This window comes from Aegilops tauschii, chromosome 2 (genome assembly GCF_002575655.3).
Source record: "Aegilops tauschii subsp. strangulata cultivar AL8/78 chromosome 2, Aet v6.0, whole genome shotgun sequence".
NCBI lineage: Eukaryota > Viridiplantae > Streptophyta > Magnoliopsida > Poales > Poaceae > Aegilops > Aegilops tauschii.
In genome coordinates this window covers 7614662-7686750 of record NC_053036.3, presented here as the reverse complement: position 1 = coordinate 7686750, position 72089 = coordinate 7614662, and the positions used below count along the sequence as shown (strand labels likewise).

General features: G+C 44.5%; 1 protein-coding gene and 2 long non-coding RNA genes across 3 annotated transcripts in view; 2 read left to right on the top strand and 1 right to left on the bottom strand.

Moving 5' to 3' along the window:
- LOC109744718 (protein transport protein SEC24 A) overlaps window positions 1-383 on the top strand; it is a 7188-nt gene extending 6805 nt beyond the window's left edge. Inside the window, exon 13 of the mRNA XM_020303865.4 lies at window positions 1-383. This exon is cut by the window's left edge and continues 252 nt beyond it. The gene's annotated coding sequence lies outside the window, so the exon portion shown is untranslated.
- Window positions 384-644: 261 nt separating this feature from the next.
- On the bottom strand, window positions 645-1193 carry LOC109744719 (uncharacterized). The gene is made up of 2 exons (XR_006670963.2): window positions 1115-1193; window positions 645-1031 (listed from the first exon to the last, which is right to left on the bottom strand). It is a non-coding gene; the product is annotated as an uncharacterized lncRNA (long non-coding RNA).
- A 43303-nt stretch (window positions 1194-44496) lies between these two features.
- On the top strand, window positions 44497-45835 carry LOC109745259 (uncharacterized). Its single transcript, XR_002228496.4, has 2 exons — window positions 44497-44767; window positions 45318-45835. It is a non-coding gene; the product is annotated as an uncharacterized lncRNA (long non-coding RNA).
- Window positions 45836-72089: the final 26254 nt, after the last annotated feature.

The window sequence follows — 72089 nt, the reverse complement described above, 5'->3', positions numbered from 1 at the left end:
GAAATTTTTGTTTTTGTGTAAACTGCTGCAGATTCGGCTGCTGTGCCAGTCCCCGGTCGCCCTCTTAACCATTGGAACAAAATGGCGAGCCAGCCGTGCTCTACCATATGCCATACTGTTAGCAGCAGCGCTCTCGCTGTCGGAGAGCAATACAAACTTTATTGTTAATATATTTCGTTCTTGTGATTATTTTTCGTACCGAGAAAAGGATACACAGCTGTTGTACCAGAATAAGTAGGCAGCACCTTTGGTAAATTGTACAAGCGTTTGGAGTCTTTGGTAGGGGTTTGTACGCATTTGTATCGTCGACAATTTTAGTTGTGTAAACTCTTGTTTGACTGTTGGTACTGATCTGGATGCAATGGGAAGCACCTTTTTACTCATGTTTTGGTACTGATCTGGATTCAAGATGTCATTTCTTTTTGGTGGAAATAAGTAGAAAATGCATACATGCAGAGGCCAGTTGTCATGAAATCTAGGTTAACATGAAGTCAGAATTTTCTTAATCTAAACTGTATTTGTGCCGAGACCGGTTCTAGTCGATTTTGACCACAAAAACACGTTGCTTATGCATCGATCTTCAAGATGTAACTTTGACCACCGATATTTACCGATGAAGTTAAATCTCAAGAATCATAGTAATCTAGAAATAGCTTGAGACTAATCATATATAGTATTCGGTGAAACAAATAGTAGTATTATTACAAAACTGGCAGTGCAATGATAATCTCATAACAGCATGAGCTCATAAATAGTCAGCCGCATAGCATCAAGAAAGTTTTTCATGAAGGAAGTAGGATGGTGCTCTATGCCTACACCTGGCATGTGAAGAGTGTGTGGAGATCCGCCGCGTAGTTTGGCACATCGGCGGTGTGGACGGGCACGTCGACGGTGTGGATAGGGCCGCGCTCCTGCTCCGGCGGAGGAGGGTTGGGCTCCGGCTGTGGGTTGAGCTCTGGCTGAGGGTTGCAGTGCATCACGTAGACCACAAACTGTGCCAGTAGGACCGGAACTCCGATAACGTTGGGTATCTACAAGTCATGTAGTGATGCTCAGTTTCCAACCAATCAACTAATTACAAACTCAAAATATGATGCAGGGTTGGTATTATTACCGCGACGAAAAAATCAGGCGGAGTGGAGAAGAAACCGGAGATGGTCGAAGCCGAGGCGTTGACCAGGCCAAGCAACACCTGGAGGAGCGGGTCCATATTGTTGACATCCCTGCTCCTCATCGCCTCCACCTGCAAAATGATGCAAATATTTAATACAATTTGAAAGCAATTGTCCTTTTAATCTTGTGCAGCTCATTCAACCTACCACATCAACGGCCACGGAGCAGTAGGCAGAAAAGGCAGCAATTGCGGCGACATATGCAACGAACTGGGAGCCCCAAATGACCTTGGTGAAGACGAGGAGGGCCATGATCGTCGAAGCGGCGAGGATGGGGGCAAAGGCGTAAAGGGCGTGGCGGCGCCCCACCCCGGCCGCAAACCGTAGGAACACGGCGACGTACACCAGCTGTAGCACAGTGGAGATGGTGTTGACGCTCATGGAGTAAACGGCGGCGGGGTAGTCCGGGGCGGCGTACAGGAACCACGCCACGCTGCTGAACATCATGACGATGTGACCGTACGCCGTCCGGTCACCGACGGCCTGCTCATTGTAGATGGGCACCACGAAGCTCAAGCTGCAAAGGGCAATCTGTGTAAAGGATGCATGTTGAACACTGAAAATCTCAATTTAGGCTACTTATTAATCATGAAAAGGATAATCTAGATGGTCCATCCTTACAGATAATTTGGGCTGCTTAATGTATATTTTGCAAAATAGCAGGAGAGCCGCTAAAACATGATTGATAGGAGCTTACAGATAATCCCTGCATAGCTAGCTCTATGAACCACAAGGATGTGAAATGCATGAGTCATCATAATACTCTAACCAGGTTGCAAGATATGTAATTCCTCTTGTCAGAAATAACCAGATTACCGACGGAATACTAATTAGCCAGGTTGCATGAGTCATAATACTAATAATTAGCAAGGAAAACAGGCAAGTGACCCAACATTAGTGACTATGTTGATCTGTTTACCCTGCAATTATATACAGTAGGAGACTAGCTTGTATTGTACTACATGAAAGAAAGCCAGGCCAGATACATGCATACGCGCGCGCCCCCGATGTGGTGAGTGGTGACCATGACAGAGCTTGGCATGGCAGAGGCACCAAGAAAGCCTACAGCTTGCGGTACCTAGGCTTGCAGGGAGCACCGCGCAGTTGCGAATCGACGTCGCGACATGGCAGGGCAGGGCGGCGCAAGGAAGCTAGGAAACCAACCACACGACGCGTACAGGCAGAGGCTCCGGCCGGGTGCGGCGCGCCGCCATGCCCGGCCCCCATCGGAAACGAAGCAAGCAGAAACGATCCTGTTCGACGGCGCGGCACACTGGCGGGAAGGCAGGGCCACGCGAGAAAAGGCCCAGCTTTTCCTCAACCGGGCAGATGGCGACCGGCGATCCGGTCCGGCATGGCAGGAGCAGCCGAGCAGGACAAGGCAAGTCGGTCCTCGAAACGGCCCTGTCCGACGGCAGGGACACGCGAGGAAAGGCCCAGCTTTTCCTCAACCGGGCAGATGGCGACGCCGGCGATCTGGCCGGGTACTCACGGGACGGCAGGCCATGAGGCAGAGATGTGCGGTTTCGAACACGCGCACGCAGCAGGGCAGGGCAGGGCAGGGCAGGGGGAGCTTACACCGGGGCCAGCGTCAGGAGGAGCGCCGCGATGTTGCCGATGACGTTGGTGACGGAGACCACGACCTTCCTCGCCGCGCTGCCGCCGGCGCCCAGGCCCAGCGGCCCCCCGCCGCGGGAAGGCACGATAAACGACGGCATGACGGCCGCTCCTGCTTCTGCTCGCCCGCCGGCTGGCCAGAGGGGTCGGTGAAAAGTGGGGATGGATGGCGATGACGGGGGGGTTTTAGGCGGAGGAGGAGGGGAGGGACACCAAACCGGCGCTGCTGCCTCTCCGCCTTTGCCTTTCCACTTTAATGACGCGCGCTAGCAAGACCGGGATTCAAATTTCAAGGAACAAGGTGGTAGCCCGCCCGCGTGCTCCATCGTTGCATTGCATGCATGTTTGTTACTCTTGGGGTGCACCGGCCACTTGTGTTACCGTTGCACACCCTAGGGTAGATTGCAAAAAAAAAAAAAAAAACCCACCATAATTAGAGACCCTAATTCAGAAAACCATCATCCTTTTCTTTTTGTTTTAAAAAACCGCCGCCATTGTGCTGGCAGTTTGTGAAAAAACAATGATTGCTTGGATCAGCACTAGCTCCAATAAAATAAAAATAACCATCTCAGTATCCTCCTCCTCCCGACCCACCAAGCCAGCCGGCGCCGGCGCCGATCAGGAAGGATCCCGCGGCGAGCCAAGCCGCCTTCGCCCCGCCATCATTTCTCCTCCGTCTTCTCTTCTACCTTGTCGCCTGGCCTAAGCCGGTTAATGCGTGCCGCCGCGGGTCTCCTCCAAGGCGCCCGAGAGCACTGCCTCGCCGCAAATCGTAGCCCGCATAGCCACCACCGACGAATCACCGCCAGATCGTGTCCCTGAGCTTTGCCGCCTCACGCTGATCTACCTAACTTACGGGTTCGAGCAGGGATGTCTGGAGACGACTGAATCAAGCCTTTCTCGGCCGCTTGCATCGAACACTCCTCGCCGTTGATTCGCCGCCTGCTGAACTCCCCTCCCGCATCCAAGTGAGTGATACGTCTCCAACGTATCTACTTTTCCAAATACTTTTGCCCTTGTTTTGGACTCTAACTTGCATGATTTGAATGGAACTAACCCGGACTGACGCTGTTTTCAGCAGAATTGCCATGGTGTTATTTTTGTGCAGAAATAAAAGTTCTCAGAATGACCTGAAACTTCACGGAGAATTTTTTGGAATAAATAAAAAATACTGGCGAAAGAATCAGCATCAGGGGGCCACACCCTGTCCACGAGGGTGCAGGGCGCGCCCCCCTGCTTCGTGCCCCCCCTGAGACTCCACCGACCTCAACTCCAACTCCATATATTCATGTTCGGGGAGAAAGAAAAATCAGGGAGAAGGATTCATCGCGTTTTACGATATGGAGCCGCTGCCAAGCCCTAATCTCTCTCGGGAGGGCTGATCTGGAGTCCGTTCGGGGCTCCGGAGAGGGAAATCCGTCGCCGTCGTCATCATCATCCTCCATCACCAATTTCATGATGCTCACCGCCATGCGTGAGTAATCCCATCGCAGGCTTGCTGGACGGTGATGGGTTGGATGAGATTTATCATGTAATCGAGTTAGTTTGTTAGGGTTTGATCCCTGGTATCCATTATGTTCTGAGATTGATGTTGCTATGACCTTGCTATGCTTAATGCTTGTCACTAGAGCCCGAGTGCCATGATTTCAGATCTGAACCTATTATGTTTTCATGAATATATGTGAGTTCTTGATCCTATCTTGCAAGTCAATAGTCACCTCCTATGTGTTATGATCCGGCAACCCTGAAGTGACAATAATCTGGAGCACTCCCGGTGATGACCGTAGTTTGAGAAGTTCATGTATTCACTAAGTGTTAATGCTTTGGTCCGGTACTCTATTAAAAGGAGGCCTTAATATCCCTTAGTTTCCAATAGGACCCCGCTGCCACGGGAGGGTAGGACAAAAGATGTCATGCAAGTTCTTTTCCATAAGCACGTATGACTATATTCGGAATACATGCCTACATTACATTGATGAACTGGAGCTAGTTCTGTGTCACCCTATGTTATAACTGTTGCATGAGGAATTGCATCCGACATAATTATCCATCATTGATCCATTGCCTACGAGCTTTTCACATATTGATCTTTGCTTAGTTACTTTTCCGTTGTCACTGTTACGATTACTACAAAAACTGCTACTGTTACTTTTGCCACCATTACCGTTACTTCCATACTACTTTGCTACTAAATACTTTGCTGCAGATATTAAGTCTTCCAGGTGTGGTTGAATCGACAACTCAGCTGCTAATACTTGAGTATATTCTTTGGCTCCCCTTGTGTCGAATCAATAAATTTGGGTTGAATACTCTACCCTCGAAAACTGTTGCGATCCCCTATACTTGTGGGTTATCAAGACTATTTTCTGGCGCCGTTGCCGGGGAGCATAGTGTAGGAGATATGCCCTAGAGGCAATAATAAATGTTATTGATTATCTCCCTGTTCATAATTATGTTTATGTTCCATGCTATAACTGCTGTGGTTCCCGAGCCCGTATATCCATAAAGGCTCTGGGGAGAACCCATATGCACGTGTGGAATAATAAACGGTAAAATGTATTCCTAGTCGTGCCTCTAAGACTAGCTCAAGTGTTGCATGATGATTATGTTTTCCCAATCATGGGCATGTCTATGCCAAGCAACTTTGAGGGCACAATGTCAGGAAGGACATTTGTGTTGAATCGACCCGAATTGATGTTATGCTATGAGATACATTCGTCACAAGTTAATGGTTTATAACACAGAGATAGTTAATGTTTGCATAATTCCTTAGACCATGAGAGTATCGAGTTTCTTCATGCTTGCTTCATGAACTTTGGGTTTGTTAAACGTCATCCGTAACTGGATGGCTATTACGGCGGCTTACGGGTTCAAGGGAAAGTATGTTAAGTAACTTGATAGCTCGAGATTGGGATTTGCTCCTCCGACGATGGAGAGATATACTCGGGCCCTCTCGGTGTTACGGTGTCCATCATCGTCTGGCCAGACACTTTGTGATTTGATCACGGGGATGCCGGAACACGAAACGAGAAAAGAGAACAAAACCGGTAACGAGGTAACTTGCATAGTGGACAAAGTGTTGGCCCACGGGGATGCAATAAATCTCACCTCAGGTGTTTGTGATATATCGTGAAGCAACAGGAATAGCTCACCTCAACTGGAGGTTCACTCGAATATTCATTCGTGTGGGTATAGGGGTCAATATGGGTGTCCACGGCTCCGATGTTGATCATTGATCGGAAGGGGTTCCAGGTCATGTCTATACTTCACCGAACCTATAGGGTCACACGCTTAAGGGTCATCTATCTGCTGAATACTAGACAGGGAGTCTGAGAGAAAATCACCGAAAAAGTTTCGGACACCGAAAAGTTTCGGACAGCGGAATCGTACCGCAGAGAGAGGTCAACGGATGAGTTTCGGTGAAACCGAAAAAGTTGTTTCGGGGTATGCCATTAAGTCAAAATGGTTTCGGCACATGCCTGATAATTCTTGGAGGGTGCCAGAATCTATCTGGAAACTTTTTGGAATTTTCAGAAATAAAAACCGAAAATGTTTCGGAGCTGCCGGTACCGCTTTGGCTGTTTTTCGCAGATGAAATTCACTAATCTGAAATTGTTTCAGAACGAATCCAAAATCATTTTAGTGGGTACTGGAATTATTCTAAGACCCACAGAAATATTTTCGGATTTAGTGGACGCGAAAAATTGTCTTCATGAATAGTGAAAACGCATTCTTGTTTGCTTTTCGCAGATGAAAATCACTAAACCGAAATTGTTTCGGAACGCGTTGAAAATTATTTTAGGGGGTACTGGAAATGTTCTGAGCCCACATAAATATTTTCAGTTCGAACGGACGCTGAAAAATGTCGTCATGAATAGTGAAAGTGCTTTTTGCTTGGCTTCTTGGAGAAGCCACCTTGAGGGCCTTTTTGGTATTTCCCCCCTTGGCTTCTTGGAGAAGCCACCCTTGGGCTTGGCCTATAAATAGGGGTGGAGGGGGCTGCCTAAAGGATCATCCCTTCTCACATACAAGTGCCATGCATGATCTGGCTTCTCTCTCCCTCCCAGCGAAATAGGTTCGTAGAGCCGAAAGGCTGTCTGGGTTCCGGTGGGAACTAGTTCTGGACGGCGAAGCCCTGCCGGATAGATGACACCGTATGTGTGCAACTCTGTAGAGAGATCGTAGTTTCGGTCTTAGTTCGTGAGTGCCTCCCGAAGGGCTGTCCGTGTGACCGTCCGAGTTTCGAAGGTCCTCCCGAAGGGCTGTCCGAGTGACCGTTCGAGTTTCGAAGGTCCTCCCGAAGGGCTGTCCGCGACACCGTCCGGGGGGCTGTTCGACCGCCTCCCAGAGGGCTGTCTGAGGAGCAGATGAGGGTATACATCCTCGCGGTTGGGAGGTTGTAAATCCTAGCTGCGGGGATCTGCACCGCCGATCGTCATCGACTCTACTTCCCGCTGCGCTATGAGTCGGTAACGAAAAAGATCAAACCTTGTATGCAGTCTCCATAGTGGTCCTGGGCTGGTGCGTAGGTCGGATTTTGTTTTGTTTTCTGCTGCGTTACCCTACAGTGGCATCAAGAGTCGTGCTATGCATAGATGCAGGTTTCGATCTAGAATACATGGAGATGTATGGGTATTGCATAATATAATTAGGTAGTAGATGAGATCTATTGCTGAAAATTGTTTATGTGGGTGACAGATGAAATATGTTACCCGACGTTCTTGTTGCTTCCCTAGAATTTGCGTTTGCTCAATCTCGAGACAACATGGTGGAATTTGACAAAGTTCTGGCAATCCGTGATCCTGATTGATCATGGAAGTGCTATCAGTTCTTTGGGTTCTGCCGTAGTCAAAAGAAAGATGAAATTCGCAGATGAAAGGGCATTGCAGATATTATCTGCACGGGGGTCATGCGTATGAAGAAGTTTAGTATGGGGCTCGAGATTTAATTATCTCGTGTTTCATACACCCCGAGATGTTAATCTAGCAACTTGAATAATCATACTTGATGATAAAACGTTGGTCGCTGCGGTTTAAGTCAAAACCTTAGAAGCCACGTAAAATAAATTTTGCATAAACCGATTAGAGGCATCTAACTTGGTTTTGCAGGATGTGCATGTGATGTGGTATAGCAGTGCTCATACTAATTCGATTATGTATGAGATGACTATATGATGTAATTTGATTAACATGACCTGCGTGTCATGATTCGGCATGATGGCTGGAGCCATATGATTGCACTTTAATGACCTGCGTGTCAACCTTAAGTAATGCATTAATTTTATACGCTATGGAGATAGCAATATTGGTGCATCGACAAGGTGGTGACAATCTTCGCGAAGGTGAACACCGACGCGAATGCCGAAGACGAAGAAATGAAATACTTCTCCGTCAGAAAGGGCTATACCATATCATGCTATTATGAATTGCCTGAGATGTTTATCCCTTATGATGCACCCTTCTTGATTGCACGGTAGTCGCTTTTATTAGGGTGATCTCTCACTTAAAATATCAAGCAGTTAGTGTTCTCCCAAGTGTAGCACCGTCACGGCACCTATCTTTTCGGGGTGCGCCATGGATGCATGGGTACGAACGATTAGAGAAGTGTGAGGCGGGTGAGGTCAGACCTCGCAGCAAGATCACTTGGTTGTCTTGACGTTCATGGCAGGATCGTCCTGAGCTCGGAACACACGCATCGAAAGATGAGCAAGAGTCACATAGAGATGTGATCGGCAAGTTGGCCTACCGATTAAAATTCCCGTTATGAGATGATGATTCTATGGCGATGAATTGAAGTCTGGATCTTGTATCACTCAAAATTAATTGTGAGAGATATTGATTTGAGTGGGAGCGCACTGTTGAATTAACATGTTTAATTCTCAGTGCAATTAATTATGAACACCGTCTAAGTGTTTCTTGCATAATAGTTGTAGAATAATGGCTCACATTTCCACCTTCCCTATTAAAATTGAATAGTTGTTAAATATCTGGTTAAAACTTTACGATTAGTAACGTAATATGAGGATTGTCCTCAAAAGTGCCGAGAAGGACTTTGTCCTATCGCATGCTTTCCGTATCCTCCCGCTAATGCTATGGAGCATGTGACTCTCGTCCTTCGATCCAAAAGCTAGAATTCTGTTACGGTCAAGTGGAATATGTTTGCTTCCATGAAACCCAAACTTCGAAAGTTGGGATAGTTATATGATATTCATGGAACTGAAAATTATTTTCAGATACAAACAAAGCAATGTTTGTTTGCAAGTATTAGTAAAAGTGTTTACTATGCATTTGACTGTTGGGAAAGGGATCCAGAAGAACGCCTGTCATATAATGAAAGGTGAATAAAACAACAACTTAAAGAGAAAGGAAGTGTCCAAAGGGTGTTAGTATGACTTACACGCCTAGGAAGTCCGAGGCTAATTCCACTCTTAAGTTGGGTGCTTCTTCTGAGAGTAGGAGAAATACTAAAAGTTAAACTGTTAGAAGTATAAAGGCAAAAGGAAAGAAGACTGGAATATCCAGCTCATGTATGAATGTCATACAAGTTTTTGATGTATAGAAGGCTGGTCAAAGATATAGTTCTTGCGAATTATGGTTAAACATGTTAATCACTAATTCTTGGGTATTGTGAGTTCATCACAAAATTGCCCGCTCGATTGCATTCTGTTGCAACTCGATGTAAGAACTACTATGGCCTGAAAGACTAGCTAGAAATGAGGTTAAGGTATACACAGGGAACATAGTAAATGTTACTATACCTTCCATCGGTGTATTGCTGTCTGTATTTATTTTCATAATTCATTTAGAGTTTTACAAACTCTATCCCATTGCATAAGGTATCTTGCAAGAAGGTTGTTCATAAGAGAACTTTTTATGTTCGATGTTATGAATAACACAAGGGCCATACTTTCATTATGAATGAGATGTATGTTATGAATATTGATAATAATACAATACCTCTGGGTTTACTTTCATAATTCATTTTACAGTTTCATACACTCTAGCCCATTGCACAATGTTTGTTGCAAAAGAGTTGTTCATAAAAACACCAATTGTTGTTAAGTATTATGAATAACATGAAGGGCCATGCTTCCATCCAAGATGGCATGTATGTTATGAATATTGATGGTAATATGATACATCCATAACACTGACGCTAAATGTCGCAAGACTAAAAGAATACCACACAAGTGTGGCACTACATTTGGTCACATTGGAGAAACTCGCATGGAAAATTCCATTATGATGGATTTTGAAGTCTTGTTGATTTTGAATCATCTGACACTTGCAACTTTCCTCCGAAAAGTGAAGTGACTAAAATACCGTTCACAGGCCATAAGGAACGAACAATAAACTTATTAGTGATCATACATTTGATGTGTGTAGTCCGATAAGTGTTGTTAGTGGTGGATTTATTTATCTTCAGAAATGACTCAAGTAGATATATGGATATTTACTTGATGAGACGTAAGTCTGGATCTTTTGAAATCATTCGAAAGGTTCTCAAAAATGAAGTAGAAGTTATTGTAACAAGAAAATTATGTTTCTGCAATTTGATTGCACAAAGGAATATTTGAGTTACATGTTTAGCGAATGTCTGATGAGTTGTGAAAGGGGTTTCATAACTTGCACCTCCCGGAACACCACTGCAAGTGGAAAGTCTGTGGAGATGTAATCAAACCATTTATGACATGGTAAGGTCAAAGATGACATAAATAAATTTGCCATTATCCCTTTTAAAGTGATGCTTTAGAGACTGCGGCTTTTACACCGAAAAGAGCTACATCGGGTCTGTTGAAATGAAGCCATGGTATGGTACGCCCAACCATGTTATATCTTTTCTTAACATTTGGAATATGGGGCTTGTGTAAAAGGTTACAAACCTATTCCAAATCAGACAAGTGCTACTTTGTAGGTTATACCAAAATGTTGGGTATTCCTCCCTCACTATACCGAGGCAAATAGTTTTGCCGCGAAACGGTGTGCTTTTAAAGAGAATGGTTCTTTAAAGGTGAGTGGGAGACTAGTGCAACTCGACGAGATAAACAGTATCTACGTCATCAGATCAAAGGAAAGAGACCTTGGAAATAATTCCAGAGTTTCCTACTGCGACTGATACGGAAGTCTCTACAATAAAATGTATGAACTTCGGTCGAACTTGCAGCTGAACCACGTAGGCAAGGCTCGTGCAAACCTCTCAGGTGCGCAAACGAGATATTGTTGTTAGACAACATTATACCTACGATACACAAGGAAGCGTTGATGGGCCCTGACTCCGGAATTGGCTAAATGCCAATACAACCCGAGTTAGTTTCCATATAAGTGATTCAAGATTTAAACCTTGATACACCTTTCGGAAGACTTAGAGTCTAACGAATATTTATGGAACTTAAAACTGATACGGATAAAAATGTTTTTTCCATAAAGCTCGACTTGTTGAAATAACAAGTTCAAGAGTTGACTACGATGAGGTTGTTTTCATCGTAGCGATGCTTAAAGTCGGTTCGGGTTGAACTAGCAATTAATACATATTTCAATCATGAGATATGAAACATGGTGTTGGATAACGTAGCAGAAATTCAAAATTTTCTACGCATCACCAAGATCAATCTATGGAGTACTCTAGCAACGAGGGGAAGGGGAGTGGATCTACATACCCTTGTAGATCGCGATGCGGAAGCGTTGCAAGAACGCAGATGAAGGAGTCGTACTCGTAGCGATTCAGATCGCGGTTGATTCCGATCTAAGCACCGAAGAACGGTGCCTCCGCGTTCAACACACGTGCAGCCCGGTGACGTCTCCCACGCCTTGATCCAACAAGGAGAGAGGGAGAGGTTGGGGAAGACTCCATCCAACAGCAGCACGATGGCGTGGTGGTGATGGAGGAGCGTGGCAATCCCGCAGGGCTTCGCCAAGCACCGGGGGAGAGGAGGAGGAGGAGGTAGGGCTGCGCCAAGGAGAGGAAAACTCATATGTTTGCAGCCCCCAATACCTCAACTATATATAGGGGAGAGGGAGAGGGCTGCGCCCCCTCTAGGGTTTCCACCCCAAGGGGTGCGGCAGCCCCAAAACCCATCTAGGGCGGCGGCCAAGGGAGGAGAGGGGGAAACTTGCCCCCCAAGCAAGGTGGAGGCGCCCCCTCCCCAAACCCTAGGCGCCTTGGGCCCTGGTGGGGGGGCGCACCAGCCCACCTGGGGCTGGTCCCCTCCCACACTTGACCCATGCTGCCCTCTGGGGCCGGTGGCCCCACTTGGTGGACCCCCGAGACCCTCCCGGTGGTCCCGGTACATTACCGATATCACCCGAAACTTTTCCGGTGACCAAAACAGGACTTCCCATATATAAATCTTTACCTCCGGACCATTCCGGAACTCCTCGTGACGTCCGGGATCTCATCCGGGACTCCGAACAACATTCGGTAACCACGTACAAACTTTCCCTATAACCCTAGCGTCATCGAACCTTAAGTGTGTAGACCCTACGTGTTCGGGAACCATGCAGACATGACCGAGACGTTCTCCGGTCAATAACCAACAGCGGGATCTGGATACCCATGTTGGCTCCCACATGTTCCACGATGATCTCATCGGATGAACCACGATGTCGGGGATTCAATCAATCCCGTATACAATTCCCTTTGTCTATCGGTATGTTACTTACCCGAGATTCGATCGTCGGTATCCCGATACCTTGTTCAATCTCGTTACCGGCAAGTCTCTTTACTCGTTCCGTAACTCACATCATCCCGTGATCAACTCCTTGGTCACATTGTGCACATTATGATGATGTCCTACCGAGTGGGCCTAGAGATACCTCTCCGTTTACACGGAGTGACAAATCCCAGTCTCGATTCGTGCCAACCCAACAGACACTTTCGGAGATACCTGTAGTGCACCTTTATAGCCACCCAGTTACGTTGTGACGTTTGGTACACCCAAAGCATTCCTACGGTATCCGGGAGTTGCACAATCTCATGGTCTAAGGAAATGATACTTGACATTAGAAAAGCTTTAGCAGACGAACTACACGATCTTGTGCTAGGCTTAGGATTGGGTCTTGTCCATCACATCATTCTCCTAATGATGTGATCCCGTTATCAACGACATCCAATGTCCATGTTCAGGAAACCGTAACCATCTATTGATCAACGAGCTAGTCAACTAGAGGCTTACTAGGGACATGGTGTTGTCTATGTATCCACACATGTATCTGAGTTTCCTATCAATACAATTCTAGCATGGATAATAAACGATTATCATGAACAAGGAAATATAATAATAACCAATTTATTATTGCCTCTAGGGCATATTTCCAACAGTCTCCCACTTGCACTAGAGTCAATAATCTAGTTCACATCACCATGTGATTAACACTCACAGGTCACATCACCATGTGACCAACATCCAAAGAGTTTACTAGAGTCAACAATCTAGTTCACATCACTATGTGATTAACACTCAATGAGTTCTGGTTTGATCATGTTATGCTTGTGAGAGAGGTTATTAGTCAATGGGTCTGAACCTTTCAGATCCGTGTGTGCTTTACGAATATCTATGTCATCTTGTGGTTGCTACCACGCGCTACTTGGAGCCATTTCAAATAACTGCTCTACTATACGAATCCGGTCTACTACTCAGAGTCACCCGGATTTGTTTCAAAGTTCGCATCGACGTAACCCTTTACGACGAACTCCTTTTCACCTCCATAATCGAGAAAATTTCTTAGTCCACTAGATACTAAGGATAAGTTCGACCGCTGTCATGTGATCCATTCCCGGATCACTATTGTACCCCTTTACCAACTCATGGCAAGGCACACTTCATGTGCGGTACACAGCATAGCATACTGTAGAGCCTACGTCTAAAGCATAGGGGACGACCTTCGTCCTTTCTCTCTCTTCTGCTGTGGTCAGGTCTTGAGTCTTACTCAATACTCACACCTTGTAACACAGCCAAGAACTCCTTCTTTGCTGATCTATTTTGAACTCTTTCAAAATCATGTCAAGGTGTGCGTTCTTTGAAAGTATCATCAGGCGTCTTGATCTATCTCTATAGATCTTGATGCCCAATATGTAAGCAGCTTTATCCAGGTCTTCCTTTGAAAAACTCCTTTCAAACAACCCTTTATGCTTTCCAGAAATTTTACATCATTTCGGATCAACAATATGTCATTCACATATACTTATCAGAAATGTTGTAGCGCTCCCACTCACTCTATTGTAAATACAAGTTTCTAACAAACTTTGTATAAACCCAAAAACTTTGATCACTCCATCAAAGCGTATATTCTGACTCCGAGATGCTTGCTCTAGTCCATGGAAGGATCGCTGGAGCTAGCATACCTTTTAGCATCCTTAGGATCGACAAAACCTTTCTGATTGTATCACATACAACCTTTCCTTACGAAAACTGGTAAGGAAACTTGTTTTTGACATCCATCTGCCAGATTTCATAAATGCAGCTAATGCTAACATGATTCCGATGGACTTAAGCATCGCTACGGATGAGAAAAATCTCATCGTAGTCAACTCCTTGAACTTGTGGAAATACTCTTAGCCACAAATCGAGCTTCATAGACGGTAACATTACCGTCCACGTCTGTCTTCTTCTTAAAGATCCATTTATCTTGGATTTCATGGCTTCTAACCATTTGTCGGAATATGGGCCCACCATCGCTTCTCCATAGCTTGTAGGTTCAGTATTGTCCAACAACATGATATCTCAGACAGGATCACGTACCACTCTGAAGTAGCACGCATCCTCGTCGTCCTACGAGGTTTGGTAGTGACTTGATCCGAAGTTTCATGATCACTATCATAAGCTTCCACTTCAATTGGTGTAGGTGCCACAGGAAACAACTTCTTGTGCCCTGCTATACACTAGTCGAAGTGACGGTTCAATAACCTTATCAACTCTCCACCATCCTCCCACTCAATTCTTTCGAGAGAAACTTTTCCTCGAGAAAGGACCTGTCTCTAGAAGCAATTACTTTTGCTTCCAGATCTGAAATAGGAGGTATACCCAACTGTTTTGGGTTTTCTATGAAGATGCATTTATCCGCTTTAGGTTCGAGCTTATCAGCCTGAAACTTTTTCACATAAGCATCGTAGCCCCAAACTTTTAAGAAACGACAACTTAGGTTTCTCTAAACGGTGTCGTCTCAACGGAATTGCGTGGTGCCCCTTTTAAAGTGAATGCGGTTGTCTCTAATGCCTAACCCATAAACGATAGTGGTAATTCGATACGAGACATCATGGTATGCACCATATCCAATAGGGTGTAGTTATGATGTTCGGACACACCATCACACTATGGTGTTCCAGGCGGTATTAATTGTGAAACACTTTCCACAATGTCTTAATTGTGTGCCAAACTCGTAACTCAAATACTCATCTCTATGATCATATCACAGACATTTTATCCTCTTGTCACGACGATCTTCAACTTCACTATGAAATTACTTGAACCTTTCAATAATTCAGACTTGTGTTTCATCAAGTAAATACACTCAGCATCTACTCAAATCATCTGTGAAGTAAGAACATAACGATATCCACTGCATGCCTCAGCACTCATTGGACTGCATACATCAAAATGTATTACATCCAATAAGTTGCTCTCTTGTTCCATCTTACTGAAAACGAGGCCTTTCAGTCATCTTGCCCATGTGGTATGATTTGCATGTCTCAGGTGATTCAAAATCAAGTGAGTCCAAACGATCCATCTACATGGAGTTTCTTCATGCATATATACCAATAGACATGGTTCGCATGTCTCAATCTTTTCAAAAACGACTGAGTCCAAAGATCCATCTACATGGAGCTTCTTCATGCGTTCTATACCAATATGACTCAAATGGCGGTGCCACAAGTATGTGGTACTATCATTACTATTTTATATCTTTTGGCACGAACATGTGTATCACTGCGATCGAGATTCATTTTAGGTGCAAGACCATTGAAGGTATTATTCAAATAAACAGAGTAACCATTATTCTCCTTAAATGAATAACCGTATTGCGATAAACATAATCCAATCATGTTTATGCTCAACGCAAACACCAATCTCGATGGTAGAGGGAGCATGCGATGCTTGATCACATCAACCTTTGGAAACACTTCCAACACATATCGTCTTCTCACCTTTAGCTAGTCTCCGTTTATTCCGCAGTTTTTATTTCGAGTTACTAACACTTAGCAACCGAACCGGTATCTAATACCCTGGTGCTGCTAGGAGTACTAGTAAAGTACACATTCATATATTGTATATCCAATATACTTCTGTCGACCTTGCCTGCCTTCTCATCTACCAAGTATCTAGGGTAGTTCTGCTTCAGTGACCGTTCCCCTCATTACAGAAGCACTTAGTCTCGGGTTTGGGTTCAACCTTGGGAATCTTCGCTAGAGCAGCAAATGATTTGCTGTTTCATGAAGTATCCCTTCTTCCCTTGCCCTTCTTGAAACTAGTGGTTTTACTAACCATCAACAATTGATGCTCCTACTTGATTTCTACTTTCGCGGTGTCAAATATCGCGAGTTGCTCAAGGATCATCATATCTATCCCTGATATGTTATAGTTCATCACGAAGCTCTAATAGCTTGGTGGCAATGACTATGGAGAACCATCACTATCTCATCTAGAAGATTAACTCCCACTCGATTCAAGCGATTGTGATACTCAGACAATCTGAGCACATGCTCAACGATTGAGCTTTTCTCCCTCAGTTTGCAGGCTTAAGAAACTTGTCAGGGGTCTCATACCTCTTGACGTGGGCACTAGTCTGAAATCCCAATTTCAGTCTTCGGAACATCTCATATGTTCTGCGACGTTTCAAAACGTCTTTGGTGCCACAATTCTAAACCGTTAGCATTACGCACTGAACTATCACGTAGTCATCAAAACGTGTATGTCAGATGTTCCGCAACATCTACAGACGACGCTGAGGGTCAGCACACCGAGCGGTGCATTAAGGACATAAGCCTTCTGTGCAGCAATGAGGACAATCCTCAGTTTACGGACCCAGTCCGCATAATTGCCACTATCAACTTTCAACTAAATTTTCTCTAGGAACATATCTTAAACAGTAGAACTAAAGCGCAAGCTATGACATAATTTGCAAAGACCTTCTGACTATGTTCAAGATAATTGAAATTCATCTGATTGTTAAACTCCCACTCAGATAGACATCCCTCTAGTCATCTAAGTGATACATGATCCGAGTCAAACTAGGCCATGTCCGATCATCACGTGAGACGGACTAGTCATCATCGGTGAACATCTCCATGTTGATCGTATCTGCTATACGACTCATGTTCGACCTTTCGGTCTCTTGTGTTCCGAGGCCATGTCTGTACATGCTAGGCTCGTCAAGTCAACCTAAGTGTTTCGCATGTGTTCCGAGGCCATGTCTGTACATGCTAGGCTCGTCAACACCCGTTGTATTCGAACGTTAGAATCTATCACACCCGATCATCACGTGGTGCTTCGAAACAACGAACCTTCGCAACGGTGCACAGTTAGGGGGAGCACTTTCTTGAAATTATTACAAGGGATCATCTTACTTACTACTGTCGTTCTAAGCAAATAAGATGCATAACATGATAAACATCACATGCAATCAAATAGTGACATGATATGGCCAATGTCATTTTGCTCCTTTGATCTCCATCTTCGGGGCACCATGATCATCTTTGTCACCGGCATGACACCATGATCTCCATCATTGTGTCTTCATGAAGTTGTCACGCCAACGATTACTTCTACTTCTATGGCTAACGCGCTTAGCAATAAAGTAAAGTAATTTACATGGCGTTATTCAATGACACGCAGGTCATATAAAAAATAAAGACAACTCCTATGGCTCCTGCCGGTTGTCATACTCATCGACATGCAAGTCGTGATTCCTATTACAAGAATATGATCAATCTCATACATCACATATATCATTCATCACATCTTCTGGCCATATCACATCACATAGCACATGCTGCAAAAACAAGTTAGACGTCCTCTAATTGTTGTTGCAAGTTTTTACGTGGCTTGTATAGGTTTCTAGCAAGAACGTTTCTTACCTACGTAAAACCACAACGTGATATGCCAATTTCTATTTACCCTTCATAAGGACCCTTTTCATCGAATCCGTTCCGACTAAAGTGGGAGAGACAGACACCCGCTAGCCACCTTATGCAACTAGTGCATGTCAGTCAGTGGAACCTGTCTCACATAAGCGTACGTGTAAGGTCGGTCCGGGCCGCTTCATCCCACAATGCCGCCGAAACAAGATAAGACTAGTAGCGGCAAGAAGAATAGGCAACATCGACGCCCACAACTACTTTGTGTTCTACTCGTGCATAGAAACTACGCATAGACCTAGCTCATGATGCCACTGTTGGGGAACGTAGCAGAAATTCAAAATTTTCTACGCATCACCAAGATCAATCTATGGAGTACTCTAGCAACGAGGGGAAGGGGAGTGGATCTACATACCCTTGTAGATCGCGATGCGGAAGCGTTGCAAGAACGCGGATGAAGGAGTCTTAGTCGTAGCGATTCAGATCGCGGTTGATTCCGATCTAAGCACCGAAGAACGGTGCCTCCGCGTTCAACACACGTGCAGCACGGTGACGTCTCCCATGCCTTGATCCAGCAAGGAGAGAGGGAGAGGTTGGGGAAGACTCCATCCAGCAGCAGCACGACGGCGTGGTGGTGATGGAGGAGCGTGGCAATCCCGCAGGGCTTCGCCAAGCACCAGGGGAGAGGAGGAGGAGGAGGTAGGGCTACGCCAGGGAGAGGAAAACTCATATGTTTGCAGCCCCCAATACCTCAACTATATATAGGGGAGAGGGAGAGGGCTGCACCCCCTCTAGGGTTTCCACCCCAAGGGGTGCGGCAGCCCCAAAACCCATCTAGGGCGGCGGCCAAGGGAGGAGAGGGGGAAACTTGCCCCCCAAGCAAGGTGGAGGCGCCCCCTCCCCAAACCCTAGGCGCCTTGGGCCCTGGTGGGGGGCGCACCAGCCCACCTGGGGCTGGTACCCTCACACACTTGGCCCATGCTGCCCTCTGGGTCCGGTGGCCCCACTTGGTGGACCCCCGGGACCCTCCCGGTGGTCCCGGTACATTACCGATATCACCCGAAACTTTTCCGGTGACCAAAACAGGACTTCCCATATATAAATCTTTACCTCCGGACCATTCCGGAACTCCTCGTGACGTCCGGGATCTCATCCGGGACTCCGAACAACATTCGGTAACCACGTACAAACTTTCCCTATAACCCTAGCGTCATCGAACCTTAAGTGTGTAGACCCTACGGGTTCTGGAACCATGCAGACATGACCGAGACGTTCTCCGGTCAATAACCAACAGCGGGATCTGGATACCTATGTTGGCTCCCACATGTTCCACGATGATCTCATCGGATGAACCACGATGTCGGGGATTCAATCAATCCCGTATACAATTCCCTTTGTCTATCGGTATGTTACTTACCCGAGATTCGATCGTCGGTATCCCGATACCTTGTTCAATCTCGTTACCGGCAAGTTTCTTTACTCGTTCTGTAACTCAAATCATCCCGTGATCAACTCCTTGGTCACATTGTGCACATTATGATGATGTCCTACCGAGTGGGCCCAGAGATACCTCTCCGTTTACACGGAGTGACAAATCCCAGTCTCGATTCGTGCCAACCCAACAGACACTTTCGGAGATACCTGTAGTGCACCTTTATAGCCACCCAGTTACGTTGTGACGTTTGGTACACCCAAAGCATTCCTACGGTATCCGGGAGTTGCACAATCTCATGGTCTAAGGAAATGATACTTGACATTAGAAAAGCTTTAGCAGACGAACTACATGATCTTGTGCTAGGCTTAGGATTGGGTCTTGTCCATCACATCATTCTCCTAATGATGTGATCCCGTTATCAACGACATCCAATGTCCATGGTCAGGAAACCGTAACCATCTATTGATCAACAAGCTAGTCAACTAGAGGCGTACTAGGGACATGGTGTTGTCTATGTATCCACACATGTATCTGAGTTTCCTATCAATACAATTCTAGCATGGATAATAAATGATTATCATGAACAAGGAAATATAATAATAACCAATTTATTATTGCCTCTAGGGCATATTTCCAACACATGGATGATAAAAGGATTTCCATCTGATGGAAATGAAAGCTAGGACTTGTATATGATACAGTCCAAAGTAATTTGTCGATCCAGAGGATGCTAGTAGGTATGCAAACTTCAGAGTTCCAGCAATGGACAGAAGAGAGCAAAATGGAGTTGGAATCTTCGTGTTTTGATGAAATGGTCAAAGGGGTTTTGATTTCATCAATGGGTAACAAAGATGCTTGTAATTCAAGAAAGTAAGTGGGAGCGTAATAATATTTCTAAAAACCTTATGTGCTTGGCACATTGGTAATTGGAAATAAATTTCTTGACACGAATTAGGACTTCATTTGAAAATAGTTTTTCGATGAAGTGCTTAGGCTAAATAGCCTCAATATTAGGCATGATGATCTATGGAGATAGATTTACCTAATGGGGCTAAGCAATGAATACATATTGACAAGATGCTAAAACCTTTTAGCATTTAAAACGCCAAGGAGTGATTCTTGCCAAAGTCACATGGAAAGAGTTTTTGCAAGACTCGGTGTCCCAAAACACTGATGAGTAAAATACATGATGCAGATTCCACACACTTTTGTGTTTGGATTAATCATGTATTCCATGGTATGTAAAACAAACCAGATATGTCCGATACTCCCAAGGTGTTGCGTGTATGGATACCAAAGTGATCAAATTACTTATCATGGGACAACAGTGAAAGATGTCACAGAGTACTAGAGTAAGTACTGATGACATGGTTTTCTCGCAAGCAGAGATCATGAAGAGTTCGTTGTAAAATGTTACATCGATACAGTCTTCATCTTTTCTCCATGCGATTTTCGATTTAAATTAAGGGTTTTGTGTAACACACAATGTGGTGGCACAGTTAGTTGGAATTTGTTCAAACTAGTTACTGTGGCGAATTCTATAAAAGGGCTAAGTATGTTGATGCTTTAGAAGCGACAAACAAGATGTTGAATCATATAGTTCATTCATGAACTTAGTATAGTTCCAAGATGGCTTTTGACAATGGGACACTACTGCAGGTAGTTGCTCCATAACTCAGTCTGAGGAATCTAGGTTCGACCTGTGATTCACATACATACAAAGCCAAGTCCACACAAAAAATGAATTTTGTGAAAACGTGAAAACGCGAGGACATGCAAAGATACACACGGAATTGAAGTCGTCAGATCCATTGGACATCAGGCTATACCACAAGCGAAGCATATTTACACCGGTGTGCCACAGGTGTGAAGTGCATTAGCATAAGCTAGATTATTGTCTCTAGTGCAAGTGGGAGTCTGTAGGAGATATGCCCTAGAGGCAATAATAAATGTTATTGATTATCTCCCTGTTCATAATTATGTTTATGTTCCATGCTATACTGCTGTGGTTCCCGAGCCCGTATATCCATAAAGGCTCTGGGGAGAACCCATATGCACGTGTGGAATAATAAACGTTAAAATGTATTCCTAGTCGTGCCTCTAAGACTAGCTCAAGTGCTGCATGATGATTATGTTTTCCCAATCATGGGCATGTCTATGCCAAGCAACTTTGAGGGCACAATGTCAGGAAGGACATTTTTGTTGAATCGACCCGAATTGATGTTATGCTATGAGATACATTCGTCACAAGTTAATGGTTTATAACACAGAGATAGTTAATGTTTGCATAATTCCTTAGACCATGAGAGTATCGAGTTTCTTCATGCTTGCTTCATGAACTTTGGGGTTTGTTAAACGTCATTCGTAACTGGATGGCTATTACGGCGGCTTACGGGTTCAAGGGAAAGTATGTTAAGTAACTTGATAGCTCGAGATTGGGATTTGCTCCTCCGACGATGGAGAGATATACTCGGGCCCTCTCGGTGTTATGGTGTCCATCATCGTCTGGCCAGACACTTTGTGATTTGATCACGGGGATGCCGGAACACGAAACGAGAAAAGAGAACAAAACCGGTAACGAGGTAACTTGCATAGTGGACAAAGTGTTGGCCCACGGGGATGCAATAAATCTCACCTCAGGTGTTTGTGATATATCGTGAAGCAACAGGAATAGCTCACCTCAACTGGAGGTTCACTCGAATATTCATTCGTGTTGGTATAGGGGTCAATATGGGTGTCCACGGCTCCGATGTTGATCATTGATCGGAAGGGGTTCCAGGTCATGTCTATACTTCACCGAACCTATAGGGTCACACGCTTAAGGGTCATCTATCTGCTGAATACTAGACAGGGAGTCTGAGAGAAAATCACCGAAAAAGTTTCGGACACTGAAAAGTTTCGGACAGCGGAATCGTACCGCAGAGAGAGGTCACCGGATGAGTTTCGGTGAAACCGAAAAAGTTGTTTCGGGGTATGCCATTAAGTCAAAATGGTTTCGGCACATGCCTGATAATTCTCGGAGGGTGCCAGAATCATTCTGGAAACTTTTTGGAATTTTCAGAAATAAAAACCGAAAATGTTTCGGAGCTGTCAGTACCGCTTTGGCTGTTTTTCGCAGATGAAATTCACTAATCTGAAATTGTTTCAGAACGAATCCAAAATCATTTTAGTGGGTACTGGAATTATTCTAAGACCCACAGAAATATTTTCGGATTTAGTGGACGCGAAAAATTGTCTTCATGAATAGTGAAAACGCATTCTTGTTTGCTTTTCGCAGATGAAAATCACTAAATCGAAATTGTTTCGGAACGCGTTGAAAATTGTTTTAGTGGGTACTGGAAATGTTCTGAGCCCACATAAATATTCAGTTCGAACGGACGCTGAAAAATGTCGTCATGAATAGTGAAAGTGTTTTTTTGCTTGGCTTCTTGGAGAAGCCACCTTGAGGGCCTTTTTGGTATTTCCCCCCTTGGCTTCTTGGAGAAGCCACCCTTGGGCTTGGCCTATAAATAGGGGTGGAGGGGGCTGCCTAAAGGATCATCCCTTCTCACATACAAGTGCCATGCATGATCTGGCTTCTCTCTCCCTCCCAGCGAAATAGTTTCGTAGAGGCGAAAGGCTGTCTGGGTTCCGGTGGGAACTAGTTCTGGACGGAGAAGCCCTGCCAGATAGATGACACCGTATGTGTGCAACTCTGTAGAGAGATCGTAATTTCGGTCTTAGTTCGTGACTGCCTCCCGAAGGGCTGTCCATGTGACCGTCCGAGTTTCGAAGGTCCTCCCGAAGGGCTGTCCGAGTGACCGTTCGAGTTTTGAAGGTCCTCCCGAAGGGCTGTCCGCGACACCGTCCGGGGGGCTGTTCGACCGCCTCCCAGAGGGCTGTCTGAGGAGCAGATGAGGGTATACATCCTCGCGGTTGGGAGGTTGTAAATCCTAGCTGCGGGGATCTGCACCGCCGATCGTCATCGACTCTACTTCCCGCTGCGCTACGAGTCGGTAACGAAAAAGATCAAACCTTGTATGCAGTCTCCATAGTGGTCCTGGGCTGGTGCGTAGGTCGGAATATTTTTGTTTTCTGCTGCGTTACCCTACACATAGCTCTATTCTTTGAGTCACTTGGGATTTATATCTGTTGATCACTATGAGGAACTTGAAAGATGAATGAACCAAGATTTTTCCCTCAACTACGAGGGGGGGTAGGGAACTGCCATCTAGCTCTGCACTTGATTCTCCTTCTATTTTGAGTAAACTTGCGACACCTACTCTTGCTATTGATTCTGATAGGTTGCATGTTATTGATGATGCCACTTCTGCTTTGCATGGTACTTGTGATGAAACTACTTCTATGCTTGATAATAGTGTGCCATTAGGTGAATTTCTTGATGAACAACTTGCTAGGGTTAGAGAGAATGAAATTATTGAAACTGATAATATTGAAAGTGATGATGAAGATTCTCCCCCTAGATATGAATTGCTTGATGTGCCTGAGGGTTATGTTATGGATGAAGAAACTGCTAGAGATCTTTTTGCTTGCAAAGATAGATATAATCTTAAGAAACTGTTAGCTAAGCTGAAAGAAAAATCTCTGAATGCTAGAATGAAATATGACCCTGCTTTTGCTACTTCACCTATCTGTATTTCTGATAAGGATTATGATCTCTCTGTCGATCCCGAGTTAATTACTTTGGTTGAATCTGATCCTTTTTATGGCTATGTATCTGAAACTGCTGTGGCACATCTTACTAAATTAAATGATATAGCCACCCTATTCACTCATGAGGAAAAAATTCGTTAGTACTATATCCTTAAGCTATTTCCGTTCTCGTTAAAGGGTGATGCTAAAACATGGTTTAGTTCTCTTACCCATGGTTGTGTGCGTAGTCCCCAGGATATGATTTATTACTTCTCTGCTAAATATTTCCCCGCTCACAAGAAACAAGCTGCCTTAAGGGAAATATATAATTTTGTGTAAATTGAAGAAGAGAGTCTCCCACAAGCTTGGGGGAGGCTTCTCCAATTACTTAATGCTTTGCCTGATCATCCTCTCAAGAAAAATGAAATACTTGATATCTTTTATAATGGACTAATTAACCGATGCTTCTAGAGACCACCTGGATAGTTGTGTTGGTTGTGTTTTCAGGGAAAGAACTGTATAGCAATTGCTTTTGAATAATGTATTGGGTAATGATAATGATTGGACACTTCCTGAACCAACTCCTAAGCCAACCCCGAAGAAAAAGGGTATTCTATTTCTCAGTCCTGAAGATATGCAAGAGGCAAAGAAATCTATGAAAGAAAAGGGTATTAAACCTGAAGATGTTAAGAATTTACCACCTATTGAAGAAATACATGGTCTTGATAACCCGACCCAGGTAGTAAAGGTAAATTCTCTCTATAGATTTGACGAAGGTGATATTCCTCGTAATAAGTCTGCTAGCCAATGCTTGGATGAGTTTGATAATTTTATTGTTAAACAAGAAAACTTCAATGCTTATGTTGGTAGACAATTGAAACGTAATGCTTATATGATCGAACACTTGAGTGATTATATGTCTAGAGTTAAAGGTGAACTTCAACTTATTAGTAAACATGCCTTTATGGTTACCACTCAAGTAGAATAAGTGCTTAAAGCTCAAGATGATTTGCTCAATGAATTAAATAACAAAAAAATGATAATGCTGTTAGAGTTATGACTAGAGGGGGTAAAATGACTCAGGAACCTTTGTATCCCGAGGGCCACCCTAAGAGAGTTGAGCAAGATTCTTAGAGAACTAATGTTGATACACCTAGTCCTTCTAAGAAGAAGAAAAAGAAAAATGATAGGACTTTGCATGCTTCTAGTGAACCCGTTGTTGACACACCTGAGAATCCCAATGATATTTCTATTTCTGATGCTGAAACACAATCTGGTAATGAACATGAACCTAGTGATAATGTTAATGATGATGTTCATGTTGATGCTCAACCTAGCAATAACAATGATGTAGAGATTGAACCTGCTGTTGATCTTGATAACCCACAATCAAAGAATCAACGTTATGATAAGAGAGACTTCGTTGCTAGGAAGCACGGTAAAGAAAGAGAACCATGGGTTCAGAAACCCATGCCTTTCCCTCCTAAACCATCCGAGAAAAAAGATGATGAGGATTTTGAGTGATTTGCTGAAATGATTAGACCTATCTTTTTGCGTATGCGTTTGACTGATATGCTTAAAATGAATCCTTATGCTAAGTATATGAAAGAAATTGTTACAAATAAAAGAAAGATACCAGAAGCTAAAATTTCCACCATGCTTGCCAATTATACTTTTAAAGCTGGAATACCTAAGAAACTAGGAGATCCAGGAGTACCAACTATACGATGCTCCATTAAAAGAAACTATGTTAAAACTGCTTTATGTGATCTTGGAGCCGGTGTTAGTGTTATGCCTCTCTCTTTATATCATAGACTTGATTTGAATAAGTTGACACCTACTGAAATATCTTTGCAAATGGCCAATAAATCAACTGCTATACCTATCGGTATTTGTGAGGATGTGCCTGTTGTGGTTGCGAACGTTACTATTTTAACGGACTTTGTTATTATTGATATTCCCGAGGACGATAGTATGTCGATTATCCTTGGTAGACCCTTTTTGAATACTGCAGGGGCTGTTATTGATTGCAACAAAGGCAATGTCACTTTTCATGTTAATGGTAATGAGCATACGGTACACTTTCCGAGAAAACAACCTCAAGTCCACAGTATCAATTCTATTGGAAAAACTTCAACAATTACTATTTTCCTCAAATCCTCTAACTTTTTTTCTCGAGCAACTTTGGGTGCTAAGGAAGCAACTTTAGTGTTATGAAAGCAACTTCTTGTTAGTGTGTGAAGTATGACTGCCTATCATCAAAGACCCCTTCAAAGTTGGCTATCATGACTACGAAGTTAACTAGCTTCATCTCTAAGTTTCATACCATAACTAGCAAGTATTCTACCATAACTAGCTTCACCTCCAAGTTTATAGTATAGCTGGCAACTTAGTATTTCGAGCTAGGCTTACATTTACACTAAGCTTGTTGCTATGACTAGCGAGTAGCTTAATGGCATCCTTAGTTGCTTACAATACTTTTAGGTATGGTAAGCAACTTAGTTTCAGGCAACTTAGCAATACTAATGTGCAACTTTGCTATGTATTGTAGGCAACTGAAATAGTAATTGCAAGCAACTAATATAAGTATCACTGGTAATCAACTTCAGAGTGTTGTAGGCAACTTAGAAAAGCAATGATAAGCAAGTTCATACTATATGTATGCGACTAATTTGTAAAGTTGGGCAACTAAGCAGCAATGCTAGGAAACTAATTACCAATAGCAGGCAACTAAGCATCACTGGTAGGCAACTTTATAGTGTTGTAGGAAACTTAGAAAAGCAATGGTAAGCAACTTCAAACTATATCTAGGCAACTATTTTGTAAAGTTAGGCAACTGAGCAGCAATGGTAGGCAACTAATTACCAATAGCAGGCAACTAAGCATCACCGGTAGGCAACTTTATAGTGTTATAGGCAACTTAGAAAAGCAAGGATAAACAACTTCACAATATATGTTGGCAACTGGTCAACAATGGTAGGCAACTAGGCATCAATGATAGGAAATTCGATAGTATTTATAGACAACTGAGTAGCCACGATAGGTAATTTGGGATAATGTTAGCAAATTAACAGGTGCACGTAGTGCAGTGAAGTTGCTTGCATGTAGCACTACCTCATGTTTCGTGTGATTTTTCTCATTATTTTTACACAAACCAACCTAATTGGTAGTCCTACTAGGCAAAAAAGAAGGAGCTACTTCCCTATAGTGCTACTTAGAGGTGAAACTAATCATTGTTAGTCATGGTAACTAATTTAGAAGGACTCCCGACTCATAGGTAGTCATATTAGGCAATAAAAAGGAGTTGCTCTCCTATAGCACTAAAGTTGCCTCTATAGCATCCAAAGTTGCTCTAAAATAAACTTTGTCGAAACCTACCCATATGGGATCTAGTTTTGAAGAGCTCGTCAAGAGAAACCCAGCGGTGAAAGCGGATCTTCATTCGGATGCTTGAATCAAAAGTTATAGCTTTTTAAATTTTTTGAAACCCGAAAATTAATGCACGTGGGCTCTTGACTGAGGCAACGTGAGGTTGAAGGCTCATGTACTTTCCTTTTTTGACAGAGTAGGATGACATGGCACATAGGTTTCCTAATATAGAGGGTATGCTCGGGCACTCCATCTAGCGCCCGCGCGCTGCCTATCCACGTCCCTATTATAATGGGGATGCGCCTATTTTATAGTGGACTGACACTCGACTCAAGAGGCAGAAATATCACATGCTGAGTTTGTCGTCTTAGTATCTTCACCTATTACGTGATAAAGTCAAAGTCCACATTTACTTCTACATCTATTGTTAGTGTTACAAATCTAGCATGATTAGACACAAAATGATGCCTGCAATGCATAAGCCAGGACAAGTTTACCCTGCTTCTAAATATGGCATATATTTTTAATTTCATCGATTCTAAAGTTGTGGTATAAGTTCCATTAATACCGTAGTTGCTCATGAGAATATGGTGCAAAGAAACTATGGAGACTTCGGTATAGGTTGTGCTTATTACCTTTTCCATAACATTCAAGGATGTAGCACATTAAGATAATTAAATGGTTTTGACTACTTGGTGGGTCGCACTTCCAATGCCCATCCCATGTGAAAATTTCCCAATTGTTCTCTGTCGAAGAAAATCTTTGGATAAACCCTATTGGTCCTTGATTTATATAAGTTATAGCGTACGCTCTTATTTTAGAACTCTATTGCACTTTCGGCTTTTTTTCCCTAGAGTTTTCTGTTTCTCTGTCATACCAACAATGCCATCAAAAAGGGATGTTGATAGTATCCTATGAAAATTGATAGTGTACGTATTTTGTATTCAAGATGCTAAAGAGGTATTTGTTTAAATTATGACAATATCCTACTTGATAACTCTTTTAATATAGCATTACTAATCCTATTCACTCAACTTTAATTTCATCCCATGGCCTACTAATTTTCAAAACTATTTGTTTCAACTTTTCCATACCTCAGATAAACAATTGTATTACTTTGTACGGTTGCTAAAGTTTATGTTGTAAAAAAAATAAGCAGGTAAATGTCCAATTATACCAATAGATAATAGCCAAACTCATCATTGAAAAATGATTAGAAATAACTCCAAAGTTTCTCACTAAATATTTTTCAAAAGCAAAAAGCCTAAATGTTACTCAATGATGTATATATAAAACAACCACTGCCGAGCATAAATAGTAACATTCGATCCAAAAAAAATATGTTTTCAATAGTCTCTATTCAAAAGCAACATATTCATTTTCATATAATATTGAAAATCGTCAAGCAAACAACACACAAGAAATGTTACCGATTTTTAAATGGATGTATGATCTTCAAAAAAGCTAGCCCGTGCTGATGCACGGGTTGTTGACTAGTGGGGTTAACCACAACGAGTCCCACATGTGGCTGCATGTAAAGATAAGTCAGGGAGATCAGGTTGACCAGCAGCACCGTCTATGGTCCGCCACATGGACCTGCCATCAGGACCCACTAGTCAGGCTTTCATTCAAAATTTTCTAATGGAGCAATCAGTGTTTTTCGCAAACTGAGCACAATGGTGGCGGTTTTCTGAAAAAAATGAAAGGTGGTGGTTTTCTGAACGAGGGTATTCAATTATAGTGTTTTTTTTTGTAATTTACTCAACATCATATATCTACATGTTTTTGCGTCGCACCTTGTTTAGGATAGGGGACTCTTTATTTTCTTCAGAAACACATTACTCTTCATCGTTGCTATAATGTATCTGGGTGCGGAAAAACCATTCTCAGTTACAAACGCAGAAACTCACGTACACCTTGTTCACATATTCAACCCTATGAATACTCACCCACACACTCAATCCCTACAAGCACCTACGAGGATGTAAAAAAAAACCCACGCGGCCACTCCCTAGCCCCTGCGCTCCTTCCCCCGTGGGTGACCCAGGCAGCGGCGCCAGATCCCGCCGCACGGTACCTCCTCCTTCTTCCCTCGCCGCAGCCGCCAGGGCAAAGCCCCTGGCTGTGGCTAGCATCAGGGCGCCTTTTCTCCTCGCCTCGGCGGTGTTTGGCGCAGGGCGACCAGCTAATGCGGAGGCATCGGCACTACTGGGAAAAGCCTTATAGGTGAACTCAAAAGAGTGGCGGCGAGATGACTCAGATGAGGCACCCGCCACCGCTAGTTAGCAAACGTAGTAGTGGCAAGGTATTGGATTAGTTGAAATAGGCCAACTCTCCTCTCCCTTCAAAGGTTACAAGTGATGATCATATATCTTGTTGTACACTTCTATGAAATAGCAAGGAGGAATATAGTCATCAATTTTCCACCCTATTTTATAGATGACACTAATGCCATGGCAACATGGTAATCCTGAGAGCTGCCAATACCTACATGAGCAAGTCCATTGCTGCAAGTTCACTGTAAATTTGAATATCTCATGCTCTTGCACTTCAAAGCCATCTTTCCCATTCCACATTACATGACAGAAACCCGATCTCCTGATGTTTTTCTTTAGTTTTTCAAAAATGTTGGGACCTATAGTTCCTTTCTAGTTAATTGAATTCCATCTATTTTCTTGTATTCCGACCATAATTTTGCATCTGATCCACTCAAGAATAGAGATAGGTACCTAGCTAATAGGATGTAGTTGTTGAAAGACTCACACATGTTGTTACCCACTGAATCATAATTGGACCCCAGTTTCATGTAGGCCCTGCTCCAATGAACTAGATCAGTGTCCATCATGTCTTTAGCACCCTCAACAGGGAACTGTGCTAGCCTTGCCATGTTGTAGTTGAAACTCACTTTGTTTGGAGATTTTGCACATCTCCAAAACCTTTTCTGAAGATCATGGTCAGGGTGTTTTTTTTCCTTCCAATTAGCATATACGTGTGTTGCACACATTATATGCTCAGCTTTAGGGAAAATGTCATCAACTGCTCCTATAAGTCGCTTTTGCACCCATAACAAGCACCTTTGAAAAAACAACCATCAAGGCCAGCAAAGTTTCTACAACCTGCCAGGAAACCTTTCTCAAGGCATCAAAACACATGTAAAACCTTTGAAATACATATGATCCATCCTTTTCATCTTGGTCCAACTTTACCGCAACTGTGCTTCCAGGGTTATTTCTTAAGAGCTCTAACTGATACTTACACATTTTGGAGTACTCCCGTTCAGTGGAATGAAACCGTTTCTACATGACCATTCTCTTTGCCTTCTTACACTATGCAACTGTCACATCAGTAGATAGGTTCTCTAGTACAATTTTCCTCAAATCTTGGAGCCGGTGTTAGTGTTATGCCTCTCTCTTTATATCGTAGACTTGATTTGAATAAGTTGACACCTACTGAAATATCTTTGCAAATGGCCAATAAATCAACTGCTATACCTATCGGTATTTGTGAGGATGTGCCTGTTGTGGTTGCGAACGTTACTATTTTAACGAACTTTGTTATTATTGATATTCCCGAGGACGATAGTATGTCGATTATCCTTGGTATACCCTTTTTGAATACTGCAGGGGCTGTTATTGATTGCAACAAAGGCAATGTCACTTTTCATGTTAATGGTAATGAGCATACGGTACACTTTCTGAGAAAACAACCTCAAGTCCACAGTATCAATTCTATTGGAAAAACTTCAACAATTACTATTGGAGGTTTTGAATTCCCTCTTCCTACTATCAAGAAGAAATATGATATTCTTATTGTTGGGCACATACATATCCCCGTTGAGGTAACCTAGTGTTATTCAAAAATTCTCCGGTTTCATGCGATTCGGAAAGAGTTTGTTAATAAGACTTGATCAACCTTGTTAGTGGATTCCTTTTGATAAGCATGAGATGGATGAAGTTAGAAAGCAGAACTCTCTGTACCCTCGTTTTACTTTCTATTATTTAGATTAAATAAAGCAAAAATAGTATTTTCGGTCTGTTTTCTGAATTATCCTTGCAATAAAAAATACCCCGAAAATAAAAGTTTTCCAAATGTCCTGAAAATGAAGTATGATTTTTTGTAGAATATTCAAGAATATCTGGCACTGAGAACACACCAGGGGGCCCCACCATCTGGCCACGAGGGTGCAGGGCGCGCCCCTGCCTCGTGGGCCCCACGTGGACCCCCTCCACTTATTCCTGCACCCACTCACTTTGTCTTCCTCCAGAAAAAATCCTCTCATAGCTCAAACCCGTGTTCTAGCTCATTTTGCTGCCATTTTTGATCTCCTTTCTCAAAGCTTCATTCACAAAACTGTTTTAGGGGATTGCTCTTCGGTATGTGACTCCTCCAATGGTCCAATTAGTTTTTGTTTCAGTGCTTTATTTATTGCAAATTTTTGCTGCTTAGGTGACCCTATTCTTGAGCTTGCATGTCAAATTTATATGGTCCAAAGTAGTTTTAATGCATGATATAGCCTCTAGGCATTTGTGGGAGTAGTTGCTATCAATCTTGTTGAGTTTGGTTCACTTTTATTTTGAGTCACTAAAATTTTTAGAAATTTTTTAGAGAAAGAAAATGATGAAGAGATTGTTGAGGGGCTCTTTGAGCCGAAGCTCGAAGGATAAGCAGAATGAGGAGAATAAAAAGCCCAAATACAATCTTCCTTGCACCATGAGGTTCGACTGTGCGAATGGCCTTGTGATGCGTTCTTGAGAGCCGCTGGAATTCATGATGACTTCTATTACTTGGCTGAGAACGCAGGCCTCACCGACTTCCTCAATGACCAACGCGAACAATATCTCCTACTCACTAATATTTTCGTGAATTTTTTTTATTTCCATGCTAAGAAATCACCACCTTCAGTGGAGTTTCATTTATATTATGAGGTTAAGGAGATGTCACTTTATGATTTTTGTCGGGTCTGCAAGTTACCCTTTATGGGCAGCATTGAGGAACCACATCATAGTGATGTGGATGGATTTATTGATAGAATTGCTGTAGGGGAAACGAGGAAAGTTTTCGATGCAAGAATTACTAGCATACATTTTCTTGTTCTACGTTACTTTGCAATATTTGCTAGTAGATGCTTAAGTGGTCGCGGGAACAGTGGAAATCTTAGTGCTCCTGATATTGTTATTTTGCGCCATGCTTTGTTTCATGATACACCTTTCAGTTTAGGCGCTATTGTTGCTAAAAGATTAAGTCTGAACCGCACAAAGGGCCCCATCTTCGGAGGCATCTTTGCTTCACGCCTTACTGCACACTTTGAGATACCTATTAGGCATTATGAGAAAGAGGAAAAGTTGCTGCCCCCTGTTTTTCTAGATTATAAGAGTATGGTAGCACACGACTTTATTGTTAAAAATAAGAAGAAATTGCTTAAGTATAATTTGATATTTGATAAAAAACACTGTGAGATTATTACCTTGACTGCTCCCTCTTTGTTTAATATACTTTCAGGCATGTACATCATCTTGCCAGAGGCCATTTATGCATACTGGAGGCTGACACAAGTCTCAGAGCCTGAGCCGGAGCCACCACTTGACCCTTATCAACAGTCTGTTTATCTGTGGGATCCGGAGGAGATAGCCAACCAGTGGCACCCTGAGGACCCTCCTCAGTACACCGGAGAGAGTAGCTTCGATCCGTGGGCATAGACCAACTTAGGCCAAAAGCCTAAGCTTGGGGGAGTACATATTTCTCACAGACATTACATTCATGTTCACACACTCATGCCAGTTGTCGGTGCTCATACTTTTTCATTGTACTATCCATGCTAGTTTATTTTCTTTTCTAAGTCTTCTTCTTGTGTGTTTGAAAAACCTTAAGGGAAACCAAAAAAAAATAGTTGTAGCTTTTAGCTAGTTTACTTTCCATGCTGATGTCTACTACACAACCTTCTTCTTGTAGACGTTGTTGGGCCTCCAAGTGCAGAGGTTTGTAGGACAGTAGCAAATTTCCCTCAAGTGGATGACCTAAGGTTTATCAATCTGTGGGAGGCGTAGGATGAAGATGGTCTCTCTCAAACAACCCTGCAACCAAATAACAAAGAGTCTCTTGTGTCCCCAACACACCCAATACAATGGTAAATTGTATAGGTGCACTAGTTCGGCGAAGAGAAGGTGATACAAGTGCAATATGGATGGTAGATATAGGTTTTTGTAATCTGAAAATAGAAAAACAGCAAGGTAACAAGTAATAAAAGTGAGCGTAAACGGTATTGCAATGCTTTGAAACAAGGCCTAGGGTTCATACTTTCACTAGTGCAAGTTCTCTCAACAATAATAACATAATTGGATCATATAACTATCCCTCAAGATGCAACAAAGAGTCACTCCAAAGTCACTAATAGCGGAGAACAAACGAAGAGATTATTGTAGGGTACGAAACCACCGCAAAGTTATCCTTTCTGATCGATCTATTCAAGAGTCCGTAGTAAAATAACATGAAGCTATTCTTTCCGTTCGATCTATCATAGAGTTCGTCCTAGAATAACACCTTAAGACACGAATCAACCAAAACCCTAATGTCACCTAGATACTCCAATGTCACCTCAAGTATCCGTGGGTATGATTATACGATATGCATCACACAATCTCAGATTCATCTATTCAACCAACACATAGAACCTCAAAGAGTGCCCCAAAGTTTCTACCCGAGAATCAAGACGAAAACGTGTGCCAACCCCTATGCATAGGTTCATGGGCGGAACCCGCAAGTTGATCACCAAAACATACATCAAGTGAATCACGTGATATCCCATTGTCACCACAGATAAGCACATGCAAGACATACATCTAGTGTTCTCAAATCCTTAAAGACTCAATCCGATAAGATAACTTCAAAGGGAAAACTCAATCCATTACACGAGAGTAGAGGGGGAGAAACATCATAAGATCCAACTATAATAGCAAAGCTCGCGATCACCAAGATCGTGCCAAATCAAGAACACGAGAGAGAGATCAAACACATAGCTACTGGTACATACCCTCAGCCCCGAGGGTGAACTACTCCCTCCTCGTCATGGAGAGCGCCGGGATGATGAAGATGGCCACCGGTGAGGGTTCCCCCCTCCGGCAGGGTGCCGGAACGGGTCTAGATTGGTTTTCGGTGGCTACAGAGGCTTGCGGCGGTGGAACTCCCGATCTATTGTGTTCCTCGATGTTTTTAGGGTATATGGATATATATAGGCGAAAGAAGTCGGTCGGGGGAGCCACGAGGGCGGGGGCGCGCCTCCCTGCCTCGTGGCTTCCTCGAAGCTTCCCTGACGTCTACTCCAAGTCTCCTGGATTGCTTCCGTTCAAAAATAACTCCCCCGAAGGTTTCATTCCGTTTGGACTCAGTTTGATATTCCTTTTCTTCGAAACACGAAAATAGGCAAGAAAATAGCATTTTGGGCTGGGCCTCCGGTTAATAGGTTAGTCCCAAAAATAATATAAAAGTGTATAATAAAGCCCATTAAACATCCAAAACAGAATATATAATAGCATGGAGCAATAAAAAATTATAGATACGTTGGAGACGTATCACATGCCTGTAGTAGTAGTAATTAAAAGAAAACCCAAAAAGATTTCTCGTTCTTCTTTTGCTTGTTCGGAGCTTTCCTGTGTAAATAGTTTTATTTCTATTCTTTTCTTTGGGGGTCGAGAGGAGAAGACCATGATGAAATTGTTGAGTGGATCTCATATGCATTATTGTTGATTTAACCAAGAGCCCATATTACCTTATCTTCTCCTTTGTATTAAATGCTTGCAGATTCCAGCTTAGTCCAATGCACGTGCACTATTATTATTATCCACACCGTTCGGTCGTGAAAGTGAAAGGCAATAATGACGATATATGATGGACTGATTGAGATGAGAGAAGCTGGTATGAACTCGACCTATCTTGTTTTTGTAAATATGATTAGTTCATCGTTCCTGATTCAGCCTATTATGAATGAAACATGTTTGCAATGACAATTAGAGATTATAATGGTTTACCTTGCGTGCCAACATGCTATTAAAATGATTGTGATGTGGTATGATAGGGTGGTATCCTCCTTTGAACGATTCGAGTGGCTTGACTTGGCACATGTTCATGCATGTAGTTGAAACAAAATCAACATAGCCTCCACGATATTTATGTTCATGGTGAATTATACCCTACTCATGCTTGCACTCATTGTTTATTAATCTTAATGCATGTTCATGACTGTTGTCGCTCTCTAGTTGGTCGCTTCCCAGTCTTTTTCTAGCCTTCACCTGTACTAAGCGGGAATACTGCTTGTGCATCCACTTCCATAAACCCCAAAGTTATTCCATATGAGTCCACCATACCTTCCTATATGCGGTATCTACCTGCCCTTCCAAGTAAATTTGTATGTGCCAAACTCTAAACCTTCAAATGAAATTCTGTTTTGTATGCTCGAATAGCTCATGTATCAACTAGGGCTGTCTGTATCTTCCATGCTAGGTGGGTTATTCTCACGATGAGTGGACTCCCCTCACCATTCACGAGAAAATGGCCGGTGACCGGGATGCCCAGTCCCATGCTCAAATTAAAATAATTGCAAACAAAACTCCCCCAGGTCTGTTGTTAGTTGGAGGCACCCGTTGTTTCGGGCAAGCCATGGATTGATGCTTGTTGGTGGTGGGGGAGTATAAACTTTACCATTCTGTTTGGGAACCGCCTATAATGTGTGTAGCATGGAAGATATCGAGATCTCATGGTTGTTATGTTGACAATGAAAGTATGCCACTCAAAATATTATTTATCTCTATTTCAAAACTCAAGCTCTGGCACCTCTACAAATCCCTGCTTCCCTCTGCGAAGGGCCTGTCTATTTACTTTTATGTTGAGTCATCATCCTCTTATTAAAAAGCACCAGTTGGAGAGCACCACTGTCATTTGCATGCATTACTATTAATTTACATTGAGTATGGCTGTGACTGGATCTCTTTTACCATGACTTACAATGTCTAATCAGTCCTTGATCTTCAGAGGTGCTCTGCATTTATGTTTTGCGGTCTCAGAAAGGGCTAGCGAGATACCATCTTGTTATATCATATTATGATTGTTTTGAGAAAGTGTTGTCATCCGAGATTTATTATTATTGCTCGCTAGTTGATTATGCCATTGATATGAGTAAACATGAGACCTAAATGTTATTGTGAATATGGTTAGTTCATAATCTTTGCTGAAAACTTGAATGCTGGCTTTACATATTTGCAACAACAAGATCAAACAGAGTTTGTAAAAGGTTTTCTTTATCACTTTCAGTTTGTCAACTGAATTGCTTGGGGACAAGCAAAGGTTTAAGCTTGGGGGAGTTGATATGTATCCAACGTATCTACTTTTCCAAACACTTGTGCCCTTGTTTTGGACTCTAACTTGCATGATTTGAATGGAACTAACCCGGACTAACGCTGTTTTCAGCAGAATTGCCATGTTGTTATTTTTGTGCAGAAATAGAAGTTCTCGGAATGACCTGAAACTTCACGGAGAATATTTTTGGAATAAATAAGAAATACTGGCAAAAGAATCAGCATCAGGGGGGCCACACCCTGTCCACGAGGGTGCAAGGTGCGCCCACCCCCTGGGGCGCGCCCCCCTGCCTCGTGGGCCCCCTGAGACTCCACCGACCTCAACTCCAACTCCATATATTCACGTTCGGGGAGAAAAAATTAGGGAGAAGGATTCATCGCATTTTATGATACGGAGCCGCCGCCAAGCCCTAATCTCTCTTGGGAGGGCTGATCTGGAGTCCGTTCGGGGCTCCAGAGAGGGGAATCCGTCGTCGTCGTCATCATCAACCATCCTCCATCACCAATTTCATGATGCTCACCGCCATGCGTGAGTAATGTCATCGTAGGCTTGCTGGACGGTGATTGGTTGGATGAGATTTATCATGTAATCGAGTTAGTTTTGTTAGGGTTTGATCCCTAGTATCCATTATGTTCTGAGATTGATGTTTCTATGACTTTGCTATGCTTAATGCTTGTCACTAGGGCCCGAGCGCCATGATTTCAGATCTGAACCTATTATGTTTCCATGAATATATGTGAGTTCTTGATCCTATCTTGAAAGTCAATAGTCACCTACTATGTGTTATGATCCGGCAACCCCGAAGTGACAATAATCGAGACCACTACCGGTGATGACCATAGTTTGAGGAGTCCATGTATTCACTAAGTGTTAATGCTTTGGTCTAGTACTCTATTAAAAGGAGGCCTTAATATCCCTTAGTTTCCAATAGGACCCCGCTGCCACGGGAGGGTAGGACAAAAGATGCCATGCAAGTTCTTTTCCATAAGCACGTATGACTATATTCGGAATACATGCCTACATTACATTGATGAACTGGAGCTAGTTCTGTGTCACCCTATGTTATAACTGTTGCATGAGGAATCGCATCCGACATAATTATCCATCATTGATCCATTGCCTACGAGTTTTTCACATATTGATCTTTGCTTAGTTACTTTTCCGTTGCCACTGTTACGATTACTACAAAAACTGCTACTGTTACTTTTGCCACCGTTACCGTTACTTCCATACTACTTTGCTACTAAATACTTTGCTGCAGATATTAAGTCTTCCAGGTGTGGTTGAATTGACAACTCAGCTGCTAATACTTGAGAATATTCTTTGGCTCCCCTTGTGTCGAATCAATAAATTTGGGTTGAATACTCTACCCTCGAAAACTGTTGCGATCCCCTATACTTGTGGGTTATCAGTGAGCTCCTCTCGGTTTGCCCCCATCTCATCTACTCTATTTCACATTGTAGCGTCCGTGCTCCCCTTCTTCTCCCACTAGCATGCGGAGGCTCCATGAGTTCCTATTATTCACCTAAGCAGCTTTTTTTTAATGAAAGAGGGTTTCCCCTCCAATTTCATTTATAGAAATCATCAAACTAGTAACATAAAGTCTTATATAACTGTATAAAAAAGAGAATAAAAGGCGCAAAGTACCAGGCATCAATCATCCCCAAATTCTAGCTACTACTCCAGGCAACATACTGCTGATGGCACACATGCCAGAAGGGGACACAAAACGCTATCACACATTTAAAACTAGCACCTAAAAAATGCCCAAAACAAGCAATCGCCCTGGAACACCAGGGAAGGAGAGGATCATCACCCCATAGACTTCATTTTCCACCTTCTCTACCAGCCATGCCCCCAGCATCAACAACTTTTCCTCTGGTTGTTTTGTCTGCAAAATATTAGCCCAATCCGAGATCCATTTGCACAGTAATGAAATTACAGTCAAAGGACCATGATGTATCTTTCTATCAAAGATGGTAACATTTCTACATTTCCGAATTACCCAAAACATTGCAGAGATGCCTACCAACACCAACTTTTTATAGTCTTTGGGAAAGGTTTTGAGCCATTTCCCAAAGCAGTCATGTAAGTTGAGAGGTATAGATTGCAGATCAAAAGCACATCTAAATAAGTTCCAGATCAGTCTAGCTACAGAACAAGAGAAGAACAAATGATCAATACTTCCATCCTGGCCACAAAATATACAACCCCCCCTTTCCAACCTCTCCTCAATAGGTTAACTCTGCTGAGGATGCTTTTCTTATTTAGTAGCTAGAGAAAGAATTTGATTTTAACTGGAACTTTCACTTCCCATAGGAATTTTTGTGGGAAGCAACTTTCAGTCTTCACCAAGTGAAGATATAGAGATTTAACCGAAAATTGCCTATCAGGTGAAAGCATCCACCTGGGAAGATGTTTTCCTCTCACTTGAGCAGCCTAGTTAGCCTGAACGTGTTCAGTAGGTTCAACCACGTCCAACCTGTGCCACTGCCGGCGCCAACCTCGCCTCCAGCTTTGATTCCGACGACCATTTGGACCGTGTCCACCACCTTCCGCCACACGAGAGCCTTAGCTTCCCCGTGACACAAACCGCACGTAAGATAGTGCCATGTAGCAATCACACCGTGAACCTCCACCGCCAGTTGAGGTCGTCAGCAACTAATTCCGGCAAGCTGACGTGGCCATAATTAGCATATGCCTAACTGCTTCAGTTCAACCCCAAACAAACAATGATACGTCTGTCCCCATGGTTAAATAACTGGCTATGATTGATGGAAATATGCCCTAGAGGCAATTAGAAAGTTGTTATTATTTTATATTTCCTTATTCATGATAAAGGTTTATTATTCATGCTAGAATTGTATTGACCGTAAATCTAAATACATGTGTGAATACATAAACAAATACCGTGTCCCTAGTAAGCCTCTACAAGACTAGCTCGTTAATCAAAGATGGTTAAGGTTTCATAACCTTGGACATGAGTTGTCGTTGATAACGGGATCACATCATTGTGAGAATGATGTGATGGACGAGACCCATCCATTAGCTTAGCATTTGATCGTACAGTTTATTGCTACTGCTTTCATGTATGTCAATTACATATTCCTTTGACTATGAGATCATGCAACTCCCGGATACCGGAGGAATGCCTTGAGTGCTATCAAGCGTCACAACGTAAATGGGTGATTATAAAGATGCTCTACAGGTATCTCCGTGGGTGTTTTGTTGGGTTGGCATGAATCGAGATTAGGATTTGTCACTCCGAGTATCGGAGAGGTATCTCTGGGCCCTCTCGATAATACACATCATAATAAGCCTTGCAAGCAAATGACTAATGAAGTTAGTCTCAGGATGATGTATTACGAAACGAGTAAAGAGACTTGCCGGTAACGAGATTGAACTAGGTATAGAGATACCGACGATCGAATCTCAGGCAAGTAACATACCAACGGACAAAGGGAATTGTGTGTGTTGTCATAACGGTTCGACCGATAAAGATCTTCGTAGAATATGCAGGAGCCAATATGGGCATCCAGGTTCCGCTATTGGTTATTGACTGGAGAGGTGTCTCGGTCATGTCTACATTGTTCTCAACCCATAGGGTCCACACGCTTAACGTTCATTGACGATATAGTATTATATGAGTTATGTGATTTGGTGACCGAATGTTGTTTGGAGCCCCGGATGAGATCACAGACATGACGAGGAGTCTCAAAATGGCCGAGAGGTAAAGATTGATATATAGGACGATGGTATTCGGACACCGAAAGTGTTCCGAAGAGTATCATGTACTTATCGGGTCATCGGAAGGTGTTTCGGGTACCCCCGGCAAAAGTTATGGGCCTTATGCGCCAAGAGAGGGAACGCACCAGCTACAAGGGGCTGGTGCGCTCCCCAGGCCGGCCTAGGAGGAGAAGGAAGGAGGGGAAGGGAAGGGAAAGTGTGGATTAGGATTCCCACTTCTTTCCCTCTCCCCATCTCTTTCCCTCCCACTTGGGCGCCTCTTATGGCTGCTCCTCCCTCCCTCCCACACACACACATATATATATATATATATTCTATTAGACACCCAGGGTGAGGAATTACTTATTCCTCACCCTCGCCAATCGACCGAGCCAGCATATTCGGCCCCAATCGCACCCATCCCCCGACCAGCCATCTCCCTGAGGTAACTTTACCAACCGGCTTGCTGTCAAAAAAAACTTTACCAATCGGTCTTGTAATATTTTTTTACAAAGCCACTACTTCCACGTTGTAAAATTACCTTGGAATCGAGGTAATCTTGCTAACCGTAAGAGCTACTAGCCAGCCCACGTTCCCGTAATTTTCTGATCTGGTGCCAACGTAACCTGCAAACTGCTCGAGGATCCTCGATGGCGAACAGCAGGAGGTCAAAGGCGGCGTCGTGATTGGGGGATTTGGTCGGCGACAAGTCACCCACGGGAGCGACGCCTCGTGTGCAGCAGCATCTGGACTCGACGGTGTGGTGGTTTGCTGGCTAGCATGCCGGTGTGCTGCTCCACGCCGTGGTGATCACAACGTTGTCTCGACGTCTGCTGGTCACCGGGCAGGTGGGGCGGGTTCCCTAGGTATTGGGCGGGTGCTGTGGATGGTGCTCACGGCAGAGCCAGCCATTGTGATTACCGCGCCGCGGTGCTGCAGTGCGTGATTGCCGCTGGGTTGATCTGGCCAACATTCATTATTGTTGGGTAAGTGAGTTCATGGGAGGAGACAGGCAACATCGTTGCTACTGCTTCAGTTTCTTTTTTGGTTTTTTAATTTCTCCCCTCCTTCATGCGCTGAATTTTTGAACAGCCTCCAGTTTGGTCTCCGGTTATCTGTAATTATGATTGAATGAGTTTACATTCTTGCGTGTGGACTGGAGAATTGATTTTCATTACAAACATTCTGTAATTTTTTGCAATCTGCCATGTTGTGGTCAATTTGCAGCACACCTAGCACCCGTTGCTTGCTTGTTCATGCGGTCTACGTCTCCACCCACCACGACGGACCACAACCAGGCCTTTGCCGCTGGGGTTCTTCAGTATGCCCCCCTCTCCGTAAATTTGCAAGAGTATGTGTACATTTATGCTCCAAACATAATTAGATTTAGTAAGGAATTTAAGTTAACTGAATTTCATCTTACAAAACGTTATGAGAGCAAGCTTGTCTATTGACCACACGATATGCCCTCCTGATAACATTAATGTAATTGGGTTATTTACTCAAATTTTTAAGCTTCCCATCCTCGTATAATCTTCTGAATTTACGTACATGAAATAAGAAGTTTTATGCTTAACTTTGTTCTTGCATAATCTGCTCATTTTGACTATTTACTTAATTCTAATATTTTTTCCCATATCTGTTTTACTACATCATTAATATTCAGAAAGTACAGCGCTAAGTCTGCAGCATATACCCCAGAATTGGTATATAACTCTAATATATCATGTAGATACGAACTTACCCTATGCACTATCAAATACGGTACATATGATTTATCCTGTTTCTCCTATCTCAAAAATAATATTCCGACCTAGCTTATTAACCATATACCAGCCCCCGCACCCAGGGTGAGGAATTACTTATTCCTCACCCTCGCCAGCTTCGATTCCGGCGACCATTTGGACCGTGTCCAGCAACTTCTATTGCGCGCGAGCCTTAGCTTCCCCATGACACAAACCACATGTAAGATAGTGCCCTGTAGCAAGCACACGGTGAACCTCCGCTGTCAGTTGAGGTCGTCAGCAACTAATTCCGGCGAGCTAATATGGACGTAAACAACATAGGCCTAACTAGTACAAATGCCCGTGCGTTGCAGCGGGCAGAAAAAATCGTAAAACCTGCTCTGTGTGCCATTACACGACATTTCATATATGTAGTTCTGATTAACATCGGTAATAAGATTACACTATTATGGATTTTTGAAGCATGAAGTGTGGATGTGAAAAAACCACCTTAATGTCTTTCATCTGATGGAAGAGTAGTGGTGCATGAAATAGTCTGTCAATCGGTTTTATTTTTTGCTTTTCGAAAAACACAAATATTAATTTATTTTTTGAAAATTTGAACAATTTATAATTTTTGATTTTTATTAGAACTAAAACATGTTTCCAAGACAAACATTTTTAACACATGATTTTTAATCAATTATTAATTTTTGTTAATTTTTGTGAACAATTTTAAATGTTTTGAAAAGGGACATTTTGGGGGGAATTTTGAGAATTTTTAAAAAAGAGTCAATATATTATAAAAATGTGGATATTTTGGAAGGGAAAACAAAGTGAAACACTCTTTATCTTAAAAAACACACACACAATGTCCGCGGTTAAGAAAAAAAAAAGATTGATGGTATCTACACCATGAAGCATCAAGTTGAGAAAGTCATAGCCTTTGTTAGCGCCTCCTTCAACTTAGCACTATCATTGGGTAGAAGAGGAGTGGTGTATCTGTTTTTAGTGGGATATACAGAGGGTCGAACTCATTTGCATTGATAGCGAGACGTTTGTGGTGACTTTATCAATCTGAAGACCCGTCGGCCGAGTCTCTCTAGGGTGAGTGTGTATGTATGTTTGTGAGTGCCTACGTTTATACGTGTTTTTCAAAAGAAGACTTCCTTTAGCCTTTGTATGCTGCAATTTAATGCGCCGTGCGTTGCACTGGAAGAAAAAAAGCATCACATTTTTAGTGACTCATTCATGATGACACTTTTCATGTTTGACACCGTGGTTGGTGTCCACAATTCAAAATTGATGAAGCCGCATCCATGTCTTTGACGGCGTCTCCTTCGGCATTGTACCATCACCGAACGGAAGAATTGTGGTGCATTGAAGTAGGATTGTTTATATATAATTTGCTTGTTAATATTCAAAAGCAAACAAGTTCGCGAAAGGGAAGTTCCTCGCTCCGCTGACGGCCGAGTCGACGGTCTCCTCCCTCTCCAACCGCGGCTGGAGAGTAGGGGGGGGGGGTTTGGATCTGTGCCTGACGCGTGTAGATAGTAGGGTAGTGGTCTCCGGCGGTGCTAGCGAGGTGGTGGTGCTGGCGTCGTGGTGGAATAAGGTTGTTGGAGTTCGATCCCCATCCCGGCGAGGTCCTATGTGGCAGAGTCGGTGAGCTTCCGACATGGTTTCCTCCTCGATCAGTCGGTCTGGTGAGGTTTGGTTCTCCTGGTGTGGTCTTCATGGCGGAGGTGATGGCCGGATGCGGGAAATTTGGTCCCCTGCTTCTCTCTTCGTCGTGGTAAGGTGGTTCCTAACCTTGCCATGAGGGAGTTGGGGGTAATGTGGCGGTGCCTCGGTGGATGCCGGCGGCGCATTTCGTCGTATCTTCAGGTGTTGTTTGTGGACCTTTGAACCATGTTTCTGCCGGCGTGGTCAAGCGATGGCCGTTCTTCCTTCTTCTGGCGTGTTGGTTTTTGGCCGAGGCTGGTGACTTCCGTCCGTGTTTCAGTCCGTCTGCAGGTTTCAAGATCGCGCTGGCTCTGTGTGCGAGCGGTGGCAACGGCAGCAGCGGCGCGCCCTCAGCCTAGTATTTTTTTTGTAATTTTCATTCTTTTGGGAGTGCTTTGTACCATTGGCTTGTTTTAATATAGTTCGGAGGTATTTTTCGCAAAAAAAAGCAAACAGGCTTAGTATTTATTTTAGGAAATGTTGGTTGTTTTTTGTTTGCAAGACTATATTCCGTTCCTTTTCCAAGTCACTGATCTAAGAAGCCTCTTCCTATCATCACGTGTCCTGCGGCGCGACGCCTTATCCCCCCTCCCCCTCGTTCCCACCGCTGAAATCTTATCCTCTCGACCTCTCGTCCTGTTTCTTCCTCTTCTTCCCCCTCCCTCTCACTTTCCTCATCTTCATTCGCGAGGCAACTGTGTCGACGGGTGACGTTGGAGACGATGCACGGCAGGGTGTCTTGCTGCAAGAAGCTTCCGTCGTCCGGGCGCGCTCCGATGCTGCCGGAGGAGGCGCTGTCGTGCTCGCCGCGCGCGCAAGCTGAGGGTTTTTTGCAAGGCAGGGGCTCGCTGCTGCTAGCCCGCACGAGCTGGCTCCAAGGGCCGGGCGCTACAACTTGAGGAGCTCCAAGCCGACTACCTGTTGTGGCTCTCCGGAGTTACTCATGCGACGCGGTGAGTGCTGTTTTGGTGGCTGGAGACGCTGTGCGTGTGGGGATGCAAGTGATCTTGTGGTTCTGTCATCAGCGAATCTAGTAGCCCAAATCATACTGTGTATTGACACATTTTCTATTTCTCAAGGGGCCGTCCGTCCTCCTGCTGATCGGATTGTGCTTCTTCGTTCTGTTCCCTTCTTCCTATGGTTGTTGATGCCGATTGTGTGCTTGTACTAGTTTCTTCAGTTCCCTTCCTCTGCTTGTAGATGCCTCAATCAGCTGGTGTATATAAATTGATCCTATTGATTACAAAGGAGCGAGGTGATACTATTTATTCTGATAATAAACCTATTTTTACAGCAAAACCACGCAACCGCAGTCGTTTTTATTCTTCCCCATTCGCAAATCCCCCTTCTTCCCACTCTAGCAACCCGGCCTTCCTGCCTCCAACCGTGCTTGGAGAGGAGCTCTAGCTATGCCACGAGCAGGCCATCCCAGCAGCTGCCGCCGCCCCTTTGTCCTTTTTCCTTCTCCTTCTTCTCTTTGTCACTAATCTTTGTTTTCTACAGGGAAGGAAGTCGCCATGGAACAACCCCGCCGCCTTGGAGCTCGCCCCGCCTCCGGCCCACCACCTCTCCGTCGGCCTCGATCTGTCCGCCCCGCCGCTGGATCCACGCCGGAGCAGCCGTATCCGCCGCCCAGACCACCAACCAAGAGTTGCCTCTTGCCTGTCCTGCGGTCGGGAGGAGGACGACCGAGAGGAGCACCCATTCATCCGCCGCCTTGGAGCTCGTCCTGCCTTCGGGCCGCCACCTCTCCGTTGGGCTCGATCCGTCCGTCCCGCCGCCCAGACCGCCAACCACGCGCCGCCTCTTGCCTATCCTGTGGTTGCAGCTCGAATAATAAAAACTGCAGGGCCCTTTATGTAAAAACGAATCGTTATTTGGGATTAGCCACTTAACAATAGGACCGCGGGTCGAATTCTCAGAAACAGATGGACTTTTATGAAACATCGCTACCCAATTTTCTTTATTATTAGATAAAGATAAAGGTAAAGATTGCTTCGGTTCAACCGCCAACAGTACAATGACGGGTCGGTCCCCATGGTTAAATAACTGGCTATATTTATGTTAAAATCTTATATTTACTAATCGGAGGCACCAAACGAAAATTTAATCCGTTGGATTGACTAATGATTGAATTATAACCTTCAGATGATGGGTCCAACTCTTCCACTAACGTGACGATCTGGGACTCCATCCCATGTCCTTCCCCGTTTCCAGCGTGAGGATCAGGGACTCCTCTCACCCCACCCACGTCCTTCCCTGTTTACAATTAAAAAAAGGAAAACAAACTCATATAATCGTAGCCTCCTTCCTACCTGAAAAAAGGAAACGCCAATGCAATCTGCCATACTTCTTCAGGTCTACCAGTACCCCACTGCTGGATCGCCCCTCCATGGCCTCCCCAATATCGAAGTTCCATCGATCATGCAATCGGCCTAAAACAACAAGTGATCCAGTCAAGAATCAGTCGATCCCTTCCTTAATTTCTAACCTTCTGTCGCAGCTTCAATGTTTTCAAAGTTTAAACAGGCTGCAATCTAGGTTCTCTTCTTCAGCCCATAAATTCCCAGGATTATTGGTGCAACGGGAACAAGTGTATCAAATTGCAGTTTGATGTAGATCGGGTGGCTTCTGTCTGCGGGGAACTACGGCGGACTCCTCCCATCTATCCTTTCGTCGTCCTCCGGCCAGCACAGTGCAAAGAATTACATCATGGAATAGAAGATGAGTTGGGCGGCGACACTCGATGAAGTCGACGGTAGCATCATCTTGCGTGGATGGGCTGGCAATGAGACATCATCCATGTTTTTGTTTAATTCTGGATTCTTATATTGAATTTTCGTTAGTATTTCCCAACTCTTCATGCCCTAATAGTCATATGTTCTTTTGATCTATATTGGACTGAAAACTAGACTGATTTATGATTGCCATGTCCCATGTTTTTAAAGAATCAACGGTGGTGGAGGCTCCCACCTGAAAAAAGTATTTATATATATCGGAAGTCGCTCCTTGGAGAAGCGGCAAGGCGAACCGTCACAGCTCACGGTGGGACTTCAGGAGTTCAGCAATCTGGCAATTTGAGAGGGTCAGGGCAACAATCACTCAACGGTTCCTACTTTTCCATACCAGCCAAGGATGGTTGTGTATCAGAGACAGCGGTGGAGCGAACGTTGCAAAGATGAGAACACAACACAACCATCCACGAGAGAAGTAGCAGCAGCAGCAACGGTAACAAGGCGGCAGCAAAGAAGGGGCAACATGCCCAACGGAACCACATCTGGACCATAATATGAAGCAATGCGTTCGCATATTCCTGTGTTGAACAACATAGAAGCACAATTGTATTTTCTTGGGACGAAGCCAATCAAGTTCATGTCTGCCAGTTGAACGCCGACACCCTCGGGGAAGGTGGAGGTGATAGGAGCTGGAAGTGGTGAAGGCGGATGCGTTGACAAGGCAAGTGCAACGCCATGGAGGGTTGCATGGACGTGTCAAGCTCAGCAGCTAGCACGACACAGAAGCGAACATCAACTTAGTCAGATGGTTTTGTTGTCATATTTTCATCATGAATCTTATAGTTTTTTCATGACATAAGTTCAGTTTCTATGGTGTCGCCTTTTCTCTACTTGCAAAATTTGTTCAAGTATTGTTTTGGAGTCCAAAAGTTAGAAGAACTGTATACTCTATCGAGGTTTAGCACGAATAGTCGAAGTTGTGCGCATTGGGTTATTTTGCAACCTTGCTATCCGCCGGGGATCCTTGGTCATGTTCCATTCTGCAAAAGGTAATTACTGAGAATTTTCTTGCAACCAGTACTCTAAAATCAGTTTTTTCTTTGTTGGTTATATTTCGCGATTAATTTGATGTACAATTCTGGGATCAGATTTCACAAACATTAAGTCACTTCAAATAAATTAGTAATTTATATTTGAAGACGTTTATGGATGGTCTAGGGGATTCCAGCATGGCTGCAGCTCTGATTTTATTGAACATATTTCTCCTTATATACCTTGATCTCATATTTCGGGATATACACACCTAGAAGGTTATGAGTTCAAAAAAAAAAAATTTAACCTCTATTATAACCTGAATTCTTAAGAACGCAGCTGCGCTTGTTCGTTGTCTTGAGCGCACGCTCTTGTCCACTGTCTCCCTCCCTCACGTGGTCCCCTAATGGATAGTAGAAATAAAACCTACCCAAGGGGCCCACAGAGAGGACTTAACGTGTAGGGAAAAGCACATGGTCACTGCGTTTCCGCGTGCCTTCCCGTCCTTGACTTATCAGCAAGTTCTCACGTGCATGCATTTAGTTTACGTTTTTCAATTTTCAAAAAGCTATAACTTTTAAACCGAACATCAAAATCAAGATCTGTTTTCACCACTAGGTTCCCCGCGACGAGCTCTTCAAAACTAGATCCCATACGAGTATGTTTCGACTAAATTTTTTTCTCGAGCAACTTTTGGTGCTAAGGAAGCAACTTTAGTGTTATATGAAAGCAACTTCTTGTTAGTGTGTGAAGTATGACTGCCTATCATCAAAGACCCCTTCAAAGTTGGCTATCATGACTACGAAGTTAACTAGCTTCATCTCTAAGTTTCGTACCATAACTAGCAAGTATTCTACCATAACTAGCTTCACCTCCAAGTTTATAGTATAGCTGGCAACTTAGTATTTCGAGCTAGGCTTACATTTACACTAAGCTTGTTGCTATGACTAGCGAGTAGCTTAATGGCATGCTTAGTTGCTTACAATACTTTTAGGTATGGTAAGCAACTTAGTTTCAGGCAACTTAGCAACACTAATCTGCAACTTTGGTATGTATTGTAGGCAACTGAAATAGTAATTGCAAGCAACTAATATCACTGGTAATCAACTTCAGAGTGTTGTAGGCAACTTAGAAAAGCAATGATAAGCAATTTCATACTATATGTATGCGACTAATTTGTAAAGTTAGGCAACTAAGCAGCAATGCTAGGAAACTAATTACCAATAGCAGGCAACTAAGCATCACTGGTAGGCAACTTTATAGTGTTGTAGGAAACTTAGAAAAGCAATGGTAAGCAACTTCAAACTATATCTAGGCAACTATTTTGTAAAGTTAGGCAACTGAGCAGCAATGGTAGGCAACTAATTACCAATAGCAGGCAACTAAGCATCACCGGTAGGCAACTTTATAGTGTTATAGGCAACTTAGAAAAGCAAGGATAAACAACTTCACAATATATGTAGGCAACTGGTCAACAATGGTAGGCAACTAGGCATCAATGATAGGAAATTCGATAGTATTTATAGACAACTGAGCAGCCACGATAGGTAATTTGGGATAATGTTAGCAAATTAACAGGTGCACGTAGTGCAGTGAAGTTGCTTGCATGTAGCACTACCTCATGTTTCGTGTGATTTTTCTCATTCTTTTTACACAAACCAACCTAATGGGTAGTCCTACTAGGCAAAAAAGAAGGAGCTACTTCCCTATAGTGCTACTTAGAGGTGAAACAAATCATTGTTGGTCATGGTAACTAATTTAGAAGGACTCCCGACTCATAGGTAGTCATATTAGGCAATAAAAAGGAGTTGCTCTCCTATAGCACTAAAGTTGCCTCTATAGCATCCAAAGTTGCTCTAAAATAAACTTTGTCGAAACCTACCCATATGGGATCTAGTTTTGAAGAGCTCGTCAAGAGAAACCCAGCGGTGAAAGCGGATCTTCATTCGGATGCTTGAATCAAAAGTTATAGCTTTTTAAATTTTTTGAAACCCGAAAATTAATGCACGTGGGCTCTTGACTGAGGCAACGTGAGGTTGAAGGCTCATGTACTTTCCTTTTTTGACAGAGTAGGATGACATGGCACATAGGTTTCCTAATATAGAGGGTATGCTCGGGCACTCCATCTAGCGCCCGCGCGCTGCCTATCCACGTCCCTATTATAATGGGGATGCGCCTATTTTATAGTGGACTGACACTCGACTCAAGAGGCAGAAATATCACATGCTGAGTTTGTCGTCTTAATATCTTCACCTATTACGTGATAAAGTCAAAGTCCACATTTACTTCTACATCTATTGTTAGTGTTACAAATCTAGCATGATTAGACACAAAATGATGCCTGCAATGCATAAGCCAGGACAAGTTTACCCTGCTTCTAAATATGGCATATATTTTTAATTTCACCGATTCTAAAGTTGTGGTATAACTTCCATTAATGCCGTAGTTGCTCATGAGAATATGGTGCAAAGAAACTATGGAGACTTCGGTATAGGTTGTGCTTATTACCTTTTCCATAACATTCAAGGATGTAGCACATTAAGATAAATGGTTTTGACTACTTGGTGGGTCGCACTTCCAATGCCCATCCCATGTGAAAATTTCCCAATTGTTCTCTGTCGAAGAAAATCTTTGGATAAACCCTATTGGTACTTGATTTATATAAGTTATAGCGTACACTCTTATTTTAGAACTCTATTGCACTTTCGGCTTTTTTCCTAGAGTTTTCTGTTTCTCTGTCATACCAACAATGCCATCAAAAAGGGATGTTGATAGTATCCTATGAAAATTGATAGTGTACGTATTTTGTATTCAAGATGCTAAAGAGGTATTTGTTTAAATTATGACAATATCCTACTTGATAACTGTTTTAATATAGCATTACTAATCCTATTCACTCAACTTTAATTTCATCCCATGGCCTACTAATTTTCAAAACTATTTGTTTCAACTTTTCCATACCTCAGATAAACAATTGTATTACTTTCTACGGTTGCTAAAGTTTATGTTGTAAAAAAAATAAGCAGGTAAATGTCCAATTATACCAATAGATAATAGCCAAACTCATCATTGAAAAATGATTAGAAATAATTCCAAAGTTTCTCACTAAATATTTTTCAAAAGCAAAAAGCCTAAATGTTACTCAATGATGTATATATAAAACAACCACTGCCGAGCATAAATAGTAACATTCGATCCAAAAAAATATGTTTTCAATAGTCTCTATTCAAAAGCAACATATTCATTTTCATATAATATTGAAAATCGTCAAGCAAACAACACACAAGAAATGTTACCGATTTTTAAATGGATGTATGATCTTCAAAAAAGCTAGCCCGTGCTGATGCACGGGTTGTTGACTAATGGGGTTAACCACAACGAGTCCCACATGTGGCTGCATGTAAAGATAAGTCAGGGAGATCAGGTTGACCAGCAGCACCGTCTATGGTCCGCCACATGGACCTGCCATCAGGACCCACTAGTCAGGCTTTCATTCAAAATTTTCTAATGGAGCAATCAGTGTTTTTCGCAAACTGAGCACAATGGTGGCGGTTTTCTGAAAAAAATGAAAGGTGGTGGTTTTCTGAACGAGGGTATTCAACTATAGTGTTTTTTTTGTAATTTACTCAACATCATATATCTACATGTTTTTGCGTTGCACCTTGTTTAGGATAGGGGACTCTTTATTTTCTTTAGAAACACATTACTCTTCATCGTTGCTATAATGTATCTGGGTGCGGAAAAACCATTCTCAGTTACAAACGCAGAAACTCACGTACACCTCGTTCACATATTCAACCCTATGAATACTCACCCACACACTCAATCCCTACAAGCACCTACGAGGATGTAAAAAAAAACCACGCGGCCACTCCCTAGCCCCTGCGCCCCTTCCCCCGTGGGTGACCCAGGCAGCGGCGCCAGATCCCGCCGCACGGTACCTCCTCCTCCTTCCCTCGCCGCAGCCGCCAGGGCAAAGCCCCTGGCTGTGGCTAGCGTCGGGGCGCCTTTTCTCCTCGCCTCGGTGGTGTTTGGCGCAGGGCGACCAGCCTGTGCGGAGGCATCGGCACTACTGGGAAAAGCCTTATAGGTGACCTCAAAAGAGTAGCGGCGAGATGACTCAGATGAGGCACCCGCCACCGCTAGTTAGCAAACGTAGTAGTGGCAAGGTATTGGATTAGTTGAAATAGGCCAACTCTCCTCTCCCTTCAAAGGTTATAAGTGATGATCATATATCTTGTTGTACACTTCTATGAAATAGCAAGGAGGAATATAGTCATCAATTTTCCACCCTATTTTATAGATGACACTAATGCCATGGCAACATGGTAATCCTGAGAGCTGCCAATACCTACATGAGCAAGTCCATTGCTGCAAGTTCACTGTAAATTTGAATTTCTCATGCTCTTGCACTTCAAAGCCATCTTTCCCATTCCACATTACATGACAGAAACCCGATCTCCTTATGTTTTTCTTTAGTTTTTCAAAAATGTTGGGACCTATAGTTCCTTTCTAGTTAATTGAATTCCATCTATTTTCTTGTATTCCGACCATAATTTTGCATCTGATCCACTCAAGAATAGAGATAGGTACCTAGCTAATAGGATGTAGTTGTTGAAAGACTCACACATGTTGTTACCCACTGAATCATAATTGGACTCTAGTTTCATGTACACCCTGCTCCAATGAACTAGATCAGTGTCCATCATGTCTTTAGCACCCTCAACAGGGAACTGTGCTAGCCTTGCCATGTTGTAGTTGAAACTCACTTTGTTTGGAGATTTTGCACATCTCCAAAACCTTTTCTGAAGATCATGGTCAGGGTGTTTTTTCCTTCCAATTAGCATATACGTGTGTTGCACACATTATATGCTCAGCTTTAGGGAAAATGTCATCAATTGCTCCTATAAGTTGCTTTTGCTGATCTAACATAAATACCCACCCATCTGCTTGATTACCTATTTCAAGTCCTTGTTTAATATTGAAAGAAACTAAAACCATGAATCAAGGTCTCTTTCTCCACAAAAGCCCAAGCAATAGGATACATCTGGTTATTTGCATCTCTTCCTATATCACACAACATCTACCCATAACAAGCACCTTTGAAAAAACAACCTTCAAGGCCAGCAAAGTTTCTACAACCTGCCAGGAAACCTTTCTCAAGGCATCAAAACACATGTAAAACCTTTGAAATACATATGATCCATCCTTTTCATCTTGGTCCAACTTTACCGCAACTGTGCTTCCAGGGTTATTTCTTAAGAGCTCTAACTGATACTTACACATTTTGGAGTACTCCCGTTCAGTGGAATGAAACCGTTTCTACATGACCATTCTCTTTGCCTTCTTACACTATGCAACTGTCACATCAGTAGATAGGTTCTCTAGTACAATTTTCCTCAAATCCTCTAACTTCCAACTGGGATTTGCTCCTATAAGCCAGCCATATATACTTTGTAGCAATAACAGATGATGTAACAAATTTGTTGTCTCTTCTTGGAATGCAGTGGTTGTGGCACCCCGGCTCAGAGCAACCGGTTTACCTTGCATTGCCAGCCCAAAGATCAAGTCTTCTGGCAACACACAACATCTTGGTACAAAAAACAACCGCTTTATTGATGCTAGCGGAAACATAGTTCGATATTACATCAAGTAGCGAGGCCAAGCGGCACACACGGTGCGGCTGAACAATATGTACATTATTTAGTGAACATAAAGGGGCCTCGATTACGACAACTACGCGACAGCGGAACGACGACGAATCAGAACTCCATGGCACAGGGACACCGATGTGGACACAATCTAGACACAGGCAACACTCCGATCCGGTAAGACTTTCCTGAAATCTGGCATGACACGCCAGGTCAATACATTGAATGTACTTGCAAGCTCACAACAAGCATAAACATAGTGGCAAACAATATCATGATATTTAATCAAGTTAAATGCAATGCAATAACCCACTACTGATGCAGTGAATCAAACTTGTGCACCGAGTCCCTCGGACTCTCTTACCAAACGGGTTACCTCGTAACCAAACGGTGATCATACCTGGATCACGAACGAAACCAACACTTTGGTTCCCACACAATTATCTTCATGATCTTACAAGCATCATTACTTAACCAGTGCCAAGCATATAAATTTAGTGTGCAGGATTACTTATTAATGTTGATCCATGGTGTGACTTACTCATGAGTTATGTCCGTAACCGAGGACGCGGCTATCGATAGATTTAAATAACACTCTGCAGAGGTTAGCACACTGTACCCACATCACGGAACTCATGGCCTCGTCTTCCCATTCGGGTGGACCAACGGCATTCCGACAGAACCCTCCCATTGCCATGACACTCTCCCGGCCACTCCGACTAACTCCCTTATGGGCTAAGTCATGGGTGGCCCCGTGCCTACCAAAGGCATCAACGACCACCGTCGTGGCAAATCTTAACCGGTCACATATGGGGACAAGGTACCATAACAACAAACAGGCACACAAGGTTATGTTTGCTTATCGGGCTAGGGTACCACACGCCCATAACCTTCCCTCGTTGGAGGTACTGACTAGAGGCATGACAACAGACCGAATAAAGGCCTTCCCATAAAGGCAAATGTGGTTGCACTGGGAAAAACTCGATTCAGTGGCACCATGACTCGATCATCGTTATGTTCAAGTTGGATTAACGTCAGTTTTAACTTGAAATCAAATAACTTGAGTCACGCTATATGCCATGAACATGCAACCATCCGACATGCATCACATAACACTTAGAGTAAACAGATCAACATCATCAAGTTTTGTACTTGCACTAGTCATCACCAAACTCTACTTCACTGGTTTTTCACACTCATCATTTTTAATTATGACACTAACTTATTAAAATTAATTCCTCGCATATCAAAATAATACCGATGCTAGCCATATCATGACCACATCACAATCAAAAATACTTCTACTAACTCATACTAGTCTAGGTACTCAAACACTACTGTAAACTAAACATTTCGCGCGACCACTTTGGGCGAGCGAGGACGAGCACAGGAGGCAGGTGGCGACGAGAGTACGGGCACGGGCACACTGTATGCTTGGCCGCGTCATGCCCGTGCTCGCTGCGACGTGCTCCAGCATCGACGAGCGCCAGGGCAGAGTTAAGTGCATCAAGACGATGATCGTGGCGAGGTTTGGCAAGGCACAGCGAGCTGGGAAGCGAGCACATGCGAAACAGGAGCGTCGGCGGCGTCCAGAGCGCGTCGACAAGCAGGTTGGCACGGTGCACACACGTGGTCACCGCGTGAACTCTGGCATAGAGCCACGCTGTGCATTGAATTCGTGTCTGGCGTGTAGTCCTTGATGGTTTGGGTTGCGCCAATGCTCTGAGTTGATCACAAGTGAGCTGTGCGAGTGGGTTTCTTCCTGACAAGTTTTTGGACAGAAACCTATGTAATATTTATGCTCAGGAAGGTGTGCCAAGGTTCAAAGAATATTTGGTAATTTTATCAGATTTTTTTGGGCAAGAAAAATGAGGATTGCTTTGGAGCATATGTTGCTGAAGTGAGGTTTTGAAGGGAAAATGAATATTTTTCATTTATGAAAAATATTCCTAGGGCCATTCTGGGACATTTCAGAGAGGGAATGCTGGTTTTTGAGAGAGATGGGTCACTTGGGTGAAAATCAAGGATATGCCCGAGTGTTTAAGTCCAACTGAGTTGATTAAAAAAATTCAAATTCAAATCAAATGGCAAGAAAATCCAGAAAAAGAAGGAGGGCAAAAACCAGGCTGTCACAGTGGTGCTGATCTACAAAGGCAGACACTTGTAGCCACTTATTTCTACTAGTGTTAGAAGCATAGATCATCCAATTGTAACCAGGCCAAGTACACTTTGCAACAACCTTTTTGATTTTCATCCTTTGTGAAAGCAACATGCACATGCCTTTTAATGCCACTGTGTGTGAGCGAGGACGAGCACAGGAGGCAGGTGCGACGAGAGCGGGGGCACGGGCGCACTGTACGCTTGGCCGCATCGTGCCCGTGCTCGCTGCGACGAGCTCCGGTGTCGACGAGCGCCAGGGCGGAGTTAAGTGCATCAAGACGATAATTGTGGCGAGGTTTGGCAAGGCACGGCGAGCTGGGAAGCGAGCACGCGCGAAACAGGAGTGTTGGCGGCGTCCAGAGCGCGTCGACAAGCAGGTTTGCACGGTGCACACGCGTGGTCACAGCTTGAACTCTGGCATAGAGCCATGCCGTGCATTGAAGTCATGTCTGGCGTGTAGTCCTTGATGGTTTGGGTTGCGCCAATGCTCTGAGTTGATCACAAGTGAGCTTTGCGAGTGGGTTTCTTCCTGACAAGTTTTTGGACAGAAACTTGTGAGGTTAACTGAGAGAGATCTAGGAGGAGTTCAGGGCTGATTTTTGATGGTTAGTAGTTTCTTAGAAGGGTAATGAAGCCCTAAAAATTTCAGCTTCATTGGATCAAAGAAAAATGCACTTCCTGTAGAAACTGCATTTTCTAACCAAAACAGAAATGATTTTCTGTAGCAAAAAATATTCCAAAGACCTATGTAATACTTTTGCTCAGAAAGGTGTGCCAAGGTTCAAAGAATATTTGGGAATTTTATCAGATTTTTGTGGGCAAGAAAAATGAGGGTTGCTTTGGAGCATATGTTGCTGAAGTGAGGTTTTGAAGGGAAAATGAATATTTTTCATATTCCTAGGGCCATTTTGGGACATTTCAGAGAGGGAATGATGGTTTTTGAGAGAGATGGGTCACTTGGGTGAAAATCAAGGATATGCCCAAGTGTTTAAGTCTAACTGAGTTGATTCAAAAAATTCAAATTCAAATCAAATGGGAAGAAAATCCAGAAAAAGAAGGAGGGCAAAAACCAGGCTGTCACAGTGGTGCTGATCTACAAAGGCAGACACTTGTAGCCACTTATTTCTACTAGTTTTAGAAGCATAGATCATCTGGTTGTAACCAGGCCAAGTACACTTTGGAACAACCTTTTTGATTTTCATCCTTTGTGAAAGCAACATGCACATGCCTTTTAATGCCATATTTTATTAGAGCTTTCTTCATTTGATGCCTTCCTCTTAAAACCATTCCAATCTCAAATGTAGGTATTTCTGATTTGCTGTCGTATCTCTTCCACCGAATTTTCCTTCTCACAATCTGGGTGCCCCGTCACAATCTGATGAAACACCATCATCTTCTATCCCATCCAACTTTTCATCACCAGACAATCCTTCAGTGAAATTATTATCTTTGATGACAGGACCAACAACATCCCCTAATTTCTTTGCTCTCTTCTGCCTCCTAATTTCCCTTGCTAATTTCCTAGCTTCCTCTGCCTTTGATACTTCAGCAGAACTGTGCTATGAAAGAGGCTGGTAGTCAATATCACTCTCTTCATCACCTTCCTCTCCTTCTTTTTCATCAACAGGTATTACATGTTTTGCACTTGTTCCACATTTGAAATGATCTACACATACATACTCCAATTCAGAAGCCGTTGTTGTTGTGTCTCTCTCTGCAGACTTTGGCATTCTTGCTCTCTCTGATGGAGCTGCTGCTGGTGTTTGTCTCTCTGGTAAAGGTGTCTATATCTCTACTGCTGGTGTTTGTTTCCCTGCAGAACTTATATTCTTTGTAAACTTTACTCTCTCTACAGGAGCTGGTGCTGGTGGTGTTACTACAGTTGGAGCTGGTGTTGCTGTAATTGGAGTTTTTGCTGCTGTTGATAATTGAGTTGTTGCTGTTGTTGATATCTCAATAGGTACTTTTCTCCTTTTAACTAGTAGTTTAGCAGGTATACTTTTCATAATCTTCACTGGGCTCTCATATGTACTCACAAAGTTTTGAGCATAATTTATTATCCTCAAATTTTCTTTCTCAGAAGCTGTCCTTTTCATACCCACCACAACTTCTGTCACTTGCTTCTAACAATCTTCTTTTTCCTCAAGATGTTTCACATCTCTAACTAATGCACACTATGTTATAAACATCTCATCCACCTTTTCAGTGTCCACAACCCCCACATTTATCAAAGCAAATTTGGTACCTTTATGATTAGAGTAAGTTTCATCTACTAAAACTGGTAGTTTATCAAGTGTGTTATCCAACTGCCTCACTTGTTTAGAAATTGCCCGTTCCCCCACATAGATTTCTTCCCATAACCCTACAACTGTTGCATGCTCCATCTTATACATGGTTTCTTCATCATGTATGAACATCAAACCATCATTCAAAGTTTTCCCTAGAGCAAGCGAGTGCATTTTATAACTAAACCCCCCGCAATGTCCTCTTTCAACATGATACATGTGCTCTGAATATGATACTAAATTCTCATAGTTCAAATTCTTTGTAACCACAAAAATCCTTGCCATCAGTCCTGCATTTGTATTCAAGAAAGCCACTCACTGTCTCAAATTTCCCAAAGTAGTGCAATGAAACCCCAAATTCATCATCTGCAAGTGCCTCATCACCACAACCCGCCCAAAAAGAGACAAACTTTATGCCAGTGCCTCATCAACACACCAAATTCTCTTCTCAATGACAATCTGCCCAAATATTGTTTCACCCATTCCCCCTGCACCTGCACACAAAACCACCAGCTTTGCCAACAATGCACCTGATCGATCTGGTACCTCTGGTGTCCTCAAGATCTGCCATGGATGATTTTTACCCAAAACCCTTGCCGTTGATTGATTTTAGGAGACACTGGAAATAGAGAGAGAGAGAGAGAGAGAGAGGACTCATCGGCGGGCGGAAAAGCCGACACGTAGTTGACGCCATGTGGCCGCCGGGCGGTGCTGACGCTGGCTGGGTAGTACACGGCGGCATAGTCGAGGCAGCACAAGACAAAGAAGAGGAAAAAAATCAACGCGGCAACGGAATGGAAGCACCTTAATTTTACGAAAACACTAACGCCCACACATGTGGCACTTCTCCAACTCGCCCACATGCCTGGATCGCCGTTGATTGTTTTTTGCATGAATCCTGACATGAAAAGGTGGATTTGGTGTGCCACGTAGGACAAGCCCCGTGTGTGGTGTGTAGGTAGTTCGCCCGCACGCCGGTTTTTCCTCCGACGATAGCGGTTACGACTCGGGGCGTGCGGTGGAACTGCCGTCGCGCTGTAACATCCCAAATTTCCAATTTGGAATGTTATGCATTAGATCATCATTGCATATCATATTTTATTGCATTTTGGCTTGATCCTAGAAATTTTACGCAACTCAAGGACCCACGGAGAGAGTTGGGAATTTCGATATTTTCATATTTGAGTTTACTCGAATTTTGAAAAGAGGATCGTTTGATTTTAATTATTTTCTCTTCGAATATTTTTTTTATAAAAATAAAAGGGAGAGGATAAAATGACTTCCTCAAAATAAAGAAATATTGGATATTTAATATTAAAATCAAATAAGAATTTTATGGGGAATTTTATCGCTATTTTATTTGAATTAGGAAAAATATGCGTTTTTCAAAATTGCATTAGAGTTCCAAATAAATGTTCACCTTGTCCGGTAGATTTTTAGAGGACGGGAAAAATTTATCTCAGGATTTTTGGAGTCCGTTTAGTATATCTTTTATTCATTTTTCTGCACGGAATATTTTTAAAAAAGGAAACCGACTTTGGGCCGTATCCGCCCGGGACTCCGCCCGGGGGAGGCTTTATAAGCCACCGAGGCGAGCCCCGCAGCCCATCAGCCGCCGCCGCCGAAACCCTAGTCGCCGCCCGCGCCAGCCCGCCGCCGCCGCCTGCGCCGCGCGCCGCCGACACCGCCTGCCGCCCCGCGCCGCCTCGCCGCCCGCGCCGCCGGAGCCGCCACCCGCCGCCCCACGCCGCCACCCGCCGCCGCCCGACCCCGCCGTTGGAGCCGTCCGCCGCCGCCGTCTCGCTGGACTTCGCCGGAGGTAGCCGCCGCCGCCTCGGTTTCGCGAGAAAACCGGTTGGTTTTTTCGAAACCCTAGATGCGTTTTTTTATTATTTAGATCGGGTTTTTTTTCGGTTTAGTTATTTAGCGAACGCCCGTTCGTTAGTTCGTTTTAACGAACGGTTTTCACCGTTAAGCCGCAGAAAGCGAACGTTCGTTCTTTAGCCTGTTCGTCAGCTTTTTCTTTTCCTCAGATTTTCCGCGATTATTTTCGATCGTGATTTCTGATCCGGTTTTCGTTTTAGTTTATCTTTTTGCTCGTTTATCGGAATCAGGCGATTCAAGCGCCTAGAGGTTTGTCTCGAAGCCCTCTTTCTGTTTAATCAACTTAAACAAGTTTTTGCTACTGTAAAATTTGACTTTAGTCCAGAATAGTAAACGGAGCTTGTTTCTTTCGCAGTTTGAGTTTTGTTGCTTCGTTTGATTTGATTGTTTTTACAAACCGGAGTTCTTAAGTTGAACTTTCTGGTTAGATCTTCTTATTTGAGTTTTACCCGTGCATCTTGCTTCATTGCTTATTGTATGCTTATTTGTTTGCGATTGAGTACCCGGAGTGCGAAGCGTGCTACTACGAGTCTCTAGGGTTCACGGATCATCAGCAAGGCAAGTAACACTTTGATCATACCTCTTTACTACCCAGTTTTATTGCATTAGATCAATCCTCAAACATTTGCATGGTTAGGATCTGATTAAATTGTGGGTTTGGGAAGTAGATGAGGTAGTACCTATACACCTGTTTAATATCAAACCTATGGGAGTTACTTCTACGTATATTGCTATGCTATGCTCGTAGACGTGGATTGGGTTTGAGTGTATTCATGACAGATGTGAGTATTGTTAATTAATGGTTAACTTAAGGTGGCAACTTTAATACACATCTGGGTGGATTGAGGCACCTGGGGAATCCAGTGATTGCCTGTATTTTTGGAAATCCCGGGGTACCGTGTGATTCTCCTATGGACTGCCACCCAGGCTCAAAGGGATCGTAAGCTTATTCATGCTGGAAACTTCCGTGTGCTTCTAGTGGAGAAGAAGGATGGATCGTTAAGGATGGTTGTTGATTATCGAGGATTGAATGAGGTGACGATCAAGAACAAGTACCCGCTGCCGATGATCAATGATTTGTTCGACCAGCTGCAAGGAGCTAAGGTGTTTTCCAAGATCGATCTGCGATCAGGGTACCACCAGCTGAAGATTCGAGAGCAGGATATACCTAAGACAGCTTTTACCACGAGGTATGGGCTATATGAGTATACCGTTATGTCATTTGACCTGACTAACGCACCTGCCTATTTTATGAACATGATGAACAAGGTGTTTATGGAGTTTTTGGATAAGTTCGTCGTGGTGTTCATTGATGATATTCTGGTCTACTCGAAGAATGAAGAGGAACATAAAGAGCATTTGCGTTTGGTACTTGGGAAGCTCAGAGAACATCAGCTATATGCCAAGTTCAGCAAGTGTGAGTTTTGGTTGAAGGAAGTTGGATTTCTTGGACATGTTATATCTGGAGAAGGAATAGCGGTAGACCCCACCAAAGTTGTCACTGTGACAAATTGGGAAGCACCCACGTCAGTTGGAGAGATCCGGAGTTTTCTTGGACTCGCAGGATACTACCGGAGGTTCATTGAGAATTTCTCGAAGATTGCAAAGCCTATGACAGAGTTGTTAAAGAAGGACACCAAGTTCAAATGGACTGAGGAATGTGAGGCCAGTTTTCAGGAGTTGAAGAAACGCTTGGTTACATCACCAGTGTTGATTCTGCCAGATCAACGCAAGGATTATGAAGTGTATTGCGACGCTTCTCGTCGAGGACTTGGAGCCGTGCTTATGAAGGAAGGGAGAGTTGTTTCATATGCCTCACCACAGCTTAAACCCCATGAGTTAAATTATGCTACGCATGATTTGGAGTTAGCGGCCGTAGTGCATGCGTTGAAGACTTGGAGACATTTTCTCATCGGAAACCATTGTGAGTGTCGTGGACTTGTCGCGACAGATGTCCTTGAGCTAGGACTTAGTCGTGGAGCCATCGCAACTAGGAAGCTTGAAGAGGTTATGCGGGACAAGGAACACGGGGGTTTATACTGGTTCGGCCCCTTACGGTGAAGGTAAAAGCCTACGTCCAGTTGAGGTGGTATTAATCAGGGTTTCGATAACCAGGGAGCTAAACAGCTATGCCCGGCTCTCGATCAGATTGTTGTCGCCCCCCAACCGCTGCCGGGTCGTCCCTTTATATATGGAGGCTGACGCCCAGCAGCCCTTAGAGTCCCGGCCGGCTCATAAGAGTGTCCGGCTCGGACTCTAAACAATACTTGCCTTACACTACAAGTCTACTATAGCAATGATGATAACTATGAGTAATAAGCCCTCGCCGGGTCTCAGCCCATCTCTGGCCCATTACCTTGAAACTTAACTCCGGGCTTCTGGCAATGACCCTTAGAGTAACCCGGCCCTCCTGGCGGGTGACTCCCAGGTCTATATCCTCAACATTAGGCCCCAGATTGACTTGAGCCGGCTCGTGTCAATCTTCAATTCTGCCGACAGAAAAATCTCCGGCTCATCGTTCGTGTGAAGGCCATAACCCGGAGTGACGTCATTCTCCGGACTCCGGATAATCCGCCGTGACGTCATCCTCCATTAAGTCCGTTTTTTACTCCGCCAGATGTGCAACGGATCTCTGCTTTTACTGTCCTTGCGAAAATCAAGGTGCCGTGAGGGGGAGATAACCATGCCGCGGTCTCCTTGAATCTCGCGCCCACTTATGACTTACCTTATAAATAGGCCGGCCCAACACTCTCCTCTCACACTCTCCTTCTTCCTCCTAGCGCTGTCGCTTCTCTGCCTGAGCTCCGCCACTGCCGCCGTCGTCGCGCCCCTGGCCTTCATCGACCCGGCCGCTGCATCACCCTGATTCGGACCAGACTCACGGCAGCGACCTCCGCTCTTTCCAACTCCGGTAAGTCTTCTTCGCTCTGCCAGATAGATCTACTTGTAGGGTTCATCTTGTGTTCTTCGCGTTCTTCACCATTGCCGCAAACCTCCGTATTTCCTATAGTCACCACACTTAGTTGATTGTTAACCTCACATAGAGTCAGTGCGGTAGATGTTTGAGATCCGTTTCTTTTGCAAAGAACCCTCTTTTTACTGCATAAGAACTATGTTCCACCTCAAGAACTTCTCCTGCCTCTGCTTTAGGTCTAGAAAATTTTCATTTCACCCGACCATTTTGATCCAAAAAGGTTACTGCAATATGTGAAATCTGTTTTACCACACTTAGTAAAAACTGCAGCCCTTGAACCTTGGCGGCTTATACTTCCGACTTAAAGAATACACGCGTCGAAAAACTTTCCGGTCTAAAGAGAACCATGCTCTGTAGACTCTTCCGGCTTAACTGTAGTAAACCGTAGATGATCAACTTATCCTGAAAGCCCCGACGGCTTAGATAACCCACCGTATCAATACATACCATTAGTCCCCTTCATAAGCCGTCATTGTAGTTTGAATGATAAACTCCGGCTTATAATTAACCCGGATACTTTTCTCTTCCTCATAGACCACCAACCGTCACCATGCCTCCCAAGGCTCCCATCACTTGCAACTGGATGAAATCCAACGTCACCGAAGAGACCCTGGCCAACTTTGTTAAGTCCGGATATCTGCCCAAGAAGGAAGTGATGTCCTACCGTGCCCCTGACCCGTCCGAAGAAAGACCTCAGCCGAGGGACGGGGAGATAGTGATCTTTGCAGACCATATGAGCCGGGGCTTCGCACCGCCCGGCTCAAAATTCTTCCGGGACGTGCTCAACTTCTTTGACCTTCGGCCTCAGGATATAGGACCCAATTCCATATCCAATATCTGCAACTTCCAAGTCTTTTGTGAAGTATATCTTGGAGAAGAGCCGAGTCTGCTGCTCTTCAGAGAGCTGTTTTATTTGAACCGCCAAAATGAGTGTGCCAACGGGCCAAGTCTAGAGTTAGGCGGCATCTCCATCCAGCGACGTAGGGACTGTCTGTTCCCTTACGCAGAGCCGCCGAGCCACCCTAAGGACTGGAATATGACTTGGTTCTACTGCCAAGAGACATCCCCGGCTGACGAGAACCCGCTGCCCGGCTTTCGCCCAACACGCCTGGAGCCGACTCATCCACTATCCGACAAACTGACTGCCGCAGAACGCCAGCCCCTGCTTCCAACGATCAACAAGATCAAGGCCCTGCTAGGCAACGGTCTGAACGGAATTGATCTAGTCCGGGTCTGGATCTCATGGAGGGTGATCCCGTTGAGCCGCCGCCCCGGCTTAATGTGTGAGTACACCGGGCGAAAGGATGACCCGCAGAGGCACAGTCGCAATGATCTTCCAGAAGACGTTGCTGAAGAAGAGACCAAGGCTCTGTTAAACGAGAGCCTGGCAGACTGTGGAAGAACCGGGCTAGCCCCGTTCTGCAAGACCAATCCGGTAAGCCGCTGACTTTAACCTTTCAACTTCTTTGGTATGTCACCTTGCTCTGAACTATTTTAGGAATTCATTACTGTATTTCTCAGGCTGATGATAAATTCTGGCGGGTCAAGTATGACCATGAGGCGGCCAAGAAGGCCAGGAAGGCGAAAAAGGCCGCCAAGAAAGCCGCCCCTCGCAAGAAGGGCAGCAGACCCACTGCTTCGGAGCTAATGTAGTTAAGCGATAGCTCCGAGTCAGAGGTAACCTTTAAAACTTTTAAATTCTTGTTGTATATGTTGTCTGATGATGTCCGCCTTATCAACACTTGCTTATTGACAGGATGACACCGGCACCAGTAACCCGGTGATTGAAGAGGTAACATTACTCCCCTCCGACTCGGAGCCTTTGCCACAGCTGAAAGTCCGAAGGGTAACCCGGAAAGTAAGCTTTTCTCATCCATTAGCTCATCAAGACCCTCAATTTCTTTTGAAGCAGCAGGTTCACGAAAACCGGCGTCACACCCGGGCCCGCAAGGACACCGACCTCTCCACCGGGTTACCCGACGCAACGAGGAAACGCCGCACTGAGGTTTTTTCTCACCTGTACCCTTTTCATCCGTTGGCGGGTGTTATCCGTCAACTGCTTAATTCTTCTGACTCCAATTACCAGGAGACCTCCCCTTCCTCTGGTGACTCCATGCAGTCAAGTCTGCCGGCCTTCAAAACTGCACCCGGGTAATAACAATCACCTTACATTACCTGTCTGTTTTTACTCTTTGTATGCCTAACACTTCTGTCTTTTCAGTGCCCAGGCAAAGCTCACCAAAAGAGCAAAGAAGACCAGGTCCGCCGGAGTGCCGGACTTGCCTGAGCCGGAGACGACGGCTCAAGATCCGCCAGCCACCTCCGAGGCCACCATTCCCATGGACACGGCGCCTGAAGCCCCTGCCCCGACCACCAAGACAACGACCGAAGCGTCAGCTAATCCGGAGGCCTCCGGCTCAACCCCACCGGCTAACGACCCGGACGTGGTAGTTACCCGGACGGAGTATGTTGAGCCGGGGAGGCCGACCGCACTGGCCCAATGCTCCGCTAAGGGGGAGCTGCTCCGACCCCATCGGGTGAATCTGGATCTCTCCAGCTACACCGATTTAAGCATTGGAGAGCTTGTCTCAGGCTACATCAGCCAAGTTCACAAGAGCCGGGACGCCGAGATCGCCATGGTCAACCAGATCCAACAAAAATCTGAGGTAACCTTCTGTTGTTTTCTTACTTTCTGCATAGTAATCCTTGTCATTCTAGCCCCCAAGTCTAGGACTTATACTTGAATATGTTGTAGACTTAGAGTCCGGCTTACTTAATTGAACCAGCAGTACGTAGACAAACACGTTCAATATGCATTAGCCCCCAAGTGCCAAGTGTCTTTGCTTGGAAAGTGCTTGGGACTTATATAATGACTGTTTAATAACCCGGAAATATATACAGGCTACTGGCAAGAAATTTGAGTCGGACCTGGCGGGTCTCAAGAGCCGGTTAAAAACTCAAGAGATGGAGACCCGGAAGGCGAATGCCAAGTTTGTCTCCAGCATCGCCGCTCAGGAGAAATTGAAGACTGAATTCGATGCTGAGCGGAAGGCCTGGGCTGAGGAGAAAGCCGCACTGGTGACCCGGGCAGAACAGGCGGAGAAGGCACTCTCTGAAAAACCCGCCGAACTCTTCGGCCTAAAGCGCCAAGTGTCCCAAATGGTAGCTGCCATCTTCGGTAAGTCGCCTCACCGGCTTTCACTCACGTTAGAATGCTTACATCTCCTAATTCATCCTTGTCACCGGGTCATCTGATGTTGTTAAACAGGTTCAAGAAGCGCCAACTTGAACCAAAGCGTGGTCACCAAGCTAAAGGCCGTGTACACCCTGGTGGAACAACTCTACACCGGGTCACAGCGGGCCTTAGCTGTGGTGGCCCTATCGAATGAAGTGCCGACTCATCTGGCCGAAGTCCTGCACCGGCTCGCAGTTCTGCCGCAGCGGATCCAGGAGCTACGCCGAGCCTCCGCAAGATCCGGAGCAATTGCCGCGCTGAGCCGGGCAAAAGCATTCCTGCCGGAGCTAGACCCGGCAGACATCGCACTGGGTTACCCGAGCTTGAAGGAAGACGGCTCCGCCTTCGACCAGAAGGACTTCGCGGCATGTGTTAAGGCTGTACGCCCGGTGGCCACCATCATCGGGAACGACACCGACTTAACCAAGTATCAGCCGGGGTACAACACGGAGAATCAGAGGATTCCAACCCCTCGCTATGAAGCTCTTAGTCTGATTCCTCCGGCTCGTCAGCACACCTTCGCCCCCGAGATTGACCCGGCCGGATTAATTGACGAAGAAGCCCAGTTCGAAGCTCTCCGCGGCATCGACTGGAAGTCGTCGACCTTCGAAGCCTTGGGATCAGCCGGAGCAGAAGATGAGCCGGGGACTTCGACTCATCAGGCGTCATAAACCGGCTCACCAAACAACGCTCCACCCTTGAAACTTTGAAAGATTTTTGTAATAGAATAGGTGCAACAATTTATCTCTGCCGTGCCATCGTGCACGTAATGAATGCTGAAATCCTTTGAAGTCATTCTCTTGATGCTCCTCCGGGTCATAATTATCCTTTGTGCTTCTCAACCTTTTTAAAAAAGTACCTTCAAGCATCTGCATAGAAAGGTAAATCACAAGTCTCAAGACGGCTTATCACCCTCCGGATTAAACGACCCGGGTAGCATGGTTGGTATCTTAACTCTAATGGACTTGTCTTGATGACATCCAGGATGTTCAATTAACAAGATAACTCCAAAATTAAGCCGGCAAGCGAAACCCGGTAGTACATACTTTGATATGACCAGAGTAAACTTGTGGTAAAATATAAAAACTTAAGGGCTTCCGGTTCGAATACGACCAGAAAACCCGGTCCAAAGGGGTTAAGCTAAGATTCGAATACGATCATATAGCCCCCAATGGGTGTGGCGATGCCAATCAAGTGGGTACGGACAACTATGTTCTCTTTGGTTCGAATACGACCCATGTTTGAACAGGAAGCCCCCAAGTGATTCTGAAAATTGTTTAACGACGCTGATTCGAATACGATCCACGTCGGTTCTCAGAGGGGTTACACTATGATTCAAATATGACCAGAGGCAACTTCCCAATGAGCTTGGCACTTTGCCAATCAAATGGGTATCGACAGCTATGTTCTCTTGGGTTCGAATACGACCCATGTGTGAACAGGAAGCCCCCAAGTGACTTTACTGCTTACAGCTAGATTCGAAGATGATCATAAGCCGGATCTTTTGTAAGTCAGCATGTAAAAAACAACACACATGTTTGGAAGAGACCAAAGGACAGAGGTCCTGCTTTATTGCTTTATCATAATATATACATGGCTGAGATAAATATGTACACCACAAGAGCCGGTAGCTCAAGTGTAGTAAGGCCGAAGCTGAGCTATGTTCCACGGCCGACGGGTCTCCTCCTCAGATTTACGCGAGTCTTTACGCTCCCGGATATCCATGAGGTAATATGACCCGTTATGCAAGTTCTTACTGACCACAAAAGGCCCTTCCCAAGGTGGGGATAACTTGTGTGCATCTGTTTGATCCTGGATGAGCCGGAGCACCAGGTCACCTTCCTGGAAGACCCGGGACTTGACCCGGCGGCTATGATAACGGCGCAGGTCTTGTTGGTAAATCGCTGAACGGGAGGCTGCCACATCACGCTGTTCGTCCAACAAGTCCAGAGCATCTTGGCGCGCCTGTTCATTATCCGTCTCAACATAAGCCGCCACACGAGGTGAATCATGACGGATGTCGCTGGGGAGAACTGCTTCTGCTCCATAAACCATGAAGAAAGGCATGAAGCCTGTAGACCTGTTAGGAGTAGTGTTGATGCTCCATAAGACGGAGGGCAACTCCTCCACCCAACAACCCGGCGTCCGTTGCAAAGGGACCAAGAGCCGGGGTTTGATGCCCTTCAGAATCTCCTGGTTAGCTCTCTCAGCTTGACCATTGGATTGGGGGTGCGCCACTGAGGAAACATCAAGTCGGATATGCTCTTGTTGACAAAACTCTTCCATAGCACCCTTGGATAGATTGGTGCCATTGTCAGTTATGATGCTGTGCGGAAAACCGAAGCGGAAAATCACCTTTTTTATAAATTGAACCGCCGTGGCTGCATCGCACTTGCTAACTGGCTCAGCCTCCACCCACTTCGTGAATTTGTCAACTGCCACCAAGAGGTGGGTCTTCTTATCCTTGGATCGTTTAAAGGGTCCAACCATATCAAGCCCCCAGACTGCAAAGGGCCAAGTGATTGGGATCATCCTTAACTCCTGAGCCGGCACATGAGCCCGTCGTGAGAACCTTTGGCAGCCATCACATTTACTGACCAAGTCCTCTGCATCAGCGTGAGCCGTCAGCCAATAAAAACCATGACGGAAAGCCTTGGCCACAAGAGATTTTGAACCGGCATGATGGCCACAATCCCCTTCATGGATCTCGCGCAAGATCTCTTGACCTTCCTCAGGCGAGATACAACGCTGAAATGCCCCTGAGACACTGCGATGATGCAACTCGCCATCGATAACAATCATTGACTTAGCCCGTCGGGTTATTTGCCTGGCCAGAATTTCATCCTCAGGCAACTCTCCCCGGGTTATATAAGCCAGATATGGCATTGTCCAGTCTGGTATGACATGAAGAGCCACCACCAGTCGCGCCTCCGGGTCAGGGATAGCCAAGTCCTCCTCTGTAGGCAACTTGACCGAAGGGTTGTACAGGACATCCAGGAAAGTGTTAGGCGGCACCGGCTTTCGCTGAGAGCCTAGCCGGCTTAACGCATCAGCCGCCTCGTTCCTCCTGCGATCAATATGCTCCACTTGGTATCCCTGGAAGTGCCCGGCAATGGCATCAACCTCGCGGCGGTAAGCCGCCATTAGAGGATCCTTAGAATCCCAGGTGCCTGATACTTGTTGAGCTACCAAGTCTGAGTCACCAAAGCACCTCACCCGGCTTAAGCTCATCTCCTTAGCCACCCGAAGACCGTGGAGCAAAGCCTCGTATTCCGCCGCATTGTTAGTGCAAGGAAACATCAACCGTAGCACATAATGGAATTTGTCACCTTTAGGGGAAGCCAAGACAACACCAGCCCCCGAGCCCTCCAGCTGCCTGGACCCATCAAAGTGAATAGTCCAATAAGTGTTATCTGGCTTTTGCTCGGGTACTTGTGATTCTGTCCAATCATTGATGAAATCCACCAAGGCCTGAGACTTAACAGCAGTGCGCGGCACATATTTAAGGTCATGAGGTCCAAGTTCTATAGCCCACTTAGCAATTCTCCCTGTAGCCTCTTTGTTTTGGATAATATCACCAAGAGGGGCGGAACTGACCACAGTGATGGGATGACCCTGAAAATAATGCTTAAGCTTCCGGCTCGCCATAAACACCCCATATACAAGCTTCTGCCAATGCGGATACCGCTGCTTGGACTCAATGAGCACCTCACTGACATAATAAACCGGCCGCTGAACCCGATGCTCCTTACCCGCCTCCTTGCGCTCCACCACAATAGCCACGCTGACGGCTCGTGCGTTTGCCGCCACATACAGTAGCAAGGGCTCCTTATCAACCGGAGCAGCAAGGACGGGGGGCTCTGCCAGTTGCTTTTTCAAATCCTCAAAAGCGGTATTAGCTGCATCATTCCAGACAAAGTTGTCAGTTTTCTTCATCAACTAATATAAGGACATAGCCTTCTCACCCAAACGACTTATAAACCGGCTTAAAGCAGCGATGCGACCCGCCAAACGCTGAACGTCATTTACACACGCCGGCTTAGCCAAGGAAGTGATGGCCTTGATCTTCTCCGGGTTAGCCTCAATGCCTCTGTCAGAAACCAAGAAACCCAATAGTTTGCCTACAGGAACACCAAAAACACACTTGGCCGGGTTGAGCATCATCTTATAGACCCGGAGATTGTTGAAGGTTTCCCTTAAGTCATCTATCAGGGTTTCCTCCTTGATGGATTTAACCACAATGTCGTCCACGTAAGCGTGAACATTGCGCCCGATCTGTTTATGAAGACAATTCTGCACACAACGCTGGTAAGTCGCCTGTGCACACTTGAGTCCAAAGGGCATAGACACATAGCAGAAGGCTCCAAAGGGAGTGATGAATGCCGTCTTCTCCTGGTCCTTAACTGCCATCTTAATCTGATGATACCCGGAATAGGCATCCAAGAAACTTAAGCGTGCACAACCTGCCGTAGCATCAATGATCTGATCAATACGGGGGAGAGCAAAAGGATCAGCCGGACACGCCTTGTTCAAGTCCGTGTAGTCCACACACATCCGCCAGGTGCCGTTCTTCTTAAGTACAAGCACCGGGTTAGCCAACCATTCTGGGTGAAAAACTTCGACAATGAACCCGGCCGCCAAAAGCCGGGCCACTTCTTCACCAATAGCCTTCCGCCTCTCTTCGTTAAACCGTCGAAGGAACTGTCTGACCGGCTTAAATTTCGGATCAACATTGAGAGTGTGCTCAGCGAGTTCTCTAGGTACACCTGGCATGTCAGAGGGTTTCCATGCAAAGATGTCCCTATTCTCACGGATGAACTCGATGAGCGCGCCTTCCTATTTCGGGTCCAGATTTGCACTGATGCTGAACTGCTGAGACGAGTCACCTGGAACAAAATCAACAAGTTTAGTCTCATCAGCTGATTTAAACTTCATTGCTGGTTCATTCTCCGTGGTTGGCTTTTTTAGAGAGGTCATATCTGTTGGGTCAACATTGTCTTTATAAAATTTCAACTCTTCTGTGGCACAAACAGACTCTGCATAAGCCGCGTCACCTTCCTCACACTCCAGAGCCACTTTCCGGCTGCCGTGAACCGTAATGGTCCCGTTGTGACCCGGCATCTTGAGTTGTAAGTACACATAACACGGCCGTGCCATGAACTTGGCGTAAGCCGGCCGTCCAAATATGGCGTGGTAAGGACTTCTTATCTTGACCACCTCAAAGGTCAACTTCTCCACCCTGTAGTTGTTCTCATCACCGAAGGCCACTTCCAGTTCGATCTTGCCGACTGGATAAGCCGATTTGCCGGGTACCACACCATGGAAGATAGTATTTGACCGGCTGAGGTTCTTATCAACTAGCCCCATACGACGGAAAGTCTCATAATAGAGGATGTTGATGCTGCTGCCTCCATCCATGAGTACTTTTGTGAAGTTATAGCCTCCCACTTGAGGAGCCACCACTAAGGCCAGGTGGCCCGGGTTATCCACCCGGGGAGGGTGATCCTCCCTACTCCACACTATGGGCTGCTCCGACCACCGTAAGTAGCGTGGAACCGCCGGCTCAACAGCATTAACAGCCCTCTTGTGAAGCTTCTCGTCTCGTTTGCACAAACTAGTGGTGAACACGTGATACTGTCCACCGCTAAGCTGCTTTGGGTTGGTCTGATAGCCCCCCTGTTGCTGTTGATGACCCTGACCAGACTGTTGATTAAAGCCCCCTTGACCGTTCTGAGGACCGGAATTTGACCCGCCGCCCGGGCCATGAAAGCCGCCGGCGCCGGAGCCGCCACCCGGACCATTGTAGTTTTTAAAGGCTTTCATGATAGCACAATCCTTCCACAGATGAGTCGCCGGCTTCTCTCTAGAACCGTGCCTCGGACAAGGTTCATTCAACAGCTGCTCCAGAGAAGGTCCTGACCCGCTGCCTCGGGGAGGGGGCCTCCCCTTGCGTCGCTGGTTGTTACCTTGGGTGTTGGCTACGAACTCCAGGCTGCCATCGGCTTTGCGCTTGCTTCCTCCTTGATTCCCCGGGTTAAACTGAGGACCCTTGCCATTGCCGTTTTTCTTTCCCTTCCCTGTCCTTTCATCATCTGAAGGGGGATCCTTGGTACCATCAGAATCGGCGTACTTGACAAGAGCCGCCATTAGTGTACCCATATCCGTGCAGTCGCGTTTAAGCCGCCCAAGTTTCATCTTTAGGGGCACAAAGCGACAGTTTTGTTCCAACATCAAGACCGCAGAGCCGGCATCCATCTTATCTGATGAATGTATGATCTCCTTGACCCGGCGAACCCAATGGGTCGTGGATTCACCCTCC